General features: G+C 40.6%; 2 protein-coding genes across 3 annotated transcripts in view; one reads left to right on the forward strand and one right to left on the reverse strand.

Moving 5' to 3' along the window:
* Window positions 1–4,365, forward strand: part of LOC149316088 (armadillo repeat-containing protein 12-like) — a 12,114-nt gene extending 7,749 nt beyond the window's left edge. Inside the window, exons 4-6 of the mRNA XM_089514783.1 lie at window positions 1,690–1,863; window positions 2,358–2,429; window positions 3,936–4,365. Coding sequence (XP_089370909.1) covers window positions 1,690–1,863; window positions 2,358–2,429; window positions 3,936–4,301 — 612 coding nt within the window. The 3' untranslated portion in view covers window positions 4,302–4,365. The remainder of the gene's footprint in view (window positions 1–1,689; window positions 1,864–2,357; window positions 2,430–3,935) is intronic.
* A 3,512-nt stretch (window positions 4,366–7,877) lies between these two features.
* BRPF3 (bromodomain and PHD finger containing 3) lies at window positions 7,878–60,708 on the reverse strand. Of its 2 annotated transcripts, none has more exons than XM_089514785.1 (13): window positions 60,672–60,708; window positions 44,445–45,811; window positions 41,859–42,015; window positions 40,380–40,511; window positions 38,370–38,498; window positions 37,547–37,859; window positions 36,471–36,740; window positions 25,516–26,016; window positions 18,667–18,760; window positions 17,328–17,425; window positions 16,038–16,135; window positions 10,761–10,915; window positions 7,878–10,336 (listed from the first exon to the last, which is right to left on the reverse strand). In XM_089514785.1, exons 2-13 carry the CDS (start codon window positions 45,791–45,793, stop codon window positions 10,153–10,155), a joined length of 3,480 nt encoding a protein of 1,159 aa, XP_089370911.1. In that variant the 5' UTR covers window positions 45,794–45,811; window positions 60,672–60,708; the 3' UTR covers window positions 7,878–10,152. The 2 variants fall into 2 exon arrangements, with proteins under 2 accessions (XP_089370911.1, XP_089370910.1); XM_089514784.1 differs by having other exon boundaries at window positions 25,516–26,019.
* Between the last annotated feature and the right edge of the window lie 240 nt (window positions 60,709–60,948).

Raw genomic sequence — 60,948 nt, forward strand, 5'->3', positions numbered from 1 at the left:
CTGTGACAAAAGTGTGGTATTCAATACATAGTTAATAGTTGATTGGATTATATTTGCTCTGGCAAAAATGCTTTACATTTCAACATTTTTCTCCTTTTAAAAACATGTTTAGATGTGTTCATCTGCCTTTACTGTATAATGGTGCACAACTTCCAAAGAGAATGATTTACTCTAATTGCAATTTTTAAAAATCATAAGAGTCCTTTACGATGGGATAGGAGAGTGTCCTTTGGTCACAAATATGTCCTAAACAAGTTAAAGCAATGTCAGCAGTCAAATGAGCAGCAAACAGGCTCTTTAGAGAAAGTATAGCAATTTTCCAGGTACAAAATATTGTGCCTTGATCAGTAAGAAGAATGTACCATCCCCATAACAAGAGCCTTGAGTACAGAGAAGATGTGCAGGGGGCGCACTCAACAAATAACAAATTAAATATTCATGCTCAAAAGCCTTATCATTGGCAACAGATAACTTTTAGAAGTATCTTTTTTCCCCATGCATCCCATGACCTTTCTGGGAAGGGGAAGCCCTAAAAATGGCTGAAAATCAGCTGAAACATAAACCAGATGTGATGTCATATCACTTCTGGATCAAGAAAAATACAGCTGGAATAAAACCATCCAACGTTTGTAAGGAGGAAAGCCACACACAGAGAATAAATGACAGAAAGGTGCATAATTTATGCTGGCTACATTTGGGTTTCCCCACAAATGTGGAATGTTTTGACAAGAAGTGGAGTAGCAGATGTTAAGGAAGCAGACAGAAGGGAAACAGTTCCAAGAATATAAGAGATTTCTTACAGAAGCAATGGTCATGTAGGCAACTGAAATACACTGTTCTGGCTATTTTAAATGGAAAGGGCAACTCAGTCTTTTAATTTGTCAAGACTGACACGTTTTGAAATAAAATAGTCTAGTACTATAGCAGGGGGGTGCCAGAGTAGTTCATATAGTAGACGCAAGAGGTGGAACCCAGTGGTTTCCCATTAATCTGGAGGCTAGACCTTGGGCAAAAGTTATCTAGTCACCTAAGAAAGGTAATTAAAAACAACAACAATTGCATGGGAGGAGGGAAGCATGATGCTCTATCCTGTCTGTCTTACCTTTAAGCCCCTTACTAGGGAAACACAATTTCAAATTCTAGAGCTAATAAGCCATAAGCACCTGGAGGGCTGTCACTGATCAATTCACTCCCCACATGCTCTACTCCAATGCTATCACCCAGGGACTACTTGCTCATCATAGAGCCCTCCAGAAAAGTTGGAGTTGCCATTCAGACCATTGGAAGGACACCTAGTTTGGGGAGATTAGATTAGAAAGTGAAGGGATCTCTTAAAATTCTCTTAATCTCTCATGTCTAAATAAATAAAGATGTCTGAAATTCAGGATTTTATCAAATGTGTCTTCCAGGTAGATGTCAGGATTCACCATGTACACTAAACCATTGCCAATAGATAGGTAAAAGATTAAAGTAATAATACAATCCTGGAATTTTTTTTAAAAACCAGCACCACCACCACAATGAAAAATATGCTTCATAAAATCAGAGAGCTGGGAAGTTTCTCAGAAATTGAATATCTGTGTTAAAGAGTCCAGTTTCTAAGCAGTGCATTTTGTGCAGTGATAAGTGGAAGTTATAAAGTTCTGGCCCCTCATTCACAGTTACAAAATGCTGTTTTGTTCTATGCAGGAGTTTATCCCCAAGGTTCTTGAAATTATCGCCGATATATGGGATAGTGATGTACATGTTGCTGGACTGAGGTTACTCAATGGGTTGCAGTTGCCAGATCACACGCTTGGGCTGCTGAGAAAACTTATGCCTGCCATCATGGAGATTCTGCAGATGGGGAACACCTTGGCTCAGGTATTAAGGTTCATAGTCTTCCCACTCCATCTCCCTGTGTCTAAATCCTCATCCTTAGAGGACATTCCATAGAGAAACCTCACATGTAGAGTGGTTGTTGTTCACTCCAGCTAATGGAAACTCAATCATAGGATTTTCTTGGCTAGATAAATGCAACCTTATTCAGGACAGGTATTCAGAAGAAGTTTGAAATTGGCTAGGTTGAGAAAATCTGACTTGTCTAAGGTCACTGGATGGTTTTTAATGGCTGACTGGGGATTTGAAGCCTGGTCTCCCAGAGTCTCAGCACTCAAATCAGTACACCACACAGGCTCTGTCTAGACCTGTAATTCCCAAACTCTAGCCCTCAAGGTGTTTTGGACTTTCGCTTCCAGAAACTCAGCCATCTTGGCTAATGGTCTGGGATTCTAGGAGTCAAAGTCTAAAACACTTGGAAGGCCAGAGTTTGGGAATCACTGATCAGGAATATGATCTCAGCTGTTTTTTTCCCCCAGGTACAGGTTCTAAAATTCCTTAGCATGCTAGCCCAGAAGGAAAGTCTCCTATTTGACATCATGAACTGCCAGGTAAGAAGCCTCTTCCCCTCTCTCTGTTGGAAAACCTGGGAAAGGAGTAGAGAAAAGCAAAAGTCATGAGAAGAAGACAAGACTAGGCTATGGTGGTAGCTGTCATACCAGTTAAAGCTGGCAGGAGGTGCTATTTGCTACTAAGGTCATGTGGGCCTCTAGAGACAGAGATGAACCCAATAGCACTTCCCAGACTATGTATCTATCTATGTAGGAGAAATGCAACCTTACTCAGGACAGGTACATTGTCAAGCTCATGGACCTGGGAATCACCTATCTACAGAGGATCCATCTTTCCATGATTTGTGGAATCATTTAAGTTACCTAAGGCTTCAACCTTAACTAAGGAAACAAACAATATTTAAATATCAAAATATCAAAGCCAAGCCTGTTAAGAGTTTAGCTTTAAAACAGCAGAGTAGCAGGAATGTGCTCTTGTATAACTATGCTTTTCTAAGAACTGAGACTAACTAAAAAACAAAACAAAACAAAAACAAACAAACACGTAGTTTGTAGTTCAAAAAAAATAAAAGTTTACAAATGGCTTTAATCTATATTTACAAAGAAGCTGTATCCTAACCTAGCTAGTGAATACCTCAGGTAAAAGAAATATTTATCTCACCATCTTTCAAAAGAAAGTTGAGAGAGCAGGATGATGGAGGGCCAACAGTTCCGTTGAAAATATTTTTGAGAGAGTATCTATTAGTCCCAAAGGGAGAGTGACCTAAGTTGCATGGTTAGTTTGCATGCAGGAATTCCCTATCTATCTAAGGATGGGGAAAGAGAATGCAAAAATCTTCCAACAGGGTCCAATCTAGGATTAGCCCTCATCCAACCCACCACTGCCACCAGGCACTAATAGAATTATGCAGTCTCATCCAAGTCAGATGCAACAGAAAAGTAGAGCTGAGTGTCATCTGCATTCTGATAATACCCTCACCCAAACATTCTGATGATTGCCCCTTAGTAGTTATATATAAATGTTAAAAAATACTGGGGACAGGATTCTTCTTTGGAGGACCCCAAAGCATAGTTCCCCTAGGTCTGTGACAGTGCCCCAGTACCACTCTCTGGAACTGACCCTGCATATAAGAATGAAACCACTGTAAAACCTTGCCAGCTACTCCAACTCAAGGTGCTGGTCCAGAAGGAAACCATGGTCAATGGTATCAAAAGCCATTGTGTGATCAAGGAAGAGCAACTGGGTTGCACTTCTGCATAATCCCCCTGTTGAAGGTCATCCAGCAGGGCAACCAAAGCTGATTCCATATCTAAACCAGGTCTAAAACATGTCTACGTAATTCCTATCATCCAAGAGCCTCTGCAGCTGTGCTGCCACCACCATTCAAGAAACTTAGCCGAAAGGTGGGTATTTGTAAGTCCATGTTAGTTATTATAAATCTTTGGTTTATAACTTTATACCCTGCTCCAGCTTAGGCAGTTCATTAAAAACACCAAGTCCCTTCTTGGGACACTAAAAACCAATTCTACTACTTCTCTTTTAAGGTGCACCCTGAATTCTTCAACCTTTTCCAAACATCCCGGCCTGGAAACCTACTCTTTGAGTTGCTGGTGTTTGTAGAACGACTTTGTGAGGGTCGCCTGACTCCCCACTATCAGTCAGTGCACTGGCAATACAATGAGTTGTCCCTTCACGAAGTCTTGTTTGGAGAAGACTCCCATCTAGCTGACTGTCTTCTCTCCCTCATCATTCATCCTGAGGAAGAGGTACAGATCCAAGCCTGCAGGGTCATCCTGAAACTCCAGCTAAATGAGGAGGGTGAGATCGTTGGCATCCATGGAACTGATTCCAACTTCAGTACCTTTTCTGACTGCAGTGTTGATGGCTCCATTGTTAAAGCTATACATTAATCCTTTACAGAATTTTAAAAGAGAATTGTTTAAACTAGAATCATGGGATGGGGGAGCACAAATAGACATGGATAACTTGTTTCTGATGAAGTAGACTGGAATCCACAAAATCTGATACTAGAAATTTCTTTCTCAGTTAATCTCAACGGTGCTACAGGACTCCTTCATAACTTTTTATCCTGATACAGTCTAATACAGCTTCTTGAAGAAAAGGTATAGCATGATGTTACTGCTAGTCTCCATTAGTGAAAATGGTTTGATTTCACCAAGGCATCACCCTTTCAACCTCTAAATCTGTGGTTCTTAACTTCCTGATATTTTGAACATCAACTCTAGAATCTCTGACCATTTGTCAGACTGAGTGGACCTTCTGCAATGTGAAATGCAAACCATCTGAAGAACCAAAGGATGAGAATAATTAATCTAAGCCAATGGTTCTCAACCTGTGGGTCGCAACTCCTTTAGGGGTTGAACTTTTACAGGGTTCACCTAAGACCATCAGAAAACACATATTTCCAATGGTCTTAGGAATCAAGACACCACAATTTTATGGTTGGGGGTCACCATAACATGAGGAACTGTATTAAAAGTTTGCGGCATTAGGTAGGTTGAGAACTACTGATCTAAGCAATTATCAGTGGGGCAGGTTGATGGCTATGCTCTATAGCAGGGGGGAGGGAAACAATTTTTGGCATCTAAGAGACAGGCTGAACAATTCTATAGCAATCATTCAGCCCAACTCCACCCCACCCACTCCAGTATCAACAAGGGATTTACAGCAGCAATGGGCAGACCTAAGACTTGTTGGGTACTTTTTTTCTTTTCTTTTTTAAACTTAAACCCTCAGATCCACCAACAAAAACTGGATGCAAAAGATATACCCACTGAATTAAAGAAGAGTATTTCTGAAAACATGCTGAGCCCAGGAATTTGATTTCAGTGCAAGAAATGAAACTGAATTCAAAGTCTTTTTATTCAACCTCCTGGGTATCCCAGTCTGCTTCATTGCAGCAGGGTGTGACAGCATAAACATTTTATTGTTGCATCTGAGAGTAAAAAACTCTTGCTAATGTACTACAAAAAAAAGTCAGATACCTCCCAGTAGATCTCAGCCTACATCCTCTTCGTTGCACAACTTGCACTGCTGCTGCAATAGGGAAACACAGTATCCTACAGTCATCCAGTGTAAAAGCTGAAGAGAAAAAGAGCCAATACAGAAAGCACAGAAAGGAACTAAACAGCACCCACCTCTACAACCCCCAATACTCATGACAACATCTCTAGGTCTCCCTACTGCACAATTCAAAATGATATGCAACACAACACACCATTTTAATAGATCCCCTTTGACAGGGATCTGCATAGAGGACAGTCTAAAACCCACTGGCAAATGGAAAGAGTCTTTTGCCAGGAAAGAAAAGGGAGGAACCAGGGGAGGAAATAAGGGAAGGCACAGCTGTGGTCACACAGACATAATGTCTAGCCATAGAGCATGGCACTGGAGATGTAAGTCCAGGTTGCACCATGGAGAACGATAGGCTTGAGTTGCCAATCTGTTTGCATGCCCAGGCAGCAAGTCATGTCAGAGGAAAAGAGGAGGAGTTGGCCAGACTCAAAGGCAGCTTACATACTTCAAAAAAGTCTTTCCTATTCATCCACACAGTGGGGCATTGACAGAACTTGGAAATTTTTTTTCAGTTTACAACTTCCAGACCCCCCTTCCCCCTCATGCTAGATAGGGAAACCTGTTAGTAAATATGAAAAAGAAAAAAGTAACTTTTTTTCAGGCCCTAGGCATTTGTTAGCTGCCTTCCGATTGGTCCGCTCATACACAATAGGACCATGCAAAAGACCCCAGCTTCAGTTTAACCTCCAAATCCTAGAGGTGTTTTTACAAATCCTAGAGGTACCTGCACAATGGGAAGTGGTGGCTCAGTGGTTAAGATGCTGATTCTGATGATTGCAATGTTGGCAGGTTAGCAGTTTGAGACCCAAGCGCCACCTGATGGAGGGAGCTCACTAGTCCCAGCGTATGCCAACCTAGCAGTTTGAAAGCATGTAAAAGTGCAAGTAGATAAACAGGTACCACTTTAGTGGGAAAGTAACAGCCTTCTGTGCAGTCATGTTGGCCGCATGATCATGTAGTCGGCTTGGTAATGGAGAGGAGCACCGTCCCCTACAGTTGGACACAACTAGACAATCTTGTCAAAGGGGAAACCTTTACCTTTACCTGCACAATAATCAGCAGAAAGAGCACTCTATTGGTTAAGGGCAGGTTTCCTCTGTAAGCAACTTCAATGTAAACAATGGCTCCTCTTCACTCTTCATTGGGTTTTTACGAACATTTTAAAAAAACTGACCTTACACTGCCTTGCAACTCAAGACCAAAACATACGGGCAGAGAGGGATGGTTTCCGGATGCTCCAGGGGCATGCTGTTTACAAAGCCCCAGGACCACACTAAAGCTGCCTAAGGTGGCCCAAAACTAGCCCCAAAAGGAACAGATCTTTTCTGATCCTATTTGGGACCATGGGTGGAAGCGCCCTTGGGGCCACGCTGTGTTTGATGAGGCCCTGGGGTAAGTGGGTTGTGAAGCTGCTCCTTCCTGCCTGTCTGCTGCACCCCTCAGATTCCAGGAAGCTTGCAGGTACCTGTATTTTTCCATTATTCATATCCATCATCTTAATCCATTAAGACTGCTCTAGAGGCTGTCATCCCTGGGTCCACCTCTCTTTCTGACAAAATATGAACATTTCCCTGCTCCCTTGGTACTATTTTGCCTGACAGGTCATCCATGCTGATAATCAGCAGCCTTTCAAATTGAAATTCCATCCGCAGATCAGCTAAAGCAAGACTGAATTCTATGCAATTCATGAGGTCACCATAAGTCAACAGGCAACTTGAAGGCACATAGACACACACACAAGGCATCCTTATATGCTAACTCCTAGCATCAAAGAAACAACACATGTAACAAAATAAAAGCAGGGGATTGTCTTCCACTGAGGTTAATACATTGCTTTGAGGTACACCATCATTGAAGTAGGCAAAACATTATGCTGGTGCTGGGGAAGGAACTGGGAATACAGGATTTGAGATTAGGCACCTTCCTTGCCTGTCACATCCATGAATCCATCCCATTTTGACTGCTGTATTGGCAGTGTACATATGGTGAAGTGGAGCTGTGGCAGTATGCCTGTAAAGTTATGCAGATTTTTTCCCATTTGTCGAAGTGCTTCTGGGATTCCACACTAACTATACTATCCTTTGATTCCCTGCCAGCAGGTTCAATATAAGAGTAGAGAACTGATTAGGGCAGAGTAAGAAATCTCATATACAAAATCTAACAGGTCAAAGTTTCACCACATGAGTATTTTATAGTCTTACATCTTCCATGCCACACATTTTATAAATCTCCCATCTTTCACACTAGTGAAAAAACTTATCTGCCTGTACCTGTCATTCTTTCTGCCAAGTATGAAATTTGAAAATTGGTAAATCATCACATCAGAGCCTAGGCACTGAACAAAGGAATAGACAAACTTCCCAAATGAAGACAATTAATAACCAAACATCTTACATTAGAACATTTATTTCTCAGAGAGAAAATATAGTTTCAGACAGTCAGATTATAGTAGGTAAAATTATCATTTTTCTTCTTTACAAGCATAGAATTTTATTACCTCTTATACCATCTGATATAAACAGTTCTAGAAAGCAAATAAACTCACTTTCTACAATAAATAGAGCCATCTGTGCTTTACAGCAGACTGACAAGTCACGTTTAGGTCCCATAGCAACAGCCGGATATTAGCCAATCCAAATCCTTAAAATGTAACTTTTAAAAAATGAAAACAAGTAAAATGGAAGTTCTTAAAACAGTTATACATAGGTCACAAGTCCACAGCTGAGCTACAACCTGGGAAAAGTGTATGTTGCTTTAAATTAATTACACTGTGTGCATACAAAAGACCCAGAAACATAACTGAGGACTTCCAAGAATGGTAACAATTGGCCTAAATAATTTAGAATGGTATTTTACAACTATGTACACAAGTTCCTTCCATAGCCACAAGCTTTAGGCATAATTTGTTTTTGTTTGTTTTTTTAAAAAATCCCATTCATGCTCTTCATGTTACAGATATTTTCTATAAAGTGTGGTTTTATCTCTTAATATATAACATGTGGCCCTTTTCTGGGAAACAAAGGATACCACATAGAAATGGCAGTGATTTTCCCTATTAACATTTTGTTCCACAATCTCTTTAGTATGAAAAAATAAAATAATAAAAAATTGAGTTAAAAAGAAAAAAAAAGTAATAATCTCTTCATGTTACAATCTTGCTCTGCGCCTTTGGTTTACAATGCTTAAAACAAAAAAGAAAAAAATATACATGAATCAAAATTCAAATATGAAATGTTTTTCAGCTTGCAAACTTCAGCTCTCCCTGTTTTTCCAGCACACACTTTAAAAAACTGGATTCTCTGAAGAATAATGTTTTATAGGTAGTAATGGAGGCTCATGCAGCAGAAAGCAAATGATGAAACCTTTATGGGAATGCAAAAGGTGAAACTCCAGTGCATTCTGGTCAGCAAGAATTCCAATTCAACCAAAAACATGATGGAGCAATTTTTCAGAGTAAAGGTTGATTGTGCCTTGACACAGATGCTCTGATCCAAAGCTGCATTCTTCAATACACATATGGCATTCTATGGAGACACATATAGCACACTTCATGCTATAGAAAGCTCTGCACATACAACCAGGTGACTCCAGTCCATCTGAAGGGGCCAGGATGCATAGGGAAAAGGTTTCCACATTTAGCTTGCCCCCTTCTCCACAGGCAGGCAAGAAGTTCTTCAACATCTAGTAATCATGCAGATTTATGGGTCAGGGTGATGCTGCTGTAAAGAGGCAGCTCATACTCTGAACATATGTCCCTTGTTTGAGATGGTAGCGACAAATGCTTTCAGAAATCTTTTTTCCCTGTCCTAACAATCCTTTGTAATTTAACAGCAGTGATCCAGGCTGGTTAGGTGCTTTCCAAAAGATTTTAAAAAATAATCTATTAACCCAAAGCTGCAGTTGAAATTTAAAAACTACTTCATAAACGGATTTAGACAGAATATTTTGCAAGTGATTTTTTCTTCATATATAAAATTCTGTACATGTACGTGTGCATGAGGTGAAGAGTAAGACTCAACATGACCTTTAACTTTGTTTTGTTCCTAGATTCTAACACAAAAACATATATAAACCTCAGCATGGGATTTCTTGATTAGGCAGTAAATGTATAAATGCAGTGGGGCAAACCTGTGCTTTTAAAAATAAGATGAAAAAGTGTGATGAATATTACTCTAAATTTGGCACACAAGAGTCATTAAAAGGAGGCCAAGTTATTTATACTAGTGCTAGGCTCCAAAGACTTCTCCAAGACTAGCTGAACACTGGAAACAGAAAGAGACTTGTGGGGCTTCTACTCCACTCAGCAAATGAGCTTAATTTATCAGATCTAAGATTCTGCCATCACACTACACTGCAGCTGCTCATGACATCCTCTTACTAGTCAGACCATGACATCGCTGCTTCTTCTCCTGGATTTTGAGAGAAACATATTCAGAAAGAACCCAGGCAGGCTTTTTGGCACATATCATGAACTTTTCAGGAGCTTTTCTCTTCACTAGGAATAGTGCATCTTTGTTATGAACACAAACAAGCATAGCAATCACACCTTCCTTCAAGCAGGGAAGAATCCCCTACTGTTCAGTGTACACCAAGACCCACTGTGCCTTTAAATGCAGGCATTATTTCCAGAGTAAGCAGGAAGGGCAGAGAAGGCTTGTTCAGTCCCTACAGATAATTTGGTGTAACAAAAGGATGGTCTCCCCGAACTCGACTCAAATGGATCATGGCCCGGTCATAAGCAACTTGGACAGATTTACGGATGCTGGTTTTTCGTCCTTCCAACATCTTTAGTTTATCCACTGTGTCATCTACTCCAAGGGGAAGAACTTTTTCTCGTGGAAGCCACTGCCTGCAGTTGAAGAGTACATATTATTTTTGGAACAGTATAAAGAGAGACAAAGAAATATATTTCTAATACCTTTGACCATTGCATTTTGCCCCCAGCTACACATATTAGCCCAGTTACCATGTTTAGAAAATATGTCACTGCTGTTCATGTTAACTGGGGAAAAAACTCTCAAAGAAACAACAAGATATCTGATTCGGAGTGCCATGCACATTGTCCAGAAAGTCCTAGCTGATTCTGTTACAAGCAGAAGGCTTTTTCAACATATACCAGAGGAAGGAAGAGATGTAGACCTGTCAGGCAGTCATATAATCTGACCTCCTCCCAATACTTTCTAGGTGACTGAATCTATAGCTGTAAATTCACCAACTCTCTCATACTTTTTTGTCAAATATATATTTCTTCCCTTTCATTTGTGTATACTCACCATGTCCTCTTGTTGTCAAAGAAAAGGACAAGGAAAAGCTTATCTCCAACCTCTGCTTGTCTCTGCTCCCCTAACTTCAACACCTCCAAAGGAGGGACTGGGATTGGGACTCCATTGTGAAGGAGGCCCTCTCGTGGCATCTCAGGATCAATGATCTAAAAACAAAAAGTTCAGGGCACAAAGAAAAGAAAAGAAGTTCAAGACACAAACGTAATATTCTGGAGATTCACCACATAATTTCATTTCAGTTATTTTTGGCAGAAAACTGAGGAAACTAGAGATAGCCAGGGCACACATTTAATCAATGGTGGCAGAATGAGAATATTTCATTTAAAATTTCACAACTTATGTGAGTTTTTAAAGCTGGATGTAGTATGGAGCCTAAAGAATGGTGAAAATGAACAAGATGGCAGTACTATGACTAATTAGTTAATGTGCTGGAAGGCACAGCAGAGGTGATAAGAAAATGAGATGCCTTTGTAGAAAAGAGCTTCATTAAAGGCTTTGAACAAGTACACAGAGATCACAGCTTATTTGGAATCTACATTTCAATTTGTCCAAGCTAGTATTTTTTTAAAAAAAAGCATATGGGAGAAGTTGAATAAATTTTCACAGCAAGATAAAGAGATTTTTCACTACAAGGCTTCTTTCAAATCAAACCATCAAAATTCCAACAGCAGCTTTCTAGAAACATAAGAAGGCCAGTCACAACTCATTGAGACATTTTGATAGATACTTTAAAATCTGAAAGTCTTTTTTGGCTGTTGCTGAACTTGCAGCAGCCTAGTTCTAGTCATAATTCCAAAGCTAGAGCTTCCTATAAGTAAAAAAGGAGGCCTGCCCTAAATCAATTGGTTTTTTTTTTAAATGTAAGATACAGGTAAAGATAAACAGATATAAATACTGTTAAATAGTTTAAATGATGTTTCTTGTACAGTCCTGCCCATGTCTATTTAGAAGTAAGGTCCACTGAATTTAATTGGACAGACTGTCAGATAAATATATATTCTCCAATAGGGCACCCTCCCAATCCCCATTAACCCCACCCAGCATTAAAAGAGATATAGTTCCATACATTAGGTAGTCAATGAGAGACGGCTGGTGTATGAGATTGCAAATAAAATACAATTATTGTTCAAAGCTACTAACAGAATCTAATTTGAACTGACCAATCAGACATCAGGTTACAAAATAGCTTGGCGTAAGCTCAATGGACTTAACTTCTATATAGACAGGGCAGGACTGAATAACAAATATATTTTAAATTATTTAACAGTATTTATATTTAATGTATAAATCCATAAATCAAAATGAAGACTGTAGTCAAGAAATCAGAAGAAGACTAAAACTTGGAAAGGCAGCTATGAAAGAACTGGATACGAAGAGTAACTGCAGAGGTATACTATTAAGTACCAAAGTCATTTCTATGTATATTGTGAAAGCTGTATAGTGAAGAAAGCTGACACTAAACAAATCAACTCATTTGAAATTGTGTGTTGGAGGAAGGTTCTACAGATAACATGAATTAACAAAAAACAAATAAATGGGTCTCAGAGCAAATCAAGCCTGAAATTTCACTAGAAGCCAAAATTAGTAAACTGAGTCTATCATACTTTGGTTTCTTAGATTCATCAGACATTTTGAATTCATTAGAAAATATGATAATGCTTAGTACGAGGAAAACAGGAGAAAAAGAAGAAGATCACATTACAAATGTATTAACTCAATAAAGGAAGCCAAAGCCCTGAGCTTGCAAGACCTGAGCAGAGCTATTTATGGGGCTCTTGGATGTGTCTCATTCATAGGTCACTATAACTTGAAGCCAACTTGGTATCAATTAACAATAACAGATATTTAAGATGTCTATTATTTTTAGAGTAAGCTCAATTAATGTTACTAGTACAGGTGGCATATTTCTTCAAAAATTGTTTTACTACATTTTTATCAATGTTTATAGTCCCACATATTAAAAACAGGGATATTAATAAACATATGGTCCAGACATATGCTGATGGATTAATGTTGATCTCAACATATTCTGGTTTGTTTGTATGTTTAGTTACTTATTTCATACAAAAGCAGTTGAATGTATATAAAGGATCTGAAACTTCCATTACCAGAATACCATGTATAAGAAGTAACAAAGAAACACAATGACTAGCATTAGATAACCCTTAGTACAGGAGCCCAGATGGACCAGTAAACTTGCTGAAATAAACCAGTCTTTACTTTTCACCTAAATGCCAACAGTGGAGGGATAAAATGAACTCAGGAGGCCTCAGTGCCAAGGGTAGAAAAGCCCTCATTCCGCATGATTTACTATTGCTATACCTCAAAAAATGAAGGCACTGAAAGAAGGGCCTTTTTTAAAAAGCTCTTAAAGACTGGGTTGCTATATATTGGAAGAATCAGTCATTATGTTACTCTGCATTCCAGGTATTTTGTGATGGGAGTCTTCTCACTCTGCACCATTATAGCACTATGATTCTACTTTAACTGCCAGCGCTGCATCCTATGGAATCCTGGGGTATGTAGTTTGGTGATGCATTAAGATTTCTCAGGCTCAGAATTCTAAATACTCCCACTTAAACTACAAAATACTAGGATTCCACAAGAAGTTGCCATGGCAATTAAAATGAAATCCCAGTACTATATTTTTGTAGTTGGAAAAGGCTCTAGATCAAGATGATTGCTGTGGTCCAGAAAGCAACTAGAAGCAAATCAAAGACGTTTAAAAACTGGGATTATATGGTCTCTGCAGCCCTCTAGAGTCAATAGTCAAGTAACATCAATTCATGTCCATCCTCTGTCCAGAGACAGATACTGATTATTTTCCTTTTTCTTAGTATTTTGCATTCATGTTAATGTCTATTTTAGAATCACAAAGCTGGAAGAGACATTAGAGGCCATGTAGTCCAATCCACTTCTCAATGAAGGTTCTTCAGTGCAAAGTGCAGTTACTGTTTCTCTGCTAATGGCTGTCTAGCCTTTGCTTAAATACTTCAATGAAGGAGAACTCCCTACCACCTGAGGCAGTCTGTTCTACTGTCAAACAGCTCTTTATCATTAAGAAGCTTTGATTAATGTTTAGCAAATATCTGCTTTTTGGCACTTTCTGTCCATGGTCCTACTCCTGCCTGCCGGAGCAACAAACAAGTCTGCTCCAAATGCAAAAACTGCTGTCAAACATCTCTTTAATCTTTTCTTCTCTAAGATCAATATACTCATCTCTTTCAAGACTTCCTCACATAACTTTGTTTTTACATTTCTTTGCCACCCTCTTCCAGAAAGGTCCCCCGTTGCCCATCTTAAAATGTGATGCCCACAACTAGATATACTATTTATTACAGATGTGGGTTGACTATACGGTGAAAAAAAATAAAGCAGTTCCCAGCCGCTTTGAAGGCAGGGCATTTGGATGACACACAAGGAGAACGTGGGTGAAAAGTGGAACAAAGCTGCACACCAGAGCTAAAAACCGGAGCAAAAAGAAGCCCCGATACTCCGACTTAACATGGGAAATGTGCATCTTGTGCAATGCATATGCATGGTGGGGAGGCAATAAAAAAAATAACAATGATGATGATGCAGTGTGGCTTGATACTGCACCATGTGGAGTGTGTTTGTCCCACCTTGGGAGTGGGCTGTGCAGAGAATGAGCTTTAACCCACTTTTAGAAAATGCAGGATCAAGCTCCTTTTCCCAGCCATTCTGCTCTGGCCCTAATGTATAATAGAGTAGAATTATCACTTCTCTTGATATAGACATTATATCTTTCTTAATGCAACATGTTCATCTGATGATCAACTAAAATGTTTTGACTCCTTTCATGTGTACCTACTATCAGATTATATCTTCATTCATCCTATACATCTGCCTTAGATTCTTTATACAGAAAGGCAAGATTACATTTATCTTTGGTGGATTCAATCTAGTTGATTTTGGCCACATATTCCAGTCTGTTAATATTACTTTGAATCTTAATTTTGTCTTCTAGGGTGCTAGCTATTTCTCCACCTTTGTGTAATCTCTAAACCTGAAAAGCATATCATCAGTCATTTATAAAAAACATAGGATTGCACAGGACCTACCAATGACGTTTGTAGAACTCTGCATTGAGATCGCATTCCAGCCGAACCAAAAGCCATTATTGAGGACCTAATGTTATGGCTTTATATGTTATGCATTTACAGTGCCCCATGACAGACTGCTAATGAAATGTGTTGGACTATTTATATATAACATTGTATTACTATTTTTTAACATACTAGTTTGAAACTCCCCTCCCTATCTCTCTTCGTTTTGCTTTCCTCACTTTTTTTCTGTCTAGTTTCAACCATGTTTAAGAATAAATGTGTGAATCATATGGTGCCACACAATGCAGCACTATATCACTGGATATGTTATTCGTGCCATTTTTCTCTAGGATAGAGCTATAGAAGAAAAAACTTTAAGAAACTGAGGAATCACGCACATAACTGAATGATTAAGATGGAAGCACACACAGGTCTCTTCTAGCGCTAATGTAGTGATAGCAGAAATAGGGAATTCTTCTGTATAGAAGACAATCCTGGTTCTTGAAATCCTGTTCTAGCTTGTCTTAATAAGACGTGGTGTTAAAAAAAAGTGCAAGCCGAGGAAAACAAATGTAGTTGTTGCTATGCTGCAATGTGAAGAATCTAACTTCAAAAAGTGCAAAATGACAACAATTTTGTAAGGCTGCTATCTTATACCTGTTTGGTTTAGTGTAGGATCTGAGAACACACTGAAACTCTTTCCTGAGTAGACATATATAGGAATGCACAGTAACTTAACTCTCAGTACAATGAAATGCTATATAAATTGAGAATACAGGAGCTATATGTTATATGATCTTTCTGATGAAACTATTTAATTATTTAAAACATCCAACTTTTAATCAGAACAGATTCTACTGTGTCTGGTGACAACCTGCAGAAACCTCCTACTAAGTCTGCTGATTTTAAAATAGGGAGAAAAATTAAGGCCACATTAATTAGCTCTTGCACACAATCTGCTCTTAAAACCAGAGCAGAATTAGTCCTAGCAGTACATTTAGAAATACTTTGTATTTCATCCTTAAAGACTTATACATGCACTGTTATTACAGATATTAACATTCCTAATGAAAACATCAGCAGTTCTGGCAGAAAATAACTTCTTTCCTCAATAGACCGTATTGCAAGATTAGCACTGGATACTAGGCAGTTAAAATGTCTTCCATGGAAAGTTGGTAGCTGGTGAACCAGGTATACATACCAAGGCTGGGTAAGAAGGGTAGCCACGACACTTTGCCCAAACAAGCTCCAACGGTTCTAATTCAGTCTGCTCCTCAAATGGCATCAATAGATTTCTACCTAAAAAAACAGTACAAGGGTTATGTTAGAATCATCTTCTGCCATGTTAAGAACATATTTATTTTTGAAACTAACTGCAGACCAATGGATAATTTACTGAATATGAACCTGAAGAAACATATCCTGTATCTGAGAGTTCGGGTTTGATTTGTGTCCTAAAGACAGTTAGACATAAAGCATTAGTTAAAATTAACTGCAGTAAACAAAACTTGGAATAGCAAAGTCTTTGTTTTATCCCATCATCTTTTTGTCAGTACAAGTTAAACAGATAGGATTTCATACACACACTTTATTTCTTAAAACATGCAATAACTGCAGTGGAAAATGGCATGGAGGATTACATTTTGGAGGTTGGAAGGATGCACAAGCATCCTTTTCTAAATGTACAGTGGGCCCTTGGTATCTGCTGGGGTTTGGTTCCAGAACCCCCCATGGATACTAAAATCCATGTATGCTCAAGACCCATTAAATATAATGGCATAATAAAATATTGTCTCTTATATACAGTGGCAAAATCTTCTTTCAGTTAGTCTCAAAGGTGCTACATACTGGTGAGATCAAGGTTTGCTTTTTGGAATTTATATTTTTAAAATATTTTCAAGCCGTGAATACTTGAATCCATAGATAAAAAATTAGTGTATATAGAGGGCTGACTGTATTTTCCAAATGTTTCTCTTCAGCCATTACTTAACCATCCTCATTATGTAATTTCCCCAAAATTATCTCACCAAGAGCTCTACAATGGAACACAGGCTAAAAGAGCTGCAGTATATAAATTGTCATGACAAAACTTAAAAGATAAATTTTCAGGCTGATCTTATGCACATTTTCTCAGCAGTATATTTCACTCATGCATTCCCCCCACAATGGCATGCAAAGAGTGGAAGATTTGGTCTCCTTTGACACAGCCCATTACAAATAGTATCCACAGTCAGTTTATGCTATAGGTCAATGATGGCGAACCTATGGCACGTGTGCCAGAGGGGGCACTCAGAGCCCTCTGTGGGCACATGTGCCATCGCCCCAGCACAGAGTTTGCCAGAGTTTGTTACTAGAAAGCCAGAGGGACACGGCACTTTGCAATAAATGAGTGGGTCTTGGGTTGCAGCTTGGACACTCGGCCTCTAAAAGGTTCACCATCACTGCTATAAGTACACAATGCACTTAAGAAACACACATATTGTTTTCCCACCTGAGTTGCTATATTCTGAGTCTCCATTTACGCCATCTAAAAAAGGAACCCGTGCAAGAGCAGGTTTTCCTCGGCTCCTTTTGTGTGGAGTCACACCACTGTGGAAAAGTCACAGGAAGAGAAAATTCAATGATAAACAGCAATGTTTAGTCTGAATTCAAGATGTGTCATAAAGTGAAAGAAGATGTATGGTCTGCTCTCCACATTTGCAGCTTTGATTATTTGCAGATTTGATTAATATGTTCTCTTTAGGAATCTCTCTAGGACCTCCAGTGTGATTCTGCCGGAGGCTAACGATAGAATCGCACTGGAGAACCTACAGATTACTAGAGAAAACACTTCACTAGGCATGTGTGGGTCCTCCAGCACAATTCTAAGGTCAGCTTCCACTGGATGTTGATCAAACAGTTGTACTGAAGGATCTAGTGATTCCTAGAGAGCTGTTCTCTCCAGTACAAAAAAAAATGGGGTTTTATTTATGGTTTTTCCACTTTCACAGGTATCCCATGCCCCCAACACCAATGAATGTGGAAGGCTCATTGTAGTACCAAGCCCCAACAGAATGGTTTCAGTGTGGTCACTATTACCGAATTACTCTGATCAGGAGGCTACTTCAGGAGAACACCTTTGCAAGATACAGATGCAAGAGCAGTAACTGAAGCGGTAAAACAGACACATAGTTTTACAATATAAATGCAGTATGCCATGTGTAGTCTTATAAATTAAACATACTGGTTAGCTCCTTCTACAAGTTGGACCAGATGTAAGCAAGGAGTGGGGACACACTGCTGACAAATCTATACAAAGAATGGGATGAGTTAGAAGTGAGCTAATGCTGCAGAAGGGGTAGTGTTTTAGCACCAACAATTCAGTAGTAAATACTGATGGGAAAATGAAATTGGCATGCTTGAGCTAGATAAATTAATGGCAAGACTTTGTTTAGATTAACTGGTGTGTGTGTGTTAATAGTGAGATCAGAGTTTACTCTTGACTCTATAGCCACTCATTTATCTCTCTTGGGATCAGAAAGTGGGTTGCCTGAAGAACTGAGAACAACAAATAAGATAAGGAAAGACACAGAAAACAAAGATGCCACAGGTCAAGAATATAGTGCAGGTGCCAATGTAAAAATTACAAGTTTACTAAATACAGTCCAGAATGCAAAATATGGCAAACCTTGACACTACATATGCTGGTAATGTAAAAAACAAACACATTTATTCCTGTCTACTGACATAGATATAAGTGACCTCTAAAAGAATGAACTTAAAGGAAGGGCTAGAAAACGAGCAAGAGAATAATGGTAATTTAGGGTGAGACTTTCCAGAAGTGGGCTTACCTACAAATGCCAAATGGGAGACCACTACCACGGCCAGAACCACACTCTGAATCAGAACCATTTTCTGTATGCTTCCTGAAGCCATTGGTCACTGCTGCTGAGAATAAAGCAAATGTCAAAAGTTTAGTGGTTTAAAATGTTCTTTTAAATTTCTTAAGACACTTATGAAGAATCCCAGAGAAAATACCAAAATTCTACATTGTTGTTAAGAAAGTTGTACTGATCAAGTTCAGTGTTGTTGAAATAACATCATGTTGGGTTTTAGTCTCCCCTGAAGTATGACTGCACTGAATAAGTAAAGCAAAGGTTGTGGGCCACATGGGAACCCTAGAAGCTACATCCTCATATCCTCAACCTGCCTCCTCTGGAAAAAAAATTTTTTGTAGGGGTTAAGAGATCTGAAAAAAGGATTTCCCCCTAAACAACTCATAAAATCCTTGAAACCTCCAGTGAGTGCTATGGGGTATTTTGCTGAATTTTCAGGACTTTGGGGAAACTAACTTTTCCAAACAAGAGACAGGTTAGCTAGGTGTTTTTCTGTTTGGAAAAAAGTCCTGTCCAAGCTTACATAAAGAACCTCCTCCCGTGGCCAAAAATGCACTAAACTGACCAAAAGCTCTCCCCAGTAGACACTTTGGGGACATATGGGCTCTATTTAGTAGGGAAAATTGACCCTTCCAGTTGGAAGAGGGGACTTGGGAAATTACAAAAACATCTTTGCAACAAAAGCTGCATTTTGCCCAACCCTGCTTTGAAGTAATTATAGCTCTCAGTAGTTAACATATTTGCCAAACAATAGTAATAAAGAGCAGTCAAACATGCTAAGAATATGTGAATGGGGGTCATGCACGTGGCGATGGTGTGGTGGTGCAGTGGCATGCACGCCATGGGCATGCACCCTATTCATTCCAATGGGACACGCCACCCTTTGCACTCCCACACGGCTCTCCACAGGTTCGAGCGTATGCTCAAACCCGCATATAGCGCGCCTGCATATGACGCGGGCGCACTGTGTATTTGTTCTGAAGAGGACTTTAAAAAACCATCACAACAATTATATCTGAATGAGAACTACAAATGGCAGGCTAGAATGGAAATAATTCAAAATACAAGTTCATTAGGTTTCCAACTTTAAAAGAAGTACAATTAAACCTCCATATCGATGGGGTATCCATTCTGGACCATCCCATGGATACCAAAATCCATGCATACTCAAGTCTCATTTAAGTTAGTGGTGGTACAGGGCGTGTACACCTACTGACACAGCCATGTGTACCCACTGTCATTAAGAAAAACAGGCTTGCCATCCACAGATGGTTAAATCTGTGGATGGCAAGTCCAGTGATATGGAGGGTGGACTGTCCCATCATTTTCCAAATGTAAGAACTATATCAACTATATCTGAATCCTGAGATCTCCATGCTCCTATTTTACTTCTACAGAAGGCAGAATAAACTCTATGCATATCTGTCACCCTTCTTTCATTTTGAGTTTAACCAAACTTTCCAGAAAACTAATTTTTTGCTGAAGACAAATATTTTAAAGGAGCGAGAAAGAAATCAAAATATGGAATTTGCTGGGCTAACATAATGCATTTTAAAGGTCATTCCTAACAAAAGGCTACTATAAGCACTGTGTTCACAGCAAATATATCTCAGCTCTCACTTGTATTTGCATCTGGCTTTTATTTATTATCAGCTATCTCATTAAGATTACAGATAAGAAGAAAGTGTCAGCTTTTAAAGTATGTCTATGCCAGTATTTTTTGTACAACTTTTACTTGAACATACTACACTTAGTTTATATCATGTTTTTTAACGAGTGCTCTGCTTCCATATTTCTTTTAATTCTGCCCAAATTTAGAAGTGCTAAATGAAAGAAGTACTAATTTTATGCATTGTCCCTAGACTAATGTTTGGAATGTCCATTATCCCAGCCATTGTTGCATCACTCCCAGACTAATAACTGGGGATAAGGTGTGGTGTTACACGTTTCCCTTTAAAATGCTGGTTTTATGCATCAAAAGCACTCATATTCAGTTGTGCAGAAATCCCCTAGGTACTTTATTATTTTTCCTTTAGGGGTGTATATGTTTGTTCCTGCTCTAACATATTCTCATCAGCTTTGCTATCCTACATCAATCTCTTTTCTTCCTTCCTTCATCCTTTTTTTAAAAAAAATATCACCATGGTTTGGGCACAGTTTCCTTTGGGATGACTATTGGTTTTAAACAAATTGTATAACTACCTTCCACATACTTGATAAAATTTTGTTTAAAAATAAATAAACAAACTAAAGAGGAGCCCACTTACTTGTCAGCATGTAAAAGGACAAGAAGGGAGAAAGATAAATGTTAAAACATAAACAACAGATATATTTTACAGACATTGATATAGATATATTTTTACTTCCTGTCTGAAGTTCCACAAGCTGCTTATGTCAACTGTCCTTCTACCAACCAAGGAAGAAAACAGGAGGAAAAAACAGTCAGTTCTTATTATGGAGCAATGTAAACAGTGGGATTCCCAAAGTATCTGTATTGAGACTGCTGGGTTTTTTTAAGTTGTGGATAAATGGCTTAAAGGTTAGGAGTGTACAGTGAGGTGGCAAAGTTTGCAGGTGACACCAAATTATTCAGGATAGTGAAAACTAAAAAGGTTTGTGAAGAACTGAGAAGGGATATTTCCAAAGTGGAAGAAACTGTAATAGAATAACAAATACAGATCAATTTAAGCAAGTGTGAAGTGATGTACAATGGGTAAAAATAATAATCTAATTTTGTATAAACTTTGATGGTATCTGAGCAGGTCATGACTGACCAAGAACTTGGGGTTATGGTGAACAGCTCTGTGAAGAGCTTGACCCAATGTGTAGCAGCTATGAAAAAGGCTAATTTCACAATAGCTCAGCATAACTTTATATAACGCTATGATGCAACAACACTTGGAATACAATGCAGAGTTCCAATCTCCAGATCTCAAAAATGATATTGCAGAGCCAAACAAAGATGCAGAAAAATGCAATTAGACATATCAGAAGATTGTAGCAACTATCCTGAAAGGAAAGTTTGCAATGTTCATGTTTTTTAGCTTACTATGAAGGCATGTGCAAGGGAAAGGGACTCGAGAGAAGTTTACAGAAGTATGCATAATGTAAAGAAAGAGGATATAGGGACATTTTAAAAATAATACCAGAAAGTGAGCTTTTCCAACGGAGTTGAAAGATGGAATGTTTAGGACATACAGAAGAAAGACACAGTTGAATACCACAAGATGTAGAAACGGATTCCAAACTGGGCAACTTCAAAAGGCAATTAAATAAATTCAGGTCATGACGGCTACAAATTACAGGCTGAGTCTTCCTTATCTAAAATGCTTGGGAGCCAAAGAGTTTTGGTTTTTGGATTTTTTTGGATTTTGGAACACCTGTATTTGTATATGCATACATAATGAGATATCTTGGAGATGTGACCCAAATTGAAAAACAAAATTCTTTTATGTTTTGTATGCACCTTATACACATATCCTGAAGGTACTTTAAAATAATGTTTTTAATAATTTTGTGCACAAAACAAAAAGTTTGTCTACACTGACCCATCAGAAAGTACAGGTGTCACTATCTCGGCCACCCATGAAAAAAGTTTTGTTTTGTTTTTGTGGGGTTTTTTTAGATGGGGAAGACTCAGCCTCTGTATTACTGGCATCAGAGGTTGTATACTTTTAAACGCCAGTTTTGGCTGAACACAAACAAAAGTATTCAGTTGTAGTCCTGTACTGTTTGTGGGCTTTCTAGAGGTATCTGGTTGGGCACACAGGAACAAAATGTGAGACTACAGACCTCTAGTCTGATTCAACAGGGCTCTTAAGTTCTCAAATTATAATTTACTTCCTTTTGTTAAATTTGAGCTAATTCTGCCAGACTTTTCATTGTTTTTTCCTGATAAATGTTTAACTGCCATGAAAGGAAGACAGAAAATTCCTATTCTAAAGAGATTTTAATAAAAGCATGAGCAGATGTATAATAAGACAGATGGAAGCTAGGGAAAATATCTACTCCATTTAGCAAAATATTAGAAACCTATGTATTTCCTGTCTTAATGCCATCCTTTTCTCTTTACCCATGCTGCAGCCCAGTCCAATGAGCCACTGAGCTGTTAAATCTTTCAAATGGGAAACAATGAATGCTGCTTCTTATAATCCTGCACTAGTATTACAAGTCTAGAGTACAGCACTAGTTCAAAAAAGAGTGGGTTACTACTATCACAATAAACACACCAATAAAATGAAACAAAACTGCTCCACCACACTAATAAGGTGGACATTGAGTGAGAAGACAACTCACCTCCACAGCCAACCTTAAAGGCACTTCACCCAACAAAGAAACCAGCTATTATCAGTGCAAACCTAGACTCTGCACAATTTGTTCACTGGAAATATATCACACCAGGATTTCAGAGCATGCATCTGTTCTCTGTGGAATTCAGATATCTTAAGGGTGGTATATTTGACATATAATGCTCTAGAAAATGAGAAGATTGCAATCCTAGTATCCCACAATAATCTACATAATGAGCCAGCATAGTGTAGTGATTTCAGCAATGGCTATGACTCTGGAAACCAGGGTGTGAATCCCCACTCAGCCATGGAAACCAACAGGGTGACCATGAATCAGGCATCACAGATCAAACACCACTGGCAGAATGTTTTTTACCACCTCAAATACTATAAAACCAATGGAAGGAAGCAAGGAGCAGTCTTGTAGCTCATTTGAGACTCATTTATTTTAATATTAACTTCTGTGGATTAGAATCTACCCTCAGATACTGATGGAGTGAAATACACCTGAGACACAAACCTGAGACATGAATGCTTTTCCATCAATGCATTTGAAGCAGCAGATGGCAATCCATGAAAGCTCATGCTAAAATAAATCAGCATGAGACTGCCATAAGACTCTTCCCATGCATCACCAGCTTCCTTCTGTACTTTGTACAGTTGGCCCTCCATTTTCGTGGGGAACATGTTCCAGACCCCCAGTGAAAATGGAGACTTGGGTATATTCAAACCCCATAGGCTTGAATGGGTTGTGTGTTTGCGAGCGCACGCAGTGCATGTGCTGCGAGGGTGTGACCCATTAAAAATAATGGAGGTCATCTCTCCGTCAATATTCAAGACCGTGGACCTCAAGTCTGTGAAAAAGGAGGGGCGACTATATACTGAAACAGACTAACACAGCCATCTTCTTGGAAATTGCCTAAAATACTAACTGCTTCCTTCTGTTCTTTATACAGTTGCCCCTCCGTTTTTGCAGGGGGTCCATTCCAGATGCCCCGCGAAAATGTAAATCTGCCAATATTCAATCCCTATTGGCTTGAATAGAGCCGCGCCCCCATGGGAGCACACCCCATTTTAAATCCTTCCGTTTGCCCCTTGCAAGTAAGTGAGGGACATGGATTCAAAGTCCATGCAAACAAAGAGACGACTGTATATTGAAACAGACTAACATAGCCATCATCTATATGTTGTGAGCCACCTTGGGTCCGAACTTGGGAGAAAGACAGGATAAATAAATAAATAAATAAATAAATAAATAAATAAATATTACGTTTTCAAATGTAGCCAAATCACATGTTCATTTGTGAATTATCAAGTGGTGGACAGTCAAATGATGCACAAACCTTGAGTTAAAGGACATATTAAGTCAATACTATCATCCTGCTCTCTTGTACACAGAAGTTATAAATAGATGAAACCCCCTATCCTGTGTCTCTCTGTTTAGACGCTCCAGACCAGGGGTAGGCAACCTGCGGCCCGCGGGCCGGATGCGGCCCTTCAAGGCCTTGGGATCGGCCCCAGCCCGGTCCTGCCGCCGATTGCCGCCAGGGCCTTTGGGGGGCAATTGTCTATAGAAGCTTCAGAAACATGCATTTATATTAACATTTTTTAAAAAATCAGCAATTTTTTCACGTGTCCTCCATTTTTTTTTAAAGTGTCTTCCATTTGAAAATTTTGTCCTACATTTGTCCTGGTTTATTTATATATTTAATTTTTTTTTTTAAAAAAAAGTATTTAATTATTTATTTTTTGGCTTCGGCGCCCCAGTTGTCTGAGGGACAGCAACCCGGCCCTCGGCTCAAAAAGGTTGCCTACCCCTGCTCCAGACTTTTACATTACCATCAAATCAAATCCCTGCATGCCAATGTGTTCTGTTCTAGTGCACATTTACACAGGGTCAGATGCAAGAAGTAATGTGGAAGAGTGGTATAAACTTTTCATAATACTTGTTTTGATGCAAAAAATATGACCAAGGTTCATTGCTATAAAAGAGCTAGAAACTCCTATAAAGAGCTCATACTGTCTTTTCCTCCACACAAAAATATGAAGAGAAATTTGTAGTTCAGGTAAAGGCTAATTCAACAGAAGGATGAAGAAATGTAGAGCATTTACTAGGTAAGGAAAAAAGTATTCACCTGCTACACCTCATGTTCAGAAATAATACACAAACACCCCCAAAGTAGACTAGTTGTGTCAAGGAAGAAAATCCCCAAATTATTCAGAGGTAAAGACCAGTAAATCTGATCTCCATAATACAAGATCATCTTCTACTTCAGAGCCCATATCTTCCCCTCACCTTTCATAAAAATAAAACTAGTTGTTTGTATCGGGACTTATGTGTTGACACCATTAGGCAGAAATTTGCTACCAAATGATATCTGGGAAATGTGTGATACTATGGGATTGTGGAGAATTCTTCTTGCCAATAGGCAAGCAATAGAACCAAAAACACCCCTACTCCTGGGGATCTCTGACTTTCTAAGACATCAGAGGAATGAAATCTCAGGGGAGTCACCTGTCACTCCTGCCTGCCTGGGGGATTTCTCGCCATCGCTCTCGCTGCAGCTCCCACTCTTTGGCTGTTTCCGGGATGACCGCTTGCCCTCTATGCTGGAGGGGGAGAGCTCCCCACTCTGGCTGTGGTTTTCTCCATTCTCAAGGGGGCAGTCCAGACCTCTTTGCAGTTTCACCCCGTTCTTGGCTTTTTTAAAAAGGACAGAAGTCCGCCTGCCCACTCCACTAAACGGGGGGCTGGCAGAAGAGCCTGTGGCCTGAAGGGCCAATCCGTTCAAGCCGTTGTCGCTGAGCAAGCGCTGGAAGGCGTGGCTCTCCCTCTGCAACGTCTTCTTATCAAAGAGCTCACCCTCGGACTTCAGACGTCTATGTAGTCTTTTCAAGGACTTGCTTTCACTAATGGGTTTGAGAGTTGGAGGGTCCTGCAGAGAGTCCAGCTCCGATAGGGAGGGTGCAGGTCCTGTGGGCTCCAGAGTGGGGGGAAGTGGGGGCTTGGTGTCATCTGCTAAAGAGAAAAAGAATCCGCTTGAACATTTTAGAAAGTATTTTCCCAAAGAATGGATCACAGCTCCCTGATCATTTTTATGGGTTTATTCACTGCTAAGTCACTGTACTAGATACTTTTTGTTGTAAACCCTTAAAGAAACCAGTGCATTTGTGTGTGTGTGTGTGTGTTTGTGTGTGTGTGTGCGTGCATGCACATATGCATGCATGGGTGTTGGGTATATGGCAGGGATGGATCATAACCATGACACTCTGCAGAAGGAAAAAATATTCTCACCCTCATAAGAGCAAGTAGATATTCTTCAAATGTAGCCAATAATGGTCTTCAAGATGGTTATCTTACAGATACTTACTCAATCATAAATTCTATGAATTTACTGGGATTTGCTTCCAAAAATGCTGATGATTAGGTTGCATTATTATCCTGCTGTAATATCCAAACCACCACACCATGCTGGCTCTCTGTATAACACAGAAGAGCAAAAAGACATGGGAGAACTAGGGAGCAAAAAAGGAGAATTTCAGATCCTCAAAGGCCTAGTTCCTATTTCAAGTGAGGGGGGCGGGGGGAATATCCTGTTGTTTTAATTTTAAATGTTTGTCATTGTCCCTTGCACTAAGGCCACCAACAACATTCAGAGCAAACCAATGAAACAAATCCAAGTCTCAGCTTTCTCCACACTAACCTTTACTTTTTCTCTAACGTGTATGCGTTTATGATCACTCCATTTTGATTCTTGGTGGAATGGGATCACAGAGTAATCTACTCTCCTCCCCCTTGTATCGTTCTGCTCCTATACAAGCATTAATTGCTATCTGTGCAGTATTCTGGTTGCCACCAGGAAAACAAGCTAGTCCTCAAACTCCTTAAACAGCCTCCAAAGCCAAAGTACACCAAACAACATATGGTTCCCACTTAACAAGAACATGGTACATTTTTAAACCACACAATATCTAAGCAATCAATACTGGACAGGGTTACAGGAGCTCTAAAATGCATACATGTGTCTGTCCTTCCTAACATAAAGACATCAGAAAGAGAATGGAGAAGCAGCAAATGTATTCTAATAACTTGGAAATGGCTGCTGGTGGTGTTTTCTGGACATGGGAAAAAATAATACACGGAAACAGCCATTTGGATGCATATTGGTTCTGGGAACATCTCTAGGTATCCCAAAACTGACTTTGATCCTTATTCCTCCTCTCTCAAGGACCACATGCCACATTTGAGAGGGACAGAGCTTTTTACTATCCTAGCTGGATGGCTGGGTGAAGTGAATTGTTAATAGTAAGGCAATGAATTTGAAAGTGATCAAATTTACAATGGGCTTTGATGAAGACAAAGTTTTGGCCTCATTAATCAAAAAGTGTTGATGAATTCTAATGACTACTGAAATCAAGAAATATAAATAACCTAGATCAGCTGTTGGCAAATATAAAGCATCCTATATACAATGATGGAGATTTGACTGCTTTCCTGTATTGACCAATTATAACCCATTTTGCTGATACACATGAGAATATCATTTCAAGCAATAATGATATGTGAATTTGATTTTGACCTTTCCTCAGTGGGTGTTCCTACTGTAAGGCTACAATCCTTACAGTGGACTGGCCCCTCCTTACTTATCTGAACTTCTTTCTCCTTACATTCCTACTCATACCCTCCACTCTGGTAGTCAAGGTCTCCTGTCCCAGCTTAGAATTGCCACTGCCCCCTCCCGGATTCGTCCCTTCTCACTTGCTGCCCCTTACTCCTGGAACCTTCTTTCACCATGTGCACACATCATCACTTCTCTACCCAGTTTTAAATTTGAGTTAAAGACTATATTGTTTAGAGAAGTGTTCCCAGGGGTGAGCCCCTCTCTGCCCCAGGATGCCTCCTTTTAACCATCCATTAAGAAGCCAAGCCCTCCCTCCAGTCCATCTCCCTTGGTCCAGGCATCAGAGGTAGAGAAGAACTGCTGGACCTGATTCCCCTCCCCACCATCACTCCCTTCTCCCTTTGTGTCATGCCTTTTTAGATTGTAAGCTTGAGGGCAGGGGACCGTCTAATTAAAAGATTGTATGTACAGCGCTGTGTAAATTTACAGCACTTTATAAATAAAGGTTAATAATAATAATAATAATAATAATGTATACTTATATCAAAGTACATTCCATTGAACTCAATGGGACTATCTTCTGAGTAGACATATAAAGAATTTCATTCTAAACATCTTCTAATGTTTTGCACTATTTTATTTTATTTTGAAAATAAAGTGCCAAAAACTGAAAATGCAATGTCATTTTATTTTTGAGAATGATATATATTTAAATATAAAAAACTCCTGCATTTCCCCCCTCCTACCTTATATGTAGCCTTATCGACATAAGGAATGAAACTTCAGTCTTCATACTGTGCACACTTACAAGGCTAATATATCTGGGAGTACTACCATTAGAGATCTGTGTTGCACTTATTCCTTATTAATTTGGCTTTACTATTTGTCTACCTTTACTGGGATGAAAAGTTTACTGTAAAGTATGAGGACATGAATGGACCTTTGTTAGAAAGGACTACATCATAAGCATCATGAAGTTTGTGTCTCAAATATATTTATTTGAACTGATAGCTACTTTCCAAAATTTCACATTCTAAAGATCTCAACATTGTTACTGGGGATCAGTTCTTTCTCACAAAAGACCTGCATCTCCACTGAAAACACATTTTCTTGTTACAGTCAAATTCTAGATCAGTGCTAGAAATGTAGTTTTATGCCCCTACCTTGCACTTATTGTTAACACTTTCTGTAAAGACTGATACCTGTTAAATAAGATTTTCATTAATCTTTATAATCCTTTGAGGGACGGATGGACAAAGTGCTGTGTGCAAGCTCCATGCGCCTCCCAGGGTCATTTTTGTGACCCTCAGCCCCCATTTCCCTGGGATCAAATAAATGCCTCCAAATAACTTCTATGAGATGTGGGGGAAATTTTGCAACGTTGCAGGGGAGGGGAGGGGAGGGGAGGAGAGGGGTCTGGGTCATTTTAAGTTCAGGAAAGGTATTTTTAAAATCTGGAAATAAATTGGAAGTGACTAAATAGATGGCAAAAACGCCCCTCGCAGCCTCTAAACAACATTGGGGGAAAATTATTTTGGGTTTTGTACCATGGGTGTGTGTGTTGCCTCCAAGGTCTCCTATGGGGGTAACAGGCCCCCATAGCCTTCCATAGTTGCCCATCCCTGCTTTCAAAAACCTCAGGTTCATAAACATTTTTGCTTGCTTGCTGATGCTAACTCTTGTGTTTGTTACTGTAATCTTTTCTTTTCTTGAATGTAGAAAAGATTCTTGTGATTTGTCCTAATTATGTTAAATCACTTTGTAGTCTGCTTTCTCTGAAAGTCAGAAAACAAGATCTACCACTAAAATTGCAATTTTGCATAGATTTACTTAGTTCTATAAAAAGAAATTAGTGCTTTTCAAGTTTATTTTATAAACATATAGGAAGGCACCTTTGAGGTGCTAACCATATGAAACCAAGGGCCACAATCCCCCCGCCGACGTAGGTACAGGCATACTTTAGCTAACAAAGCCTTTGAAAAATAAATTTCTAACACAATCTTGTTATGGTTGTCCAACTTAGCTGCTTCACCCTGCTCTCTGTCTAGTAGGGAGTATTTTTAGCAGCACTAGCACTGGGAGGATGGTGGAGGGCTAGAGAAACACAGACTTTCAGTGTCGGGCTACAACAGTGTGTCTGCAGTAAACAATGTAGTAAAGCTTGAGCTGGAAAAGAATGAGATTCTACTCTAGCTTATTCTTCTGTAGTTGTGCCTACAAGCAAGGTAAGCACCAGCTGTCTCCAGATTCCTTAGAGAGCATGTGTGAACCGCAAACCAGAGAGAAAAAGGATGAGAAGATAGGAGTGCCTCATCAGCTCCACCCAGCATGTTAAAAAGCACAGAGCTATAGGTCTGGCCACGAAAATGGAAGTCAGAAGAAGAGCAGAAGCTGGTGAAAGTCATTTTGGAAGAAGCTTTCATGTGGTCTCAGAAAGGTTCAAATGTATTGGTTTAGCAAGGCTTATTTGACCTGGTTGTTTCATTTCACATGTGTGTATTGTTAGTTTTAAATAAAAGGTTTGCTGAAACACATTGAACTGCTCTTTTTTTTCGTGGTGTAGGAACATATCCCTATTCTTTCCATGTTATTTCTGTCTTTCGTGCCAAATTTTCTGTTAAAGGAGTAATGCCTGAGAACACATCTACTTTGTTACCTGAGGTATACCTGTAAGCTAATTCTGAGAAGAGAGTTGCCCTTAACAATTCAAACCCTCTGGAGTTTTAGAACAGTACAGAGGTAAACAACAGTGACAGAGGTCTAATAATATATGCTTCCAGAGGAGATCATTGTGAAATTACCCTGGTTCAAGAGTGGAATTTTAGAGGGGGTCTGCTGCTGATGTCTTCCATTGGCAAATATCCTGTGTTTTCTCCATGGTCCTTAAAATTTTTATATTGCCACAAAAATCTATTAGGAAGTGAAATGGAATAGCTGCAGAGTACCTTTTAATCAGTAGCACAAGCATCTGTCTGGAACAACTCAACACAATGTCCATCCAGCACATGCTAACTTTTTAGCTGTCAAAATTATTTGTGCTTTATTTCATGACATTAAAATTCAACTAAATTGTCTTTTTCAAGGGTATTTTTTTTTTTAAAAAAAGGTTTTCAGTACAAAGGGGTGAGACACAGTGTCTAAAACAGTTTCTTCCTGTGTAGTTGCCAGAAGAATGGTATTCCAAGTACCCACCAAGTACCCACCACGTACAACCATCTTGTAATAAAAGTCAACTCTGATTGCTTCTCTAGCTATTATTTTAAAGTGTACTTTCCCCTTTTGGTGTGTTGACCACTTGCTCAAAACATCTTAGTTGGTTACCATTATTGGGCACTATTTTGTAACTCCATAAGCCATGAGTGGTAAACGTTTGGTTTTCTAGATGCTTTGAATTACAACACCCAGTATCCCTTACCATTGAGAATGCTGGCTGGAGTTTCTAGTTATTGAAATCCAAAATATTTGGAATGGCAAAGGTTCTACACCCCTGCTCTGTGATTCACAGATGAGCCTGAGCCATAATTCAAGATTTCTTGCCTTCATCTACTCAAAATCATTTGGATTTTGTGTTATACTTTTTTGACTTTCAGTATTATACTGTGTTATATTTCCTTCAGAATTTCATGTGAGAACATTCACAGTTAAAAGTATGTATCCAACAGCTGAAAATATGTACATGAGACTGACATTTTCCTCAGAACACAAAATACAGCATATAACCTCTCTTTCATGAGGTTGCCAAGGAGATCAATGATTGTTTCTAGTGTTGGTGTATTTGTGATGTAACCTTCTAATATTTAGAGTGAAAGCTTTAAACACATTTTATTAGGACCAAACTGATAGTTTTCAAAGAAATAGCCATGCTAGTCTCTTGTAGCATAAAAAGAAAGGAGAAAAATTGAGAAAAAGGAAATGTGGCAGCATCTTTAAGACTAACTGGTTTTTATTTTCACATAATATTTGTGAATACAGAGATCAACACACTGGCCCTCTTTCCTGATTTGATGGCCAGAAGGAAAAACACCTTTAAGATACTTGGTACTGCATAGGAAGAAGTAGGTTTATATTCATGAAAGCTGATAAAAAATTAAAATCAGTTGATATTAATGGTGCTGCCACATTTCCTCTCTCCCCACTTTGTCCTCCTTCCTTCCTCCTTTTTATCCATACTGAGCCACTGACAACTTTAGATGTGTCTTACCCTGCAAGACTGACACAACCATTAGGAAGAATGAAGTAGTTTCTTTAGACAGCAAATCCTGGGATTGCGGCATGGCAACAAGCTGTTGGAGGACTGGTCTGTATGACTAACAAACAATCTGTCTTGTACCCCACATGCTGTTCTGCTGCCCTCAGAATCAACAGAGGTAGCCAGCACTGTAGTAGGTCTTAAATTCCAGCCTAGTTGGCTTCAGTGCATAGAATGAGACAGAGTGCTTACCAGTAACTGTGATTTTTTTAAGTGGGAACGCACACAAATAGGTCACGCTTTGCTTGTACAACCGAACCTTCAGAAACCTATAGAACTATGCAGTCTTTGGGACAGGGGACTGCCTTCCTTCCACTCATGAACATGCTTCTGGTCCCTTCCTACCTACTCAACTCAATTCCAGTCTGCTGCCTATGAAGAACCACTGGGAAGAGGTAAGACAGGACAACGAAGGGACAAGGGTGATTGTACAAGTTCACAGATGACCATTCAAAGAATCATTTATACGTAAACAACCTGTCTTTCTTCTTTGTGGTCTCTGTGACTTACACAAATGAGACTAGCAAGCTACTGACCAAGACAGTGGGATAAAATCATGCCGAACTGTGACCAAACATTGCCTGGTCCCTACACCTCAGATCAAATTTATAGAAGGAAATAAATGTGAAAAGTTGGGACCATGCTGCAACACAGCAGATCTCCTACAGCAGGACACCCACCAAAAAAATAGAGGAAGCTGCTACATCTATAGTGGAATGACTTCTAATAGTTTCTCAAACCAGAATCTTGGCTAAGTGGCAGGCTAGCCTGATGGTACAGGCCAGCCATTTGGAGAGTCTCTGGGACAACACAGCAGAGCCCTTCCTGTGATGTCCATAACAAAGAATAGGTGGTGGTGGTAGGGTCTGAAAAGCAGAAGTTCACTGGACATAGAAATCAAGAGACCGATGAACAGCCAAATAATTGTGAGAACAGTCAGAATCTGAATCAAGGTTTGAGTAGAACATAGGACGCTCTATCAACTGACATAAATCAAAAGAGGAAGCCACTTCCACAATAGAGGAAGCCACAATATATTAGACTGTAGAGAAACACAGTCACAATTGAACTACAGGAAAGGTGGTTCAGAGCACAAAGTGACCAACTCACTGGCCTTCCTTCCCAATATGATGGCCACCAGGAGCAATATCTTGTAGGGCACATGGCAAAGGTCACACATTGCAAAAGCTTCAAACAGAAACTTCATAAGGTGAGCGATAACTGAAAACAACCTTCAGGGTGGAACTAGTCGCAAAAATAAAGGATTGAGATTCTGGAACCCTTCCAAATACCTCTTCACAAGAGGATGGACAAACCAGGAATTAAAGCCATGTGACTGCATCCAGTCCCATGGCTTTACTTCCTGATTTGCCCATCCTCTTGTGAAGAGGTACTTGCAAGGGCTCCAAAATCTCAATCATGCAGAGAAGAAGCAGAGACAAAAAAGTACAGTGCGCCCACGCCATACGCAGGCTCATTATAGGCGGCTTTCAGCTTACGCGGAAGCTGCTAGGAGAATGGGAAAATGCCCCGTGCGCCTGCAGCAGACATGCACGACCATGTGGCAAGCATGAGCCCCATTATATCTAATGGGGCTCGAGCATACATGCTTTTTGGCTTATGGCGAAGGGGGGGGAGAGGTCCAGAACAGATCTGTACATGCTGAAGGACGGACTGTACATGCTGAAGCTGTGCATTCTCTCGGGATACATTGTTGTTACAAAAACTGAAGGAACCATTGCCATTATGTATCATAGGACCTCCAGGTGGTTTCCTGGCAGCCAGTTAAACACTCCCTGCTGCAAGTGCAGGGAGAGTGCTGATTCCTTCATGTCATGAGACAGAAGATGGCAACATCTGGTGGTAAACTTTTCCCTTTGCTAAGTTAGAAGATGAAGGACCTGGAGTAACTGGATCACCTTTCCTCTGGACAGTTTGAGCAGAGTAGAAAGTCAAGGCTGATGGAAAAAACCACAGAACAATCAAGATGCAACTGTTGTCAACCACAGTAATCTTGGTGATCACATGAATCAGGAGTGAAAACAGAGGAAAGATTTATGTAAGTATTTATTTCGAATTGAAAATAAACATGTCTCTGATGTAGTACTTTATCTGTTGAACTTGGCGCAAAGACAATTCCTATCAAGGCGCACACTTGTGAGATTAAGTCCTGGCTATGCTCAAAGTATCCACCCAATCACTGTTCCACGAACTGGTCACTTCTCTCCAGGATGAAAAGGAGCCATTGTTGAGCACCCTTTGGGTTCGGCTGGTCAACCAATTACAAATCCATGTAACAGTTCTCTCATCCAGGAGAGAAGTGACCAGCGGGGTCCCACAGGGCTCTGTCATGGGGCCAGTGTTATTCAACATCTTTATCAATGACTTGGATGACAGAATTGGGGGCATACTCATCAAATGTGCAGATGACACCAAATTAGGAGGAATAACTAATACCCCAGAGGACAGGATCAAAATTCAAAATGACCTGAATAGACTAGAAAGTGGGGCCAAAGCTAACAAAATGAAATTCAATATGGAGAAATGTAAGGTATTGCACTTAGGGCGGAAAAATGAAATGAAGAGATACAGGATGGGGGACACCTGGCTGAATGAGACTACATGTGAAAGGGATCTAGAAGTCCAAGAAGACCACAAATTGAACATGAGTGAACAGTGCGATGCGGCAGCTAAAAAGGCCAATGCAATTTTAGCCTGCATCAATAAAAGTATAGTGTCTAGATCAAGAGAAGTAATAGTGCCACTATATTCTGCTTTGGTCAGGCCCCATCTGGAATATTGTGTCCAGTTCTGGGCACCACAATTCAAAAAGGACATTGAGAAACTGTAGTGTGTCCAAAGGAGGGCGACTAAAATGGTGAAGGCTCTGGAAACCATGTCCAATAAAGAACGACTTAGGCAGCTGGGGATGTTTAGCCTGGAGAAAAGAAGGTTAAGAGATGACATGATAGCCCTGTTTAAATATTTGAAGGGATGTCATACTGAGGAGGGAGCAAGCTTGTTTTCTGCTGCTCCAGAGAACAGGACCCGGAGCAATGGATGCAAGCTGCAGGAAAAGAGATTCCACCTCGACATTAGGAGGAACTTCCTGACAGTAAGGGCTGTTCGACAGTGGAACACACTCCCTTGGAGTGTGGTGGAGTCTCCTTCTTTGGAGGTCTTTAAGCAGAGGCTGGATGGCCATCTGTCAGGGATGCTTTGATTGAGAGCTCCTGCATGGCACAGGGTTGGACTGGATGGCCTCTGTGGTCTCTTCCAACTCTACGATTCTATGATTCTATGATCTGGTTGAGAAATCCACATGGAACCGTACATGATCAGCCTAATGAATACCCTCAAAATAGAAAACAGAGGATATCTTCTCTTCATTTGGAAAGTGGTCAAGAAAGGTGTAATTTTGTCCCACAAATATCACTGGTATGCACCTATCCAAGCTTAATCAAAAGGGCTTTGAGCATCAAAGTGTGATTTACATAAGAGGTAAAGGTGTGTCAATGAGTGCAGAAGTCTATGATATGCACTTCTCCCAAACACAAAAGCAAACAGGAGTGGCTGCTAGACTGGGGGATCTTCTGACCACAACCCATACACTTTTTAAAAAGGCCTATTAAACTACAAATGTTAACTTCCAAAATTCAACTAAAAAAACTGAAATAAATGAAACATGAAATAAAGAGTGCAAAAGAATTCAAAAGAAAACCTAAGGACAGAAAGGGAAGGAAATAGCATGCACAAGCTCTAAACTCCACGGGGAGCGTTCCTGAGAACATTGCTAATGCCATGGATGAAAAGTTACTGAAGAAATTAGCCAGGAAGGGAACAGAAATGTGTGTGTGTGTGCACACGTGTGTGCGTATAGAAGACTGCTTAGCTCTAGAGGTTTCTGATACCCATCTGTGTGAGTTGCAGAGACCACAAAAAAGAAAAACATTTTGTCTTTTATTTCAGAAAGGAAAACATCTTGGGCTAGCTTTGTATCCTAGATACTCTACAGACTCTGAATATGCTCCATAGATGTCAGCATAAATGGATTGTAGGTTGAAACATAAAAATTCAAGACTGGCAAACTTAATTACTATTCACTGACTTCTCCCATACCTTTGAGCCATTTCTAAAGGAATAGACATTTTGATATAAGGCCACAGGACACTACAATCAGCCGGCGCCACACGCAGGCTTTCCTTACACAGCTGAAGCCGCACTACAATTAAATGAATAGGGCATGCGCCCATGCCACATGCACCATGCTGCACTGTGTGCACGCACCCCATTGTTTTCAATAGGAAGCGAGCACGAACAGTTTTCCCCTTATTGTGGGGGGGGGGGGGGGCGGAACAGATTCCCCGCATAAGGGAAGGGCTGGCTGTAAAATGTTTCTGATACTCTCCGTTTCTTTAAATGGTTCTTTAAATGATTTTTGAATTTGTGATAAAAGCAGCCATTATTCAGTGACTTCTTCCCAAGATTGGTAGGATTCATGAGCATAGATTCCCCAGAGTGTTCTTATTTATTCAGTTAATCCCCAGAGTACTCCCTTTCCAGAATTGCTTCTTTTAGAGATCAGGAAAAGTTTCTCACCTTTCTCCCTATCTTCATCCTCTTCTCCATGTAGCATTTTCTCGACTCCTTCCTCCCAAGGAGCTGGCTCTCCATTTGGCATGGTTTTGTTCTGTTGCTGGGCCAGCTTTTGCCGGATGGAGTTGATTTCACGTCTCAAGAGGCGGATACGGCGGGTTCGGGCACCACTTGACCGCATGCTGCTTACCATGTCCAGTTTTTCCAGGAGCTCTTTCAGCTGCACCTCCAAGGAAAGATGAGCCCGGTTTTCAGGAAGAAGAAGGTTATCGACTGCAAGGATGAAAGCAGTAAGGTGAAGAGACCATCACCAGGGCATCATGCCAATAAAAGTGATGTAAATCTTCACTTATTTTGTTCTTGCACAAAACATTTAGTATTTCAAAAGCTTTCTCAGCACTGGGTAAGATTATGAGAATTTCTGTTCCCATATTCTATTATGTTTGCACTTTGGGGCCTTTCTTCCAAAAAATAATTTGCACAAAAAAAATATCTAGATTCATGTACTGCATGAACAGTATTACTCTTTTCTGCACACACAAAAATAAATTTCACACACAACCCCACCCCACATGTTTTAGAGGAAGCAAGCAATTTGCAAAATGTCCTGAAATGTTAAACGTCTTGAATTAAACATTTTCTCAGTGGGATGTCTTGACATATTAATTTTTTTATCAAGGACAAGAAAATATGCAATTATTCTGTAGATTCCTAATTAAGAGAACGATTCTCTGAACTTTTCAGTAATTTGATCTATCAAAGGTGCAACTCTGTACAACTGGTACCAAAATTACTTTTGAACTTCATAGCATAAACAACATGTGAGAATTTTCAGAAAGACAAGTCCAAGAATATGAAGAAAATAAAACACAAAGCCAGTAAGGATGAAAGAGTTCAAACACCCCATATGATCAACAGGAAACGAAGGTATGTATCAGGATAAACAAAATTAAAATGATTGCATGAGCTGTTGCCTTCAAAGTGGATTCCTGAATTAATATATACATGTATATACAGGGCAGTTATTATTTTAAATTTCTTCTCTATTATTAAAGCCCATATCCCCAGTGAAAACTCACCATCTTCCCAAGAAAAACGATAAAAATCTTCTGTCTTTGGTGATTCTGGCAAGTGAACCCCCACTTGGGGGTCAAAGCCAATAGTTTCAGCTTGCCGCCGTGCATGACGTAATATTGCCCCTCCAAGGTCTCTGAGCCGGATAGCTGCTCGATGGAAAACTGTGTCTTTAGAATTATATCTCATGCAGTTGGTAAGAATAAGGTTAAAGTCCTCCTCAAACTCATCCAGTGTTCGGTACTGGTGGGACTCCAGCTTCCGCCTCATGGTAGCAAAATCCATTGGCTTGGAAATGAATTCCAGGTAATCTGGAACCTAAACATATAAAACCTGTACAATTACAAAAATCATTTACTAGCCAACCACAGAATATAAATCACAAGCACTCTAAATGCCCTCACACTGGCACTGGGGTAGAGCACAAATGTTTAACAATATCACTTAGTTAAGTCACACCCCACTCAGGTCTAGCAACTAACATTAATTTGCTAAACAGCAATGATTAACTTCCTCAAAACAGTGCTCCAGCTCAGACAAGCACCACAGGGAAGCTTTGTTTCTAAAACAGCAGAATAAATACTACAGCATGAGCAATCCAACAATATGTTACTCTTGCCCATTATAGTATTGCATAAGTGAATGAGAGAAATTACTTGGGCCCTCTAGATATTGTTGGATTGCAGCTCCCATCGCCACAGTGAGTATAATGAAAGCTAGAGTTGCAGTCCAACAATACCTGGTGGGCCACATGAGTCTCACTTATGAAGATGGCTTACAACTGAATATGCCTTCAGGACAAATTTAACTACAGTTCTAGGTACTTGCCTCACTTAGATTTACAGGCTCTGCGAAGATCTGGGCTGGGTCCTTTTCCTGCAATAGATCCAGTGTTGTTCGCAGCAGCACATTGAAAGGTGTGAGTTGTAGCTCCATAGCAGCTTGCTGAACTTTTACCTGAAAATCAGAAATCAGAATAATTTCCAATACTCATAGGTAATTAAACTGACTGGCCCACTCATCAACCTTAAAGCATTAGAAAAGTGGGGTGCAACCTAATCCCAGAGGAAGATAGGATAAGAAGTTTTTTCATTGTGCGAAATGGTGTACATACCATACTGAATCATGTATTTCAAGAAGGCATTTTCATGCCTGTTTTAAAAGTATACATACCAAAACAGCCTCCTATAAGATATCTGCATTGTAGATGGAGAGAGAATTTGGAGAGTTTATTTCTCATAGCAAGATTTGAGTCTGCCCAGAGGCCATGTTGCCACGAGGCTAGGATAGTGAGCACTTGAGACAGGCCATTCTATCTCACTTTATAACTGCATCTTAGTTATGAAATTCTCTTCCAAAGCAAATCAGACTGGACCCTTCATTGCACCTCCAGTGGGCAGTCAAGATTCTACTGCTTCACATGACCTTTGATCCTTAAAACCAGGATTTGCTTTTGTAGCTGTTTTAATGTTATGTTTTGTCAAAACTGACTTTAAAAATTGTTTTAATCTATTTTTAAAGTACAGTATGTGTTTATCTGCTTTGCATTCCGCCACAAATCTTGATATTTATTACGTATAATAAATAAAGAATAAAGATATGGCCTATGAAAAGATCATGCATACAAATTCCAGTCTTGTTAAAACTAACGAACTAAAGATAACTAACTATAACAACAAGCAGGTCAGTCATTCTGCCATGGCAGAAGAAGTAACTTTTCATGTTGCTTACAACAACTTTCTCCCAAATGACACGTGCTGGGTTCCCCCCTCCCCCCCATAGTAATATGATCATGAATCAGATAAACTACCATGTTGATGACTACATTTAGTTAGATCATCAAAGCATATTTGATTATATTACACTTGCCTGACATATATAAGAATTCTGTTTATAAAGATATCAGCTTATCTTTAATCCTTTTGTTTAACAAAAAGTCAGTAATAACAACTGGCTAGCTAACAGAAATGGAAAAAATCTATGCAATATTTTTTTAAAAAAAAATATTTACAAGTATACTTCAGCTTACAAAGTTGATGTGTTCCTAGGCATTACTTCTTTAACAGAAAATTTGGTACCAGAGGCAGAAATACATGCAAAGAATAGGAATAGGTTCCTACTGAACAAAAAAGAGCAGTTCAACATACTTCAGAAAATTTTGCATATGTGAAATGAAACAACCAGGTCAGGTAAACCTGGCATAAGAAGAAAAAACATGTTGGCCCCTCTGGAAACCACCTCGAGATTTATTGTACTGCAGGTCCCAGCAGCCAAAATAGTACATGGAATGGTGAGGAATATTGGAAGCTGCAGTGCAATATCTAGAAAGCTGTCGGATTCCCATCCATTACAGTTCTGGTGGATTTCAACTCAAAAACTGTGCTTTAACCTTTTCGCATTTTATTGTTTTTTTATCACCTTTACACTACCCTGATTACAAAGTCAGTCAGATATTATCTTTTCTTGGATTCTCTCTGTGTAGGTATGTGTGTGCACAGTTTGCCCACTGTACATCAGCGTTTGACTGATTTCAGAATCTATCTTTGACTGCAATCCTGTCCACACTTACTTAGCAGTAAGTCCAACTCAGTACAGTGGAACTTGATTTTGAATAAACATGCTCAGGGCTGGATTTTCTTTGGAGGATGGGGGAATATCAAAGCAATTCTTCACAACTTCCTGAACATCTTTAGCAGTTCTACTTAACAGTATTAAAGCACAACTGTCCACATCAACAGTGGACAGTGTTTGCATGGACAATATAATTATCCCATAACAAAATGAAATATCATGTCTAGGAACACTATAAATAGATCACCAAGTCATGCTTGTGCTCACCTGCTCACGTTTGAGTTTCTCACGTTTACGAATTAATTCAATGAGGAGGCGTGCCCTTTCTAAGTCATGCCGCAGTTTTTGCCAGTATTTCAGTTCTTCTTTCACTGCACTGGTCTTCTCATCCTGCTCTTTCTGTAAAATACAGAAAATTTATGCTTGTTTGCTTGCTCTCATTTCATTTCTTTCCTGAATCACTTCTCTATGTACAGTCTTTCACACTCAGGCTCTATCTCCAAAATCTAACTTTTAAGCACGATGATTCAATCCAGATGACTCTTAGGTTTGGTGCTGATTATATACAAAAGACGTACCCAGGTTACAATCACATTCTGTTAAGTGTTTTCTTTTTAAAAAAATAAATAAAGCTTATGACATTTATATAACATTTCAAATATAAGTTGTTAGATCATACAAGTGCTACAATTGGATCAAACCTCATTGAGTCTTGGAATCCTCTATCAAGAACTCTTTCTACCACAAAACATTACAGGACATAACAAGTATCAAGTGTCTTACTCCCAGGGTAAGAAAAGCGTAAAATGCATGCTTCACAAACAACACCCCATGTAAAGTTAAGTAGTAATAATACAGTTTGGATACATGACTTGAGTGAAAAAATAGAGCAAGTCAAAGGCAATAGATTGCAAATAGCAAATTAGTGGGTTGGGTTCTGTAGCTTTGGCAAATAAGGAAAAGTGGTGCTCAGTAGTGCTGATTTATTTCTAAAAGTAAAGTTCTAAATAGAAAGAAACATTAAATGCTTAGAACCAGTAACCGATATCCACAACAAAAATAGTAATGGTATACATTTTAAAACAAAGCAAATGCCACTCAAAGAGACAGGATGGTGTTGTGGTTTGAGCATTGGACTACACCTCTCAAGACCAAGGTTCGAATCTCTTTTGACCATGGAAACTGACTGGGTGACCATGGATAAATCACATTCTCTCTACCTTACCTCAGAGAACTCTGCCCTATAATTTCCATCGGTATTATTAACACAATGGCTTAGTAGTTAAGATGCTGACTCTGATGATCACAAGGTTGGCAGGTTGAGACCCAAGCACTGCAGGATGGAGTGAGCTCTCGCCACTAGTCCTACATTCTGCCAACCTACCAGTCTCAAAGCATGTAAAAGTGTAAGTTGATAAATAGGTACCACTTTGGTGGGAAGGTAACAGTATTCTGTGCAGTCATGATGGCCCAATGATTACAGAGTTGTCTTTGACAACGTTGGCTCCCTCAGCTTAGTAATGGAGATAAGCACTGCCCATTATAGTTGGACACGACTAGACAATCTTGTCAAGGGAAACCCTTTCCTTTACTATTAACTAGTAATTTCCCGATCAATGTTTTTAGCTGGAAGTAGTATTACAAAATTGACAATTTTCATTTATTTTCCCCAGATAGAAGTCTTCCTAATCAGTTCATAGAACAGTCTTCTCCCATGATATTTCAGGATGCAAGAAAATGTCATACCTGTTCTGCATTTCTTTGGGACTGTAAGTGAGAGTGCAGCCGCCGTATCAGTGGCACACCATTTCTTGACTGACGCTTTAACAGCCAGTAGTTATGAAGCCTCTGCATAAACTGGTTCTTTCTCTGGAAGGAGAGTCCACTGCAGATTTTATTCAGCCTAGGAAAAACAAGAGCATCAAAGCATTTGATATCCTATGAAGAAAAGTTACGAAGTTTGAGGCTCTTTGGTTTAGAAAAAGAAGAAAAGTAAAAGGGCATTTGACACACATGTATAAAATTATGCATGATGTGCAAGAAAGCAGGGAGAATTTTTTTTCTCCATTCTTACAATACTAGAATCGGGTTATGCAATGAAGCTGAATGGCAGGAGACATAAGACAGATATAAGGAGCTACTTCTATCACACAGCTAAAATATGAAATTCATTTCTACAGGATGCAGTGGTGGCCATGAATCTGAAAAAGCTTTCAAGGGGAATTATGCAAATTCATTGAGGAAATGCTTATCAATAGCTACTAGTCATGATGCAACCAGCATCAGAGAGAATATCGTTCTTAATACCAGCTGCTGGCAAACACAAGGAGGGAGTTATTATGCTCATGCCCTACTTGTGGGCTTCCCAGAAGCATGTGCTTAACTATGTAAGGAAGATAATCCTGGACAGGCCTTGGTCTAAGCTGTTCTCAATGTACATTTCTTACATTGTTACCATGTATTAAACCCAGTTTCAAATTCTCTAAGTCTGACATAGAGATGCAAACGTTCCTGTTTCACCAAAACAATGTTAATTTCGTCATGTCATTTAAGTACATATTAAGAACTATACAACTATCTCAAGTTCACCAGAGGCTTTTCAACTATGAAACTGGTTTCATTAGAGAACTCTGAAGCTTCAGTTAAGCAGTCGCAACAGTAAAATGGACAACAATCAGTTACTAACTGAGCTCAAATGAACCAAATTACTTCAGAGATTTAACACAAGCAATTTGGTACTGAAGTACCTTTCATATAGTCATTTAAATGTATTGTTAATATGAAAACTACTGTATATACTTGTGTATAAGTGCATTTCATGCATAAGTTAAGGGCAGGTTTGGGGGCCAAAAATATGGATTTTGCAATGAAGCATTGATAAATTGAGGGTAAGACTTTAAAAATGCATACAGGCAACATACTTAGGAAGAGCTAAAGAGAAGGATAGGTTCTGTTTATCTGAGGGAATTACAATGGGGGGGGCGTAAATGGCATTGCTGATCTTAAAATATCTACTTCTCTACAAATACAGATAAGGAAAGCAAATGAAGAAAAATGAGAATGCAGCCTGAAAAAATGGGGATGGGGAGAAGAAAAAGGAAAGCAACCTGCCTCAAAGGCAGTCACAAGCGGCAAAGGTGAAAAGCCCCTCTTGGCATGGAAGCAGCACTCCCACTCCACTACCCCTCACTTGCTGAAACATGAGAAAGAAGGGCAGTTCCCTTTCCTTCCCCACCTACATTTTCCCCCGAGTGGCACTTAGCAACAACATGGAAGAGACACCAAAGAGAGAGCGCAGCAACCATTTGTCATAGGGGCATAGTGTATAAGCCTATCTGTAGACTACCAAGACTCAAGAAGCTTAAACTGCATGCCCCTATTAAAAATGGCTACTGCAGTCTCTCTCTCTTTGGGCTGAACACCACTTGAGCTGAAAAAGTAGGTGAGGAAAAAAGAAGGGAGGATCGCCTTTCTTCCTCCAGTTTGGGCAAGGGCCCTGCCTGGCCAAGAGGGGCTTCTTGCTGTGACTCTTATCACTGTCTTCACATTGAATCCCTATTACAGCACTGACCCATATACAAGTCATTCCATTTTTTTTTTGGGGGGGGGGGTGTCAAAAATTTGATATATACACGAGTATATATGGTAGGTAATAAACATAATAAGAACTATGATCTTGCATACTGTTAGATTGTCTAAATTTCATTGAAGCATACGTGATGAATGTACAGTACATGCCACACATGATTTAGAAGTAATAGATAAATTTTCAATGAAACTCACCAAAAATAATTGGAATATTTTTTTTCTAATTCAAGAGACTTTTAAGGTTATATTTCAGAAGACTTTCAAGAGCACACTCTGCATATAAAGATATCTTTAAAAATCCCTTTGCATATGAAGACTGAGTAGCTACAACTGTGTCAGTCAAAATACACAGCATTTAAATACAGCTGATCAGTGCTGCCCAGACAGTCTAAGGGCCCAAACAGACAGGCCAAAATAAAGCTGCTTTGGGTCTCTTTGGAGGTATACTGTTTAAATGATGCATGCATCCTAAGAGGCCAGAAGCCATGCCAAAGCCTAAGGACTGGAGCACAGCTTTGGTGCAGCTTCTGGACGATTAAGATTGTGTTTCATTTAAACAGCATACCTCCAAAGATACCCGAAGCAGCTTTATTTTGGCCTGTCTGTTTGGGCCCTAAATTAAACTAAGCCGTTGCTCAACTGGACACAGAGCAGAAAGGAAGCCATTTAAACAGAAAAGTGAAATATTAAGACTAATTCATGGATCAGCACAGGAACTGTGACCCAAACATTTGTACCACTTACCGGTAAGAGGGGATCTGTGTGACCATCAACAGAGGTGCAGAAGAACAACTTTCCCTCTTTACCTTCTGTTTCAACTTTACTTTGTTCTTATTTTTGGGAGTGCTCTCATCCACTGCCTCATTCTTTACAATGTCCTCCTCTCCTTCATGAACAGTAACTATACGCCCTTTCTTCACAGTGCCAGGAGGAGAATGTGCCCCACAATAAGCAGTTTTGCGCACAGTAAATGTTGTACCATTTAGGCTGGTCTCCCTCATGGGCTCAATCTTCATGAAAAGACCAGCCCTCTGGGCACAGGTAACATGGAAAGCAGTGTAGCAGTTCACCTTGTGACACTGAATGGCTGCTCCCATGCCCTTCTGCTTGCAGATGTAACATGTTAACTTCCAGCGAGCTGGTGGGATATTTTCTATCCCTTCAATGGGTTCCAGAAACACAGTGTTTGCAAAACAAACTTCTGGGATCCAGATGGCACAAACAACATGGGCCCAATGACCATCACTGGTCTGTTTGAAGGCACCACCTTTGTTTGGGCACAAAACACAATCAACAGGGCGGGAAGGGGACTGCAGGCAGCAGCGACAAAGCCACTGCCCCTCAGGAATGTAGGGGACTCCATAACATTCCTGATGAACAGCCAAGTTACAGATGTCACAAAACAAAATTACATTGCTGTTATGACACTCATCATCCATGCAAACACAACAAACAGCATCCTCATCTATCAAAGTCTGCTGGTTTCCATTGTTACGGCTCTCCACGTAGGACTCCTTCTCCAATCGATCCAGCAGCAATTCGAACGTTTCTGCAGAAATTGATCCATAACCATCATTCTTCCTCTTTTCATTGACCATGTCAAGCCAAGCCAAATCTTCCTCATCCATATCATATTCCACTTCAGCATCAACATCCTCAGGTAGTTTCTCAATGTACTGATAGTAGGCTGAAGGCAAGGGTGGAGCATCTTGCTGACTAAAGGATTCTATCATACGAAAGCTGGGCTGTGGTAGATGGAAAGATGTCCCAGGAGAATGTTTTGTACATGTCTCCTTTTTTTTGCCTTTACATTGTGTTTTCTTGGATTTGGAAGGAAATAGTGGTTGTTCACTGTTTTCTTTGTTACTGTTACATTCTGTGATGTCCTGGGCAGTCAACTCATCCTCCGTGATAATCTTTAGAGGATCATAGATACTGATGCGATGGAGACGCCCATCAATATCAACTTCCACTATTCGCTGAGCCTGGGCATATGTCAGAGTCTCCCGGGTGGGTGAACATTTCAAGCTGTATGGTGAAGGAGAACGTCTCCCTTCTAAGGTCTGCCGGGACCTCCTCCGAGGTTTCCTCATAGCAGCAACTCAGAAAACCTACAGAACAGTCCAAATAGAAGGTGGGGGAAGTTTAAATAGCAGAAAATGCTAACATGAGCTACATAGATTACAGTACAATAAAGGGCCTAACTCTATAACTGATTCATTGTGGAAACTGCATTTTAACGGATGGAGCTGACTGATGAACACAACTGCTTATCTAGAGAGTTGTTGTTACAGGGAAGGAAAAAATAAAATATTAAAGAAGAGTGCTAACAGTGAGAGTTAGATCACCTTTCTTTATTCAGATGTAATTAATGCATCTTTCAATACCTCAATCATGCATACAAGTTTTGATAATATTAATTTCTTATACTGAAATTTATTTTAATTAAATGGATTGCTCAATTTAAAAACAGATCATTAACCAACTAACTATCCAATATATGTCTATACATGTACTGAACTCAATAGGGCTTACTCCCAGATAAGTCAATATATGACTGCAGCCAAAAAAAAGTCCTTTAAACAGTAGGTACTCATTAACATTTTTAAAAGTTTGAATATCAACCCTTTGATGTATTCCCATTTGATTAAAATGTTTAAGGATGCTGCATATAGTGGTGAATTACAAAACAAAGATCTCATTGATAGCAGCTAGAAAACATAACTTTGAAAAAAATTGTTGTGGAAGCAAAGAAAATCTAACAAAAAAACAATGTTAGAAAAAAAGAAATGTACCAAAGAGAGAAATTACTTGAAAAGACTTAATGAAAAAAGATCTAATAGGAGAAACACTAACTCACATAAATTGGCTAAATGCAGCAGGGACTCAACATCATACCATCTCTCCTAACCAAGTAGGAGGACAAAATGCAAAAGAGTGCATGAATTCAGACTAAAAAGATAAATTTGAGCTAGGACCTTATCTTTTCATGCATGGTTGGGTGTGTGGAAGTATCAAAGTAACAGCTAATTCTCCATGCCACAGTGAGTGTCATTTTGGCAGTAAAGGCAACCTAAAAATGCCTCAGATAAATAATAAATGAGCCCCACTTGCTACTGAAGTGTATAATGCAGTGCTTCTAAATAAAACTTGCACACACAAAGCTCTTTTCACCAAACACTAGGTTTGGCCCTCTTGGAAAACAATCCATTTCAGATGCTCTGCCACATTTCCTACTACCATTGATATCATCCCAATGTCTGTGTGTAAGTTTGTCTACATGGGTAACTGTCTGTATCTGCAGGATGCACCCAAACTAGCAGCACCACGTATGTTACCAAGCCTAAGCTCTAATCAATCAAACTCTGGAAATGCCTTTTCACTTATGAAAAAAAAAAGAGTCAAAGAGTGAAAGTCTAAAACAGCAACCAATTATCATATATCTGTAACTATAAGTCAAGAAATTTATGCCCCAAAGTTGATCCTAAAATCCTGGGTAGACTTATATATGGGTCAACACACTAATACTTAGAAAGGTCCTGAAACAAGCAGGCCGCATGCCCCACTCTTGGTATCTTGGGGCACATTGTGTGTGTGTGTGTGCGAAATAGGTTCCCAGTCGATCTGCAAGGCTTCTTTTCCCATGGAAGAAACACCCCATTTCCCTCCACTTGCTTCCCTTCTCAATCTGATGTTAAAACCTCTCCTCCAGCACCTGGGAATCGGTATTAGGAGGTTGGGAGAGGTCCAAAGAAGGAAAAGGAGGGATGGAACTGGTATTTTCCCCTTTGCATCCTTTGTTATATCCCCCTACATTTTACCCTCGATTTATCCACAGGTCATATCAAAATCCATGACTTTAACCCTGAAACCTTCCCTCGACTTATACATGAGGTCGACTTGTACACGAGTCTATAAGATAGCTCTGGATAAGGATGAAATCCACTGGATGACCTTGGGTAAGCCACACTCTCTCAGCTTCATGGGAAGGCAATGGCAAACCTCTGAATAAATCTTGTCAAGAAAACCCCATGAAATGCTTGTCTTAGGGTCGCTGTAAGTTGGAAACAACTTGAAGGCACACAACAAGAATGGGGTGAGGGGGGAGATGTCAGAACAGACTGCAGCCACATACATATGTACCAACTAAACCATTCTTGGTTCACTGATTTCAATATATCATCACTAATATTAGCCACAATTGCTGTAGTTGGATAAACAATAAGCCCAGTTTAGTTTTTTGTCTCATTTTAAAAGCCTGTGAAGTAGATTAGAGTCTAAGGCCCTATACAGACCGGCAGAAAGTGCTGGCCTATGGGCAGAGTCAAGGCACAGCATCCTCATGCTGGATGCCCTAACCCTGCCCCCATGGTGCCATTTTGACATGTGTCAGTCCAGATGGCACACGCCATCATGGCGCACCTCTGGTGCTGCATCCACATGATGCAGTGCTGAAGAGGCATCATAAAGTCGTACTGCTGCTTTTTGCAGCTCCTTTTTGTGCTCTCCAGAGGCTGGATCAGGGCTGTGGCGTGAGGTTGCTGTGGCCCCGATCCAGCCAGAAAAGGGGTGGCTGCATGCTGCCCCTTAGGGACAATCTGTATAGCTCCTAAGTTAGTAACTTAACTCAAGTCTAGACAGCTAAGCATATATTAAATCTGAAATACTCAGGTTCAGACTTTTGAACTCTTAATTACTGCAAAATACTTTTCTAGAAGGGAGAAATAGTATCATGAATGTTACACTTTGCTAATGAGAATGGCCAATGAATTCAGAGGGAAAAGAAACAAGAGAAAATTCCCAATGCTCACTTTTGCACAAAACCAGTATACCAAATGTTATTCCAATGTTTGTTGCACAATGATTTGAAAAGGTGCCTTTTTCAGTTGCAGCACGGCCCTTCCTAGAACAAATTCCCTGGCACAGTTTGTGTTTTCCTTACAGCTTACACAAAAATACACTTTTATTTGCCTAAGTAGGCCTTCTTACACAGATGTACACTAGTTAACTCTATCCACCTTGCCAGTTTCATTCCATTTTGTTGTTCTAATTTATGTTTATTTTCTTGTGATTTTAATAGTGATGATTTTATTTTTTTTTTCCTTGTGCCAACCTGGCAGTTATAGTCAGAGGTGGCCTTCAAAAAATTCCTTCGAATAAATAAATAAGTCAGGGAAACACAGTAACAAAACACAGAAATGTATTAGAATAGGCAATGTGACTCTTCTGCAAAACAGTTCCATCCTATTAACTCAGCTGTATGGCAGGTCTGTGGCTTACATTATTCCACTGAAGTAAACACTGAGGCCCAAATTCAAGTATTAGTCCCAACTCTCCAAATAAGTTGCAAGTTGGTACGTTGATAGTTACATAAACTTTATTGATTCAAAGGGTCTGTTCTCTGTGGGGCTAGCAACTGGATTTAGACTTCTGTAAAGATAATCTTTGAATGTTCCTTACTTAAGAAAACTCTATTAAATGCATAGGGTCGGCATAATTTGATAGGCAACTTGAAGGCATATACGCTTGGCTCTTAATTTTGTTAGCCATCAAGTACAGACCTAATTTTACATGAAAAAGCAAACAAAAAAAAAATCCTTTGGACTTCAAGGAAAAAAGAACTACAAATGCCATTGTGGGCAATATACTGTGTGATTTAAAAAGAACGGTGCAAAACCTTGTAACACCTTTACCTTTGCACCATTCTTTTTCAATCACCCTGTATTTAGTAGGACCAACCAAAATGTGTGCAAGTGTTTGAGTTCTTCAAAACCCAGCATCTGATATTATGGTAAAGAAATAAGAGTGGGGAAAAGGGGAAATAACAGAAAGTTTTTTTTAAAAAAATAGACCAGATGTTACAACCATGCAGTCCACATTTAGTCTCAGTCTCAAATTGGATATAGATGATTGAATATGTAAATGATAAGTGCTGTGGGTACCAGGATATCTCAAGGATTCTAAGATGAAGCATTGCTTGCATCTTACTGCACAGGCCATGTGTCTATACACTTTTAGCACAGCATAAATATATGCAAGCACTGTCAAGCTGGATACCATAATTGCCTCCATAAATATCCTATTTGAATTGTCCTTTTTAGTAAAATGTGTTCTTTCTCTATGGTTCTCATCAAGCAAGTTTCCCTCTGTCTGCTCAAAGAGTTGAAATAAATGACAAGGTGATGTTAAATGCATAATTGTTCATGTCTTTCAAAATAAACAACAACAAGGAAGCCACAAGCAGGATTATTTCCCTTCCACACAGGCCACAGTTTTGCTCAAACAGGCTGCTATAGGGACTAATCCGAAAAGCAAAAGGTATTTAATGACTTCATGCCATACCTGATTTAAGTGTGCATGGCAGGAGGCCAGAAAGATGTAGTCCTCTACTGCATGCCTTATCATCTGAGTTACTATGTTTCTGTCATAGTCTTATCACAACTGGATGTTATGGTCCAAACAAAAAGTCACCGCTGCCCACCATTTCAGGATGCTCTGATCAGCTTACAGGCCAACCCTGGTTTATGTATTGCTGTTAGTATGCTGTGACTGGGTACAAAGTCAGTCATACCTCAACAGAGGTAAAATACTTGTTTATAAATAAATAGAAGAAAGTAGAGACATGCCTCAAGGAGCTCAATAAGGAACGACTTAAGGAGCTGGGGATGTTTAGCCTGGAGAAGAGAAGGTTAAGAGGTGATATGATAGCCCTGTTTAAATACTTGAAGGGATGCCATACTGAGGAGGGAGCTGACTTGTTTTCACTTGCTCCAGAGACTAGGACCCGGAGCAATGGATGCAAGCTACAAGAAAAGAGATTCCACCTCAACATTAGGAAGAACTTCCTGACAGTAAGGGCTGTCCGACAGTGGAACAAACTCCCTCGGAGTGTAGTGGGGTCTCCTTCCTTGGAGGTCTTTAAACAGAGGCTAGATGGCCATCTGTCGGAGATGATTTGATTTGGATTTCTGCATGGCAGGGGGTTGGACTGGATGGCCCTTGCGGTCTCTTCCAATTCTATGATTCTATGATTATAATATTAAACCCAACACATCGTAGCCTGTGTGTACTCTTAAGGCTTTCTTAGGGTCTATATGAAATCATGAAAGGACAACACATAAATACACAATCCCACATTACGTAAGATCATTCTTACATTGGTACAGTGCATTACCTATAGCCTGTACATATGCATTTAAAATTAAAGTTCAAAATTTCTGGACTATGAATTCTCAAATCATTTACTGGACATGGCTGAATGTTTCTTTATAACTTATAAGCAGTTGGTATAAAAACAGATATCAATGTAATAAAGAGTTTATTTAATGTGATATTTGAATGCTATTCTTTTATGATTATGAAGAAAGCTTTCAGAGTACACACAGGCTGAAATGTGCCAGCCTTTTTTTTTAACCAGTGTGTACTGAGTATCTTGAAATGTGTCTCCAGTTTCTTATGCAGATTCCATTGGATGCTCCCTAGTTTCTATGTCTCTTGTTCATAAATAAACTGAAATAGCTGTTACAGAAACATCTGGGCTGTCTACTTTAGTTCTCTTTCATTTAAATTAAAATAAATCTGAAACAATACCTCTGGACCATCTTGCTTTTCAGAAAAGGATATTAAAAAATTGACACAATGGACAACTAGGGAATATCTGTAGTGTTGCAATTCTATAGCCACTTAACTGATTTCCACTGAACCCAATGCTACTTACTTCTGAATGGCAGACAAGTGTAGTGTACTGTTTTGTACTGTTAACAAAAAATGCAGGATGTAAAATTGTGCTGTCTCTGCTCTCTCTTAGGGATGAAATAAAATAGCCTGAACTGAATTTACAAGATGAAGATAAGAAAAGAAACTACAAATTCTGCAAATTAAAAAGCGCATTTAGCAGGGGATTTTTGTTTTTAACTATAGCTGTACTCCTACATCACACCAGCACTCTGACATACAGCACTGAATAGGGCGATACTTCTGATATAGAGATAAGCGGCTGGAAAAGCTTCAGCTGCTTCACTTCTCCATGTTAGACTGCTATAAAGACTCACGAGAAGGACCAGTAAAAAAACCATACAATTTTAACAATAATGGTGTGAAAAACATAAATGTAAGAATATGTACTCCTTCACAGGTAGTGAGGCACCATAGTAAGATACCATCAGCTAAGAGTGTCACAGGTATGTATTTGGACACAGCTGGGCCATAATTAGAGAACTACACAAAAAACTAACATGAAAGCGTGAAACAGCACAGCCTCTCACAACTTTTGAAAAAAAATTTTCTTTTTATGAAAGGGTGGCATTAATTTAAATGTTTCACCATATCCTGATTCAAATTTATGGCACATGTTTGCAAAAATGAATTTTGGGGTTTTTAAAGCATTAACAATCAATTTATGGGAGACTGAGAATCAAAAATAGTTTTGCAAAATTTTAATCAGTGTTGGTGAAACATTTCATTTAATTCCAGTAATTAACAGAAGAAAATGCTTTTCATACACTGGGAGATGCAGCACTTAATTCTTTGAACTTTGTTATATTTTTTGGTTGGTTCTTTAGATTATGCTGCAGCTATACATAATGTGATAGCATTCTCTAAGATGGGATGGGCAACTTTGAGGAGCCAATTTTTATAGTTAAAGCAACTTGCTCAAGGATAAAAATAAAAGGGAAAAATGTTTGATCAGAGAAATAACAACAGGTTTTCTTTTCTTTTTGAGTTTTATATAGTTTGTATGTACATGATAAATTTCACCTGGTTTGATTGAATTTGATATGGTTTGTTGACTTACTGTAATACATTTGACCTTTTGTATCTACAGATTCCTTATCCACAGGTTCAACCATCCACGGCTTGAAAATATTTTTAAAATACAGTACACCCTTGCGTTACATAGGGGATCCATTCCAGTCCCCTCCGCGTAAGACAAATAGTGCATTATGCTCAAATCCCATTGATGTGCGGCGCAGTGCATCCACTATGGGGGTGCCATTGCAACCCCGTGGTGCGACTTTCAGCGTAAGCTGAAAGCTGCGTAAAAGGTGCCTGTGTATAATGCGGGCGCACTGTATATAAATTCTAGAAAACAAACCTTCATTGTGCCATTTTATACAAGAGACACCATTTTACTATGCCATGGTATTTAATGGGACTTGAGTATCCACAGATTTTGGTATCCATGGTGGTCCAAGGTGGTCATGGAACCAAACCCCAGCACATACCAAGGGCCCACTGTAAATATCTTACTTTGAATATGACATCACTGTAATCGCCTTTTACGCAGCTTTCAGCTTATGCTTATGCTGAAAGCCACATGATGGGGTTGCAATGGCACACACATCACGCCGCATGTCATGCACGAGCCCCATTATTTTCAAAGGGGGTCAAGCATACGCACTAAGGCAAGGGCGCACTATATGGGGAAATGTCCAATGCTCCCTCTGATCAGCTTTCCTGGGATCAGTTCCAGTTGTTCCAGCCTGATCACATGGACAAGTGACTTACTTCATTCCACTAAGCCTGGTTTTTGCCCATCTTGGCTGATAAGATCAAACAGAGGTGGACTCATCAGTAGTCTCTCTTCCAAAGGCTGTAGTGTGCCTTCTCCTGAAGAGAACTTTCCTAGACTGATGTGTGTGAGATCTGCCATTCCAATCCTAAAAAAATGGGGGGGGGGGGGGCCATTGCTCAAGTATGTAATAGATAAGCAACTGCAGATGTGCTTGAGGGAAACAATTTACCTGGACCCATTTTAATCTGGTTTCAGGCCAGGGTAAGGTAATGAGACAGCTTAAGTCACCCTGACTGACAATGTACTCCAAGTGAAAGACAAAGAGCATGCTGCCCTGTTGATTCTCCTGAATCCGTCAATAGTTTTTGATACCATTGTGTATGATATCCTGCTGACACAGTTATCCAGAATGGGAGTAAGAGGCACTGTGCCACAGTGGTTCCAGTCCTATCTACAAAGCCGGTCAGAGTGGTATGAGGATTCCTGATCAGCCTCAAGCCTGTGGGATGCCACCAGGAGCCCTGGTGGTGCAGTGGTTAAATGTCTGTATAGTAGCCAAGTTGTGAGTTTGCTCTTGAGGGGCTCCAAGGTTAACTCAGCCTTTCATCCCTTCATAGGTTGGTAAAATGAATATCCAGCATGTTGGGGGCAATTGGCGTACAGATTATAAACCACTTAGAGAGTGCCAAATTCACTCTAAAGTGGTAGAGAAACGTAAATGCTAATGCTATTGCTTTTTATCTCACATGCAGTTTCTCTATGAAGCTGCTAAGTGAGATCATTGAGATTATCTACCCTTGTATACTGAGGACATTCATCTCTATTCCTTACGCTTATATCCTTGCCATCAGAATCAAGAGGGTCTGTGCAGATGTTGGACAAGTGCTTTCACGTTGTAATGAATCATAGAATCATAGAGTTGAAGGAGCCCTCAAGGGCCATCAAATCCAACCCCCTACCATGCAGGAATATACAATGTGGATGAGAGCAAATAAAGATGAATCCTGATATGATGCATCCATCAGGATCTGTGAATTGGTCTTTCATGGATCCAGGAACTGGCTGGTTACCTGCCCCAGATGATGCTGCACTCTCCCTGAAAGAGTATGTATGAAGCATGGGAGTATTCCTGGATCCATCTCTTTCACTGGTGGCCCAGCTGGATTCTATGGCTCAGACTGCTTGATGCCAGTTTTGCCTGATCCACCAGCTAGAGATAGCCTTGTCACAGTAATTCATGTTAAGACTATGTAGGACCGCCCTTGAAGACGAAACTGCATGCAGCCAGTGCAAAACATAGCAACTAGACTGTTGACCAGAACTTTTAACAGAAACCATTTAACATTAGTCTTTAAAAAGTGACACTGACTGCCAATTCAATTCCAGTCAGAAATCAAGGTCCTAGTGACAACATTCAAAACCCCAAATGGTGTGAGACCTCAATACCTGAAGATGTGCCTCTCCATTTATACACTTTCTTGAAGATTAAAATCAGCTGGAAGGACTATTTTTTGTAGCCCACTGGTAGGTGCAATATAATGTGGTAGGACATAGTATAGGGCCTTCTCTGCTGTAACATTTTGGTTCCAGAATACTATCCCCTTACAGGCCTGATTACCATCAAAACTGTTTTCATTCAGGTGCCAAGTAACAACATGGCTGCTTTCGAAATCCACTGAAGTTGAATTGATATCATTCAAATAAATACATAGTCTTTAAGTGAAATCAACCTGTTCTATCATGTTTAATGCAGTTCTAACCTGTTGAAATACATTTTAATAAATACATTAATAAGTTAAAAGGAAAAGGAAAACACTAGAAAAGACAACTCACTCACCCCCCCAAAAAAACAAGTCTGATCTGGGGGAATATAATTCTTCCCATTCCTATTATAGGTGATGCTCACTTAAAGACAATGCCTAACTGCCAGTGAAGGAGTCAACTGTGATACAAAGTATGCTTCAAGAAAAGTGACCCCCTCCCCACCCCTGTCCTTTAAATACATATATTACCCATTTTTGACTGGTATTTCTGGCTATCTAGAACTGACAGAGCCAGCTCTAGGTATTTTGCCACCCTAGGCGAGAAATATTTTGGCGCCCCCCTGAGAGCAACAAGCAGGGGACCCAGAGGAGAGTGAAGGGTGCTTGGCGTGTGCACACACAGGCAGGCACGCTTTCCTCCCTCACTGGGTCTCCTGCTTTTTGCTCTCCGTGGAGAGCAAAAGGTAGGAGGCCCAGGGGAGAGCGAGTGGCATCTTTTGGGCGCTACTTGCCCTCCTGCTGGCCCTGCCGCCTTTTGCTCTTTGCAGAGCAAAAGGGGGCAGGGCCAGGGGAGGGCAGAGGGCGCTTGGCTGGGGCGCACTCATGTGCGGAGCCCAGCCAATCCCTGGGCGCCACTCGCCCTCCTGCTGGCCCTGCCCCCATTGCTCTTTGCAGAGCAAAAGGGGGCAGAGCCAGGGGAGGGCGGAGGGCAGTTGGCTGGGGTGCGCGCGGGCGTGGAGCCCAGCCAATCCCAGGGCGCCACTCGCTCTCCTGCTGGCCCGGCTCCTTTTTGATCTTTGCAAAGAGCAATAGCAGGCAGGGCCAGCGGGAGCATGAGTGGCACCCCAGGGATTGGCGCACGCTCTTTCCGTGCCGTGCCAGTGCCGCCCCTAAACCTTTGGCGCCTTAGGCAGCTGCCTAGGTCGCCTATATGGACAGGCCGGCCCTGAGAACTGAGGACTGTATCTTAGGACGCTCTAAAGGAATCAGCTGATGCAACTATCTTAGTACAGTGGACCCTTCTCATCCATAGGGTTTGGTTCCAGGGCTCTGCTTAAATGGGGAAAAAATTCAAACAGTGGCACCTCATACTATTCAGTGGTGACAACATGTGTGTATCCTCACCAGCAATGTGGCAGCCCACCATTATAGAGGGTCCACTGTAAATATATCAGTACTAGTATGCACCAATAGGTACTCCCACTGATTTATGGTTTGGGGTTTTTTGTTGTGTATACTTAGCGTTGCCATAAGTCAGGACCTCCAAACCGGGACAAATGTAGGACAAATATAGGGAAAATTTTTCAAATGTAGGACACGTTTTTTAAAAATGGAGGACATGTGAAAAAATTGACGGTTTTTTTAAAAAATGTTAATCTAAATGCCTGTTTCTTAGGCATGATCAAAATGGAGGACATTTGGGCATTATTTCTAGACAGATGTCAGAAATGGACTTCCCTTTCTGGCAAAACACCCCCAACCTCCATTCCAAAACACACACAACAGCACATTTGGGCATTTCACATGGCTTTACTGAACATGGCCTCTTGCATCAGAGGCTTATTCCATAACCAAACCCCTTGGGTTTAACACTTAGCATGGTTTAACATGGCTATGCATATTGAACATGTCAAGGTGGTTTCACTGTTCTTGCACCAAGTGTACTTCTCAGAAGTGTGTGTCAAGGGGCTTTGGTTTTTCTTCACTGCGCATGAGTTTATAAAAATCACAGCAATTTACATTGGCCTTGCCTCAGAACCAAAACCACACAGAAAAGGCACTTTGGAAAGTCACACTCTCTCGGCTTCTGAAACAGTGCATGCATGCCTCTCAAGCTGACCCACTCATATCATCTTCATCATCATCATCACCACTACACTATCACTGTCAAAGTAAGGGAGACTTGTTAGCATTAAAAGCACCCCCCCCCCAAAAAAAAACCCACCTTGAGGCCTCTCTGGCCACTCACTCACCACCTCCTTCCCCTCCTCCTCCTCCTCCTTCTCCATTCGCCTGGGGGCTGGGGCGGACGGGGCGGAGGAGGGTGGCACGCGGCTGCACGCAGGAGGCGAACCGCCTCCACCTTTGCCTCCTCCACGCGGCCGCGCGGCCTGGAAAAGAGGGGGCGGAGGAGGAGGAGGTGAGTGGCGCGGCCACGCGGGGAGGCAAAGGCGGACGGAGCCAGTGCCTCTTGCGCGCGGGCGCGCCACCCTCCCCACCTCCTCTTCTCCTCCTCCCCGCACGCCTGCCTCCTCTATGCTGCGGGCAGGCGCGAAGCCTGAGGGCGAGGGGGCGGAGGAGGAGGGTGGTGCGGGCGCGCGGGGAGGCACCTCCTTCGCTCCAGGCAGGCCTCGCTGTCCTCCTCTTCCTCCCCGCCTCCCCGAGGCGGAGGAGGAGGGCAGTGAGGCCCTGCAGGCCGCAGCAACTTGGCTGCAACCGGGGGTGTCCCGGTTTTTGGGCTGCACCCGTGCCGGGAGGGGCCCGGGGCCCCCAAAACCGGGAAATTCACGGGTGCAGCCGGGTTATGGCAACCCTATGTATACTGGGATGTTCCTGCAGAAGCAATGTTCTTGTTTACTTTGTTTCTTGTATAATTTTTAATTATAGAAGCCTGTTTGTGACTGTAATATAGTTTAATCCATGATTACCATGTCAAAATATAATATACAGCAATGTATATTAGCACTTCCTTACTTTTCAACAATCAAATAATTCTAACCTGAAACTAATTTAGCACCTACTGGAGTTTATAACTGTAAAGTTAATTCATGGTTCACAAAGACAAACTGCTTATTTTGTGTTACTTTCCTTATGGCCCTCCTCTCCTGTTATACAATGTCACATTTCTTACATATGTACACTATAGCAAATAACATTTGTGGAGCACATACATTTCCTTGGATGTGTTAAAGCACCTCCCCTGCAGTCTACATCCAATGCCACTACATTTCAATATTTTTTTTCCTTTGGTGCCCTTACTTTTCCTCCATCCTTTCCAAGATCTGTCTCCGTCTATTTCTTCTTTTGCCAGTTATCAACAGGTCAGACACCAGAAGCACCATCACCATGTTTCTCAACTTGCCAGGCACTATCAGTTAGCAAGAGCACATACCACTTTTTTCTGGTGAAATGTAGTGAAATTTCTTATCTCTCAAATACTCAGTTATACAGCACAGTAACTACATTTTTTTTCTATCTGTAAGGCTCTTGACTGCACATACTATCCACCATTTATGTACTGAATCAAAGACTGTACACACAAAGATTGTACATGCAAAACAATAAAGTTATTTTCAATATGCTGATTGAAGAACTCTGAACCTCATCTTATCAGGACACACCCTCAGTTTGGCTAGAATTAAAAATTCAAACAAGCTGATTGAATCTAAAAGTTCAGTTAGACAATTCTGGAGAAAGAGGCTTGACAAAAAGGACAGAAGTTGACAAATTTTGCTAAGACACAGATAATTTGAGAGGTGAACTCCGAAAAAATTTCACAATGCTTAATTAAGATCAGAAGGAAGAGTGAGAAAGGAGTATGGTAAAACTGGTCAAGAGACAGGAAATTGGACAAAGCAGGGACCTGATGAAATAGTGAAATAATGGGTAGTGAAGACCATGGACTCAAGAAAATGGGTCAAAGAGAAAGCAGGACTTGAGAAAGAAGGGCTCTACTGTCTCAGCAGGAAGAAAGTGCTTTCTGTATGGCTACTACACAGATTTTATTTATTAACCCTGACAGGAGAAATCCGCTAGTCAAAACTTCTGCTGTATTTTTCAGCATTATGACTAAAGTCCAAAACGTACTGCAGAAATAATCCAGTTTGAAACCCCTTTAAATGCCCTGGCGCAGTGCTAGGGAATCCTGGGAATTTTTAGTTTGTTGTGGCACCAGAGCTCTCTCTGAAAGAGGTTAAATATCTCACAAAACTACAGTTCCCAGAATTCCCTAGTCAGGGTTGCTAAAGCAGTCTCAAAGGGAAATCTGCACCAAGGCAAGAAACACTGAGCTGAATTTCAAAATGATTTGACTGAGCCACTCGGTGCTTTGGCTGTCAACCTCTTGTGTGCATTCAGTTAGATGACATTAATCCTACAATGTGAGGACAGAAACCTGCCACATGAAAACGATGCTACAAACAGTAGATGAATTATGCTTTCTTTGTGGTGCTGTAAACTTTAGTAGTTTGAACGTTGAACTACAGCTCTGGAGACCAAAGTTGGATTCCTGGCTCAGCCTCAAAACCCACTGAGTTACCTTGAATAAGTCACACTCTCTCAGCTTCAGGGGAAGGCAATAGCAAAAACATCCCCTGAACAAATTGTGCCAAGAAAACCCCATAATAGTGTTGCCTTATGATACCATAATGATGACAGAAAGCATCACAGACTTGGAACGGCTAATAAGGTCAAGGATGAAAGTGCAAAGGCAAATTAGTGCTGAACATAAAGAAAACAAAAATTATGACCACAGTAGAGATACAAAAATTCAATGACAAAAAGACAATGAGGAAATCGACATAAAGAATTCCCATACTTAGGAACAAATATAGACAAGTTGACTTCAGTTAGGAAATAAGAAGATTGGGAATGAGAAGGGCAGCTATGAAAGAACTAGAAAAACTACTGAAGAGTAAAGATATACAACTGAGCAGAAATGTCCAAGCCATCATATTCCCCATCACTATGGACCCTGATCCAGTGTGATCTGTGTCTATGCCAGGGGTCAGGCCAGAAAAAGTGACCTCCCTCTCTGCCAACAAAACCCTCTGATTATGGGCAGCAGTTTTGTGTTTCTTATGTCAACTTTTGTGGTAAACACTGGGGCCAGAGCTGGGCGTTGCAAGCCTTTATTTCGAGGGTTGACGACGGCATGGGAGTCTCCAGGATATACTGCATCCACACTGTAGAAATAGTCAGGTCTGGCACCAGTTTAAGCGCCCTGGCTCAGTGCTGTGGAATTCTGGGAATGGTAGTTGGTTGTGGCACCGGAAGCTCTGGTGCCACAACCAAGTACCATTCCCAGAATTCCACAGCACTGAGCCAGGGCGCTTAAACTGGTGCCAAACAGACTGTTTCCTCAACGAAGATTAAGAGGGAAGCAAAAAACAAACTAGGCCTCTCCACAGAATGTCAGGCTTCAGGCCCTCGTCACGTGACCAGGCCTGAGGGACTTGGGCAGCCCCACTTTCCCTAAAGCAAAGGGAGGCCTGGGGCCTACATTTCCCCAACATCAACAACAACGCAGCCCCCTCCTCAACATGGAGGGAGTCATCCCTCGACTAAATTAATTACACGGCAGGTAGGCAACCACTGTTCAACCCTTCCCCTCTCCCTATTGGGCGAAGGAGCCGTCCATCACCGCCAGCGCGAGGGAGGAGAGGCGGGACGCCTGGAGGGCTGGGCCAATGGGGGCGAAGAAGGTGGGCGTGGCCAAGGGCTCCCGGGGATGAGAGGGGGAGACAAGATGGCGGAGCTCGGTCTCGCCGTCCTTCATTTAGGCTCCCTTTTTTATTTGCCTCCGTCTCGAGGCGCCTTGAAGGAGCGCGGCCTGGGAGCTCGAAGAGCGCCGGGTTCACACAGTCCCGTCCCTAAGCCCTTCCTGCCCAGCCCGGCCACCTTCCCCCGACCCCGGGGCCATATCCGAGGGAAAGAGGGAGGAAAGGAGGAGAAGGCGAGGAGGGCTGTACTTGCCTGGGCCGCTTCCTGGCGCTCCACGGCGGCGGCGGCGCGGGTTCTTCCTCGGGGCGGCGGGGCTGGCTCGGTGGCCGGGGGGAGGGGGGACAAGATGTCGGCTCAGCCCGCTCAGTAGCCGCCTCAGCGCCGCCCCCTCATGCCCGCCGCCGCCGCCGCCGCCAAGGCTCCCAGCCCACTCCGTTTTCGGCGAGGGAGGGAGCGAGGGAAGGAAAGAAGGAAGGCAAAATGGTGGCCAAACGATGGAAGGGAAGAGAGGCAGAGAGGGGAAAGGGAA

Source organism: Sceloporus occidentalis, unplaced genomic scaffold (genome assembly GCF_023333645.1).
Source record: "Sceloporus occidentalis isolate IW3139 unplaced genomic scaffold, rSceOcc1.0.p SCAF_3, whole genome shotgun sequence".
Taxonomy (NCBI): Eukaryota; Metazoa; Chordata; class Lepidosauria; order Squamata; family Phrynosomatidae; genus Sceloporus; species Sceloporus occidentalis.

Coding starts and splice junctions, on each gene's coding strand:
- BRPF3 (XM_089514784.1), bottom strand. CDS start 45,793: ATGAGGAAACCTCGGAGGAGGTCCCGGCAGACCTTAGAAGGGAGACGT. Junction 16,136..17,327: donor CTCAGAATATAGCAACTCAG/GTGGGAAAACAA, acceptor CTGTTTTTTTAG/GTAGAAATCTATTGATGCCA. Junction 10,337..10,760: donor TTTGACAACAAGAGGACATG/GTGAGTATACAC, acceptor CTTCAACTGCAG/GCAGTGGCTTCCACGAGAAA.